Source organism: Salvelinus fontinalis, chromosome 5 (genome assembly GCF_029448725.1).
Source record: "Salvelinus fontinalis isolate EN_2023a chromosome 5, ASM2944872v1, whole genome shotgun sequence".
Lineage (NCBI taxonomy): Eukaryota > Metazoa > Chordata > Actinopteri > Salmoniformes > Salmonidae > Salvelinus > Salvelinus fontinalis.
This window is the reverse complement of record NC_074669.1, coordinates 11,683,145-11,738,450: the sequence shown is the minus strand read 5'-3', so window position 1 is coordinate 11,738,450 and position 55,306 is coordinate 11,683,145. Positions and strand designations below refer to the sequence as shown.

The window sequence follows — 55,306 nt, the reverse complement described above, 5'->3', positions numbered from 1 at the left end:
GTTATTACCAGACAACTGAAGGACAGGTTATTTAAGGTTATTACCAGACTATGGTAATACTGCTCTGAATATCAACAAAAAGAGAGTGGACTGTATGGTTCCACTAATGTCCAGCCATGTAGCTTAATAGTCTAAAGCCAAGAGAAACCTCTAGTCTAATAATCTTAACGCCTATAAAACAAACACATTATGTTTTTGAGACAGATGACAACACACTTTTCAATTTCCTTATCAATTTAATTAAAGTTCATTATGTTGTTGGCTTTTTTGTTTCCTTGGTCTTCCAGTATGTCATCAAGTTCCAGTCAGACCAGTAAGAGGTCTCAAACAAGGATCCCCTCTGCTGGCCAGCTGGTGGTACTGTCTTCCCTCTTGGGTAGCCAGTACCCGGCATCTCTCATACCGACCAGAACCTGAGCAAAGCAGCACTGTATTTCAAACCAACGAAATAACTGACAAATACATATTTACAGTCACATATAACTTTGTCTCTTCCTGGAGAGTGCCAGTGCTAAGTGATTCTCAGCACCAGCTTTTTATAGACTCCTTGCCACTGCAGTCCCACAGTCAGGTAGCTTAATATTGACCCCACAAATTAGGCCCACAAAATAAAATAGTAAATGTTCCAACAACGTATCAATTAATCATTACAGTTAAATAAACCAATCAACCAGTGGATTATAATTCAACCAGCATTTGGAATCTGCTCCCACATGTCAGTGACCTAGAAAAGCATTTGGAGGAAGACAATGTGTGAAAATAAGTTAAGACCAGAAAATAGTGAGAGTTAATCAGGGGTTCATACTGCCAGACAGTAGATATCTGGGCTATAGAAGTCACTGTATTCCACCCTGGTAACCGTTCCTTATCAAAACATATCCCCATTAAAACCTTATCCTTTATGAGGCGCAGTCCACTGACCCCAGGCCTGTACGGTGGCTGGGACAGACCGGAGGAGGGGGAACTGTGGAAGTTGTCAAAGCTCATCCTCCATCTGCTGAAACGCTTCTAAGTCCTCTCGCCAATCAGCCATCATGGCTTCCACTGATTTTCTGCTAGAGTCCTTGTCAACCTCAGGCTCCTCCTCTGGCTCAGGGTTCCTCTTAATGGCAGGTCCCACATCTTCCTCAGGAGTCACTTCCTCATTGTGGGGAGCTAATTCATCCTGCTCCATAGTCCTCACGTGTGACTGGTCGAGAGTTGCAGCAGGGACAGGTGAAGTTTGGTCTGTTGAACAATCTTCCTTCTCCTCCTGAACATCCATCCCTGAGGAAGGACAGAGGAGTGAGCTCAGTCCATTTTCAAACCACTTTCCACCACAATATATGAGCAGTGTCCTGCACAGTCATCCATATAGTTCCCTAGTATCCTACAATACATACACAGCCATACACCGTTTCCTACTCACTATGTATGTACATCTTACACAAGCACCTATCAGTCATTCCCAGACAGAAACAGGGCAGTGTTGCGGTTTACAAGAGGCAGCGAACAATAAACAGAATGGTACTGACGAGTCATGTGCAGAACAGACCAACAGTAATATTCTTCTGAGGGGTTCTGACATGGCCAGCTATATACACACACACAAGACTAACCTGCACTGAGCTGCTCTACCACACACAGAATAATGGAGGAGAGGAAAGAGATGAGGGCGATACTTACTGCTTTCCAGCAGGAGGCCAGGGAGAGGTTTACCTTTGAATATAGAGGCTGCTAAACCAAAGGGTGAAGGGAAAAGAAAGAGAAGAGAAGAGGAAAGTTACACTGTTACAGTCCACCACAGGGAAGGAGAGGAAGGAAAATGGAAAGAAGGGAGCCGTTTCCTGTATCACACATCAAACTGGGTGCTTACCATCCCCTACCTCCACTAAGGCTAGTACTGTAAAGTGGCCACAGGCCCACTATTTTGGTTCACCACTAAATCCTGAAATACTGGCCATTTTGAGATCTTTACAGAATCAAATATAGTCCCTAAAATCGTCTGAAATCCCACAAAACTATCCATATGCTGGAAAGACACTGTCCTGTCTTTGTTTAGTCACTAATGTACAACTGCCCTCTCCAGTGGATCTAACCTCTGTCTCTGGCCTTGTCGCTCAGCAGCACCTCCACCTCCCTGTACTCCTTGAGAGCCTCCAACAGGATGTTGCCTTCCTTGTAGAAGAGGAAGAGGAGGGGCAAAGTGACGTCGTCTGTGTTGCGGCCGTCGCCGGCCATCTGGAAGAGGGGAGCAGTGTCACTGCTGCTACCCTCGTTGTCGTCTGTGGAGGAGGAGGGTAATTAGCCAAGTTGAACAGGATACTATAATTAAGCAATGAGGCACAAGGATGTGTGATATATGGCCAATATACCACGGCTAAGGGCTGTTCTTAGGCACACCCCTAGACATGGTATATTGGCCATATACCACAAACCTCCAAGGTGCCTTATTGCTATTATAAACTGGTTACCAAGGTAATTAGAGCTGTAAAAATAAATGTTTTGTCATTCCCGTGGTATACGGTCTGATATACCACGGCTGTCAGTCAATCAGCATTCAGGGCTCGAACCACACAGTTTATAAATAGTAATGCATCAGTTTATTAAAGGTTATATAAAACATTCTGAAGGTGCTATGAACATTTATAAAGGTTAGAAGTATGATTATAGTTAGTGCAGCATTCTTGAAAGTAGATTCATTCAAATTGAGATCTTGTGTCAGTTGGTCCTCCTCACCGATGACGATGCCTCCGATGGCCCCAGCCTTCATGATGTGTCTGGCCTTCTCAGCAAACATACATTGGCCCCGCTGCAGCAGAGCAATGCGGCCCTGTACAAAGGCAGCGTTGCTCAGTTCCGCACAGCCACTGTAGGGTTCAGCCACTGTCACAAACCCACGAACCTACAGACAGACGGAGAGAAAGGGGGGGGGGGGGGCGGACTTGTTCAAACATCACTCAGAATGCCGAAAATAGAGAACATCTGGCACCTAGGGACAAGACAGGAAAAACCAACAAGCAAAGGTGTCCATCCATTAGAAATTGGCACACTGAAGAAACACTCACCCCTGTGATGCTCTTGGAAAGGTCTGTGCCAAACTGCGCTGGGCCAGAAGTCAGCACCACTCTGCCGAAGAAGGGGTGGGAGACTATCTGCACAGCGCGCGGAGGGAGCTGCTCCTTCTGCTGCTGGCTGGACAGCTCCATCATCTCCTGCATGAAGCGCATGCCGTCCTCTGCTGCCACAGCACTGACCGCCTAGAGAGAGACCGAGGGAAGGGGAGAGTGAGGAAAGGAGAGGGTAGTAGATAGAGTAGGGGAAGAGACTCAGTAACTCATATGGGGGTTGGCAGTGGTCTTATGATATCATTCAAACTCTCCCGGCTTGTCCTGTAAATTAATAATTTACCTGTGTAGCGTGTTGGACCAGCTGCACTCTGCCGTCTTTAAGGTGTATAAGGCTGACTCCCATCCTCCTCAGCAGCTCCAGGTGATCAGGGTTGTTGGCCATGAAGTCCTGAGCCCTCAGAGGTGGGCGACCCATCCCCGGCTCACTGGATGAGAGGGTGGAAGGCATCAAAGTTCACATTCAGTATGGTTGTGACAGGAACAATATTCTGTTTAACATGATTCCTCACATTAGACATATACTCCCCTATGTATATATTTGGACAGTGAAGCTAAAACGTAATTTGGCTCTATACTCCAGCATTTATTCTAAGAATATAATATGTTTCTGAACACTTCTACATTCATGCGGGTATAGTTAATCGTGAATAATGATGAGTGGGAAAGTTAGGCATAAATATCATATCCCCTCAAAATGCTAGTGACTCCAAAATGACAACACATTATTTACCATTAATTTCTATTGGGCACAAAATAGCCTGAAACACAACCAAAACAAAGTTTGTAGAGTCACACGCTTGATATAGTCACTGCATGCTAAAAATATGGGACCAAATACTAAATTATTTACTAAATGTAATACACTATGAGTGAATTTGTTCAAATTCTTATGACACCTTCAAAATGGGGAGACTAAACACACTACATGACCGAAGGTATTTGGACACCTGCTCGTCAAACATCTCATTCCAAAATCATGTGCATTAATATGGAGTTGGTCCCCCCTTTGCTGCTATAACAGCCTCCACTCTTCTGGGAAGGCTTTCCACTGGATGTTGGAACATTGCTGCAGGGACTTGCTTTCATTCAGCCACAAGAGCAATAGTGAGGTTGGGCACTGATGTTGGGCGATTAGGCCTGGCTTGCATTCAGTGTTCCAATTAATCCCAAAGGTGTTCGATGGGGTTGAGGTCAGGGCTCTGTGCAACCAGTCAAGTTCTTCCACACCGATTTCTGTATGGACCTTGCTTTGTGTGCAAGGGCATTGTCATGCTGAAACAGGAAAGGGCCTTCCCCAAACTGTTGCCACAAAGTTGGAAGCACAGAATTGTCTAGAATGTCATTGTATGCTATAGCGTTAAGATTTCCCTTCACTGGAACTAAGGGGCCAAGCCCAAAGAGAACATGTTTCCACTGGTCCAGAGTCCAATGACGGCAAGATTCACACCACTCCAGCTTGGCATTGTGCATGGTGATTTTATGCTTGTGTGCGGCTGCTCGGCCATGGAATCCAACTTCATGAAGCTCCCGATGAACCGTTCTTGTGCTGACATTGCTTCCAGAAGCTACGCACTTCAGCACTCGGTGCTCCCCATTCAAAGAGCTTGTGTGGCCTAGCACTTCGCTGCTGAGCCGTTGTTGCTCCGAGAAGTTTCCACTTCACAATAACAGCACTTACAGTTGACCAGGGCAGCTCTAGCAGGGCAGAAATTTGATGAACTGACTTGTTGGAAAGGTGGCATCCTATGATGGTTGAAAGTCACTGAGCTCTTCAGTAAGGTCATTCTACTGCCAATGTTTGTCTATGGAGATTGCATGGCTAAGTGATCAATTTTATACACGTCAACAACGGGTGTGGCTGAAATTTTAGCCAAATCCACTAATTTGAAAGAGGTTTCTACATACTTTTGTATATATAGTGTACATAAAGTGCATTCATTAATAAATGGTAAAACAGATATGTAAGAAGAAAAAAATCGAATAAAACATTACATTCGGTACTGTCGTCTCATAAAACATTTGATCTCAAATACAAAATGCTGGAGTATAGAGCTAAATTGTAGTTTTAGCTTCACTGTCCAAATAAATACATAGGGGGGGTGTATGTATAAATGTCCCTTACCGGTGAATGGCAGGACGGGGACAACTCTTGTCCACAGCACTCCTGATTGGATCTCGGAGGTTCCGTGGAAAGGCGGGGTCGGGGAAAAGGAGGCGTGTGTTGGGGCAGGTCCAATCAAAGTTAGAGTCATCCAACTCCTCCTCTGACTAAGACAAGAGGGGGAGAGAACAAACATGACTAACTGTATCATGTGAATATTTTTAGATGTACTATCATTAGAATTCTAGCTGATCACAGCAGGTGATCTTACTACACCCACCCAAAGAGATTTGACATAGGCGGAGAGATGAGGCAGAGATGGAGCCTGTACCGTGGTGTTGGCGGGAGGAGAGGGGGCGTGAGGAACAGTGGACAGGGACAGGGGCAGAAGGTGTGCCTCGGTGGTGAAGATATAATCCTCAACATTAAACGTCAGATCTTCCTCTTCCGCAAACAGAAGGAACAGGTACTTGAACATCTCTGCCAAGAAGAAAGAGTCCATTCTGAGAGGGGAGGAGTTAGGAAGAGAGAGGATTAATGATATTTGGGGCAGCAGGCCAACAGAGCAGACACCACAAACTATTTTGATTGAACTGGCACACTGTTGCTCAGCCACTAAAACCATCCACCTCTTAACCGCCCATCATTAAATTCCACTTAGTCATTAAATCCCTCCCTGTCCTCGGGGTATTCCCCTGGGTCTGGGCTCTCACCGGTCCTCGTGGCTCCCGGTGCGAACGTCCTTCATGGCAGCAAAGCCACAGGGGACCCGGGCAAATCGGTTCAGGTTGTCCAGCACCGTGCGGCCTACCTCCAGGTAGTAGGGGTCTTTGGTAGCCTAGAGGGGGTTCAGTGGGACCAGGGTTAGACACTGTACTACTGAATTAGGCAATAAGGAAGGCCACTAAGATCAAATGTACAGTGCATTCGGGAAGTATTCAGACCCCTCGACTTTTTACACATTTTGTTACGTTACAGCCTTATTCTAAAATGGATTCAATTGTCCCCCCCCCCCCCCCTCATTAGTCTACACACAATACCCTGTTGACAAAGTTTTAAAAAAAAGTTTCTAAAAACTGGAAATACCACATTTACATAAGTATTCTGCCCCTTTACTCAGTAGTTTGTTGAAGCACCTTTGGCAGCGATTATAACCTCGAGTCTTCTTGGGTATTTTAAAAAACTTTTTATTTATTTAACTAGGCAAGTCAGTCAAGAACAAACTCTTATTTACAATGACGGCCTACGGCTGGGCCAATTGTGCGCCTCCCTATGGGACTCGGCCAGTTGTGATACAGCCTGGATTCAAACCAGGGTGTCTGTAGTGACACCTCAAGCACTGAGATGCAGAGCCTTAGACCACTGCGCCACTCGGGAGCCCCGGGTAAGAAACTATTCTTCTCTGCAGATTCTCTCAATCTCTGTCAATTCGGATGGGGAGCGTCACTACACAGCTATTTTCAGGTCTCTACAGAGATGCTCGATCGGGTTCAAGTCCGGGCTCTGGCTGGGCCACTCAAGGATATTCAGAGACTTGTCCTGAAGCCACTCCTGCGTTGTCTTGGCTGTGTGCTTAGGGTCGTTGTCCTGTTGGAAGGTGAACCTTCACCCCAGTCTGAGGTCCTGAGCGCTCTGGAGCAGATTTTCATCAAGGACCTCTGTACTTTGATCCGTTCATCTTTCCCTCGATCCTGACTAGTCTCCCAGTCCCTGAAAAACATCCCCACAGCATGATACGGCTACCATGCTTCACCGTAGGGATGGTGCCAGGTTTCCTCCAGATGTGACACTTGGCATTCAGGCCAATGATTTCAAGCTTGGTTTCATCAGACCAGAGAATCTTGTTTCTCATGGTCTGAGAGTCTTTAGGTGCCTTTTGGCAAACTCCAAGCAGGCGGTCATGTGCCTTTTACTGAGGAGTGGCTTCCATCTGGCCACTCTACCATAAAGGCCTGATTGGTGGAGTGATGCTGAGATGGTTGTCCTTCTGCAAGGTTCCATCTCCACAGAGGAACTCTGGAGCTCTTTCAGAGTGACCATCGGGTTCTTTGTGACCTCCCTGACCAAGAACTTTCTCCCCCAACTGGTCAGTTTGGCCAGATGGCCAGCTCTAGGAAGAGTCTTGGTGGTTCCAAAACTTCTTCCATTTAAGAATGGTGGAGGCCACTGTGTTCTTGGGAACCTTCAATGCTGTAGACATTTTTGGTACCCTTCCCCAGATCTGCCTCAACACAATCCTGTCTCAGAGCTCTACGGACAATTCCTTTGACTTCATGGCTTGGTTTTTGATCTGAAATGTACTGCCAACTGTGAGACCTTATATAGACAGGTGTGTGCCTTTCCAAATCACGCCCAATCAATTGAATTTATCACAGGTGGACTCCAATCAAGTTGTAGAAACATCAAGGATGATCAATGGAAACAGGACAATTTCAAGTCTCATAGCAAAGGGTCTGTATAGATGTAAATAAGGTATTTGTTTTTTTTTGTTTTTTTTATAAATGATCAACAATTTCAAACAACCAGTTTTCGCATTGTCATTATGGGGTATTGTGTGTAAATTGATGAGGAAAACATTTCATTTAATCCATTTTTAAAAAAGGTTGTAACGTACCAAAATGTGGAAAAAGTGAAGTATGTATCGTTATGTCAACTTCTAGACTGCATGTCTCCACAGTCCTTACCTTGTATAGGAAATAGGTGCTCTCTGCAAACTCAGGTCTTAGTGGATGCTGAGCCCAATGTACCCTGAAATCAGTGGTGAATGCCTGGGGAAGACATAGAGAGGGGTGTTAAAGGTTACAGCCTGAGTGAGAACAAAGAAAGAGGTGGAGAGGGAGCATAAAAGAGAGCTTACCTCTGGGAGGAAGTTGTGTTTCTTGGTGACTTGATACAGCATCTCATGGGTCTCAATGGCCGGCCGGATATCTCCCTTCAACACCTGGGGGATTCATTAACAATGTTAGGAGAGTAAAAGTCTTAATTTGTCTCCCTAATCTCAGCACCAGGTCTATGTACTAAAACCCCTGCTTAGGCAGCTGGTCTGTTAGTGACGCCAGTCACCTGCAGCCCAGGGAAGAAGGCCAGGAGGGAGTCCATCCAGGTGCGAGCAGGCAGCAGAGGCTTGTGGATGTGAACGTCCAGCAGGAGAGGAGGCTGGCTGATGTACTTCATTATAGACGCATAGTGCTGGAAACACAAATAATGAGAACATTTGAAAAGCTAAGGATGAGAATCTTTAACAGCATACTTTGTGTGGATTGAACAATAAGGGCATAAAAGCATTCCATTATCCAAGCCAGAGTAAGGTTACAGTGTGTGAGGTCACTCACAATGTTGAAGCGCTGCAGAAACAGGTCATCTCCCAGGAGAATATAGGCCTTCAGCAGGTACTCATAATACGAGTCAATCCCTGCTCCCACTCCGCTGTCTGGAACAATACAACACAACAGTGTACCGTTTCATACTGCAGAAACACACTCATGTCTTTTTTCTACAAGTACAGAACATCAGCTCCTACCGCCTTGCCATTTCACTTCTATCACACCTAATACATTGTCCGTCTCTGGATAAATCAAAGGAAATCCTCCTTTATAATACAGTAGATACCAGTTATGGCCCGGGACTGGTTCCCTCTCTCACCCCTGCGGACCCACTCTCCTGAGTGGATGTTGATGGTTGTTCCTACCAGGTTGCTATTCCTCTGCCTCTTCTCCCACAGGAAGTCGAGGGCTCTCCGTGCATGGACCTGTGTAGAATACAATGAATCAATATCATTCAGACACACTGGCATCTATGATAATCAACAATGAAGGTCTAGTAGTGCTGTCTACTAGTATTAGTCCTGATCTGAACAAGGTTTAAAGTAAGAGAGATCATTGTCTATTTTTACCTCAAACACAGGGTCCCCAGTGAAGCGACTCAAGGCAGCGAACTCCAGGATAATTGTGCCAGCACAAGCTGTACAGGTGTCCGTCTCTGTGCCCGTCCGACTCTCAGGACCCCTGATGCCATGCTTCAAGTTTACCTGTTGAGTGGAATAAAAAGGCTCAATATATTGGTCATAGACTCAAATCCACAGCTGTGTCCAAAGACATTGTTCAGGTGAACTATACAGCCATAGAAAACCTGGCTGCAGAAAACTGTAGCAGCTGTATGCAGAGCACTGAAGCAGATAATACAATTATGCAGTCATAATCGGAGAGGGCTGCGTGTGTGTACAAATGCGTGTGTATGGTCAGGACATATCCCAACAGCCGTGGCCTTATGTATAGTCTGAGGGCTCACCCTGGGGTAAGGCAGGCCACTGCTGGTGTTGAAGGCAGGCAGGAGTCTGAGACCCAAGTCTTTGGCCATGTGGAGCAGCTCATCCTGGTACCACTGCATGTGATACCCTGTATCCTTCAGCATCACCGCCATGGAGTGGCCCCCTAGCAGCCCTCTGGAAACATGAGGAAAGTCACAAAGGTCACACAATAGTATGAGGACAACCCTTCAAATTAGTGGATTCGGCTATTTCAACCACACCCATTGCTGACAAGTGTATAAAAGAGCACACAGCCATGTAATCTCCATTGACAAACATTGGCAGTAGAATGTTCTTACTGAAGAGCTCACTGACTTTCAATGTGGCACTGTCATAGGATGTCACCTTTCCAAAAAAATTCTGCCCTGTTAGAGCTGCCCTGGTCAACTGTAAGTGCTGTTATTCTGAAGTGGAAATGTCTAGGAGCAACAACGGCTCAGCCGCGAAATCGCCTGTCCTCGGTTGCAAAACTCACTACCGAGTTCCAAATTGCCTCTGGAAGCAACGTCAGCACAAAAACTGTTCATCAGGAGCTTCATGAAATGGGCAACCATGGCTGAGCAGCCTCACTCAGTGCTAATGTCACCATGTGCAATGCCAAGCGTCGGCTGGAGTGGTGTAAAGCTTGCAGTCATTGGACTCTGGAGCGGTGGAAACGCATTCCCTGGAGTGATGAATCACCCTTTACCATCTGGCAGTCTGATGGACGAATCTGGTTTTGGCGGATGCCAGGAGAACGCTACCTGCCCAATTGCATAGTGCCAACTGTAAAGTTTGGTGGAGGAGGAATAATGGTCTGGGGCTGTTTTTCATGGTTCGGTCTAGGCCCCTTAGGTCCAGTGAAGTTAAATCTTAACACTACAGCACACAATTACATTGTAGATGATTCTGTGCTTCCACCTTAAGTGGCAACAGTTTGGGGAAGGCCCTTTCCTGTTTCAGCATGACATTACACCTGTGCACAAAGCGAGGTCCATACAGAAATGGTTTGTTGAGATCGGTGTGGAAGAACTTGAATGGCCTGCACAGCGCCCTGACCGCAACCCCATTGAACACCTCTGGGGTGAATTGGAACGCCGACTGCACGCCAGGCCTAATCGCCCAACATCAGTGCCCGTCCTCACGAATGCTTGTGGCTGAATGAAAGCAAGTCCCTGCAGCAATGTTCCAGCACACATACACAGTTCGTTTGCTGTTGTATTTGTGCTGTTGCCAGTGTCTGTCTGTGTCGTCTGTTTTGTCTTACATCGTTTTATTTTTTATCCCAGCCCCCCCACAGGAAGCTTCTTGCCAGGCTATTGTAAATAAGATTGTTCTTCATTTACTTGCCTGGGTAAAAAAAAGAACATTTCCATCCCCTCATTAACTGGCTTCAAGTTTTTTTTCTTACCCCAGCACACGGATGTTGGTCTCAAAGACAGACACCACGATGTCATTGTCCAGTCGCACATCTGTCAACACTCTCCGCACTGCTTCTTCAAACTCTGTCGTCTTGTTTAAGAGCTGGAAGTAAATACAGAATTAAATATATGAAAATCATTGTCTACCCAGAGGTTCAACAAATCAAAATAAGGAGGTTGGTAAAACAAACTAAAGATGAAACCTACCACTAGAGTGTCCAAGGTATCGATGAGGGTGAGAGAGAACCTTAAAACACACAAAGACAAATCAATCAGCATCAATTATAGTCCCTTATGGCTAGAAGATATCAACAGAGAGTTAGAGTATTCCAATGCAGGCAGGACTGTGTCTCCAGGCACTCACTTCCCCAGTGCGTCGTCCACGTCTCCCCGACTGGGCTCCAGCCCACGCACCCTCCCCCGACACGTCAGAGGCATCAGCTCATCTGCTGGGTACGCATGGTCCTGGAGAACACAACCAATAATATATATTTTATCAAATTTAACCTTTATTTAACTAGGCAAGTCAGTTAAGAACAATTTCTTATTTTACTGCCTACCCCGGCCAAACCTGGACGTCTCCCAATCACAGCCGGATGTGATGCAGCCTGGATTCGAACCAGGTACTGCAGTGCACTGAGATGCAGTGTTTTAGACCCCTGCGCCACTCGGGAGCCCAATAAAGATCAATGGTAGTGTGTAGAAGTCGACTGATTATGATTTTTCACCACCGATACCGATTATTGGAGGGCCGATACCGATTAATCAGACGATATACACTGCTCAAAAAAATGAAGGGAACACTTAAACAACACAATGTAACTCCAAGTCAATCACACTTCTGTGAAATCAAACTGTCCACTTAGGAAGCAACACTGATTGACAATAAATTTCACATGCTGTTGTGCAAATGGAATAGACAAAAGGTGGAAATTATAGGCAATTAGCAAGACACCCCCCAAAACAGGAGTGATTCTGCAGGTGGTGACCACAGACCACTTCTCAGTTCCTATGCTTCCTGGCTGATGTTTTGGTCACTTTTGAATGCTGGCGGTGCTCTCACTCTAGTGGTAGCATGAGACGGAGTCTACAACCCACACAAGTGGCTCAGGTAGTGCAGTTCATCCAGGATGACACATCAATGCGAGCTGTGGCAAAAGGTTTGCTGTGTCTGTCAGCGTAGTGTCCAGAGCATGGAGGCGCTACCAGGAGACAGGCCAGTACATCAGGAGACGTGGAGGAGGCCGTAGGAGGGCAACAACCCAGCAGCAGGACCGCTACCTCCGCCTTTGTGCAAGGAGGTGCACTGCCAGCGCCCTGCAAAATGACCTCCAGCATGCCACAAATGTGCATGTGTCTGCTCAAACGGTCAGAAACAGACTCCATGAGGGTGGTATGAGGGCCCGACGTCCACAGGTGGGGGTTGTGCTTACAGCCCAACACCGTGCAGGACGTTTGGCATTTGCCAGAGAACACCAAGATTGGCAAATTTGCCACTGGTGCCCTGTGCTCTTCACAGATGAAAGCAGGTTCACATTGAGCACATGAGCACATGTGACAGACGTGACAGAGTCTGGAGACGCCGTGGAGAACGTTCTGCTGCCTGCAACATCCTCCAGCATGACCGGTTTGGCGATGGGTCAGTCATGGTGTGGGGTGGCATTTCTTTTCTTTTTTCATTTCTCTGGCGAGCACAGCCCTCCATGTGCTCCATAGCTTGACTGCCAATAGGTACCGAGATGAGATCCTCAGACCCCTTGTGAGACCATATGCTGATACAAGCACATTTGTGGCCTGCTGGAGGTCATTTTGCAGGGCTCTGGCAGTGCACCTCCTTGCACAAAGGCGGAGGTAGCGGTCCTGCTGCTGGGTTGTTGCCCTCTTACGGCTTCCTCCACGTCTCCTGATGTACTGGCCTGTCTCCTGGTAGCGCCTCCATGCTCTGGACACTACGCTGACAGACACAGCAAACCTTTTGCCACAGCTCGCATTGATGTGCCATCCTGGATGAACTGCACTACCTGAGCCACTTGTGTGGGTTGTAGACTCCGTCTCATGCTACCACTAGAGTGAGAGCACCGCCAGCATTCAAAAGTGACCAAAACATCAGCCAGGAAGCATAGGAACTGAGAAGTGCTCTGTGGTCACCACCTGCAGAATCACTCCTTTTTTGGGGGTGTCTTGCTAATTGCCTATAATTTCCACCTTTTGTCTATTCCATTTGCACAACAGCATGTGAAATGTATTGTCAATCAGTGTTGCTTCCTAAGTGGACAGTTTGATTTCACAGAAGTGTGATTGACTTGGAGTTACATTGTGTTGTTTAAGTGTTCCCTTTATTTTTTTGAGCAGTGTATATATATATATATATATATTTGTAATAATGACAATTACAACAATACTGAATGAACACTTATTTTAACTTAATATAATACAGCAATAAAATCAATTTAATCTCAAATAAATAACGAAACATGTTCAATTTGGTTTAAATAATGCAACAACAAAGTGTTGGAGAAGAAAGTAAAAGTGCAATATGTGCTATGTAAGAAAGCTAACGTTTCAGTTCCTTGCTCAGAACATGAAAACATATGAAAGCTGGTGGTTCCTTTTAACATGAGTCTTCAATATTCCCAGGTAAGAAGTTTTAGGTTTTAGTTACTATAGGACTATTTCTCTCTATACCATTTGTATTTCATATACCTTTGACTATTGGATGTTCTTATAGGCACTATAGTATTGCCAGCCTAATCTCAGGAGTTGATAGGCTTGAAGTCAAACAGTGCTGTGCTTTAAAAATTGCGAAAAGCTGCTGGCAAACAGAGGAAAGTGCAGTTTGAATGAATGCTTACGAGCATGCTGCTGCCTACCACCGCTCAGTCAGACTGCTCTGTCAAATTATAGACTTAATTATAATATAATAACACAGAAATACGAGCCTTAGATCATTAATATGGTCAAATCCGGAAACTATCATTTCGAAAGCAAAACGTTTATTCTTTCAGTGAAATATGGAATCGTTCCGTATTTTATTGAACGGGTAGCAACCCTAAGTCTAATTATTGCTGTTACATTGCACAACCTTCAATGTTATGTCATAATTACGTAAATATCTGGCAAATTAATTACGGTCTTTGTTAGGAAGAAATGGTCTTCACACAGTTCGCAACGAGCCAGGCGGCTCAAACTGCTGCATATACCCTGACTGCTTGCACGGAACGCAAGAGAAGTGACACAATTTCCCTAGTTAAAAGAAATTCATGTTAACCTTTCTGAACCACCCATCCCGGATCCGGGATAATTGTCATCAGAAACGCTGACTAGCGCCACAGGTATATAATATAATATAATTTCATGAAATCACAAGTGCAATATTGCAAAACACAGCTTAGCCTTTTGTTAATCCATCTGTCTCAGATTTTGAAATTATGCTTTACAGCGAAAGCAATACAAGCGTTTGTGTAAGTTTATCGATCTCGACAAAACAATAAGTACACCTAGCATCAGGTAACTTGGTCACGAAAATCAGAAAAGCAATCAAATTAATCGTTTACCTTTGATGATCTTCGGATGTTTTCACTCACGAGACTCCCAGTTAGACAACAAATGTTCCTTTTGTTCCATAAATATATTTTTTATATCCAAATACCTCCGTTAGTTTGATGCGTTATGCCCAGGAATCCACCGGAAAGAGCACTCGCGACAAAGCCGAAAAAAATCCCAAATTATATCCATAATGTCCACAGAAACATGTCAAACGTTTTTTATAATCCATCTTCAGGGTGTTTTTCAAATATCTATTCGATAATATATCAACCGGGACAGTTGGCTTTTCACCAGGACAGGGAGGAACAATGGCCGCCACTCTGAGAGCCCCCACCTATCCACTTACGCAATGTGCCCTTTCACGCTCATTCTTCAAAATAAAAGCCTGAAACTATGTCTAAAGGCTGTTGACACCTCAGGGAAGCCATAGAAAAAGAAGTCTGGTTGATATCCCTTTCAAATGGGCAATAGGAATGCTTAGGAACAGAGAGGTTTCAAAAACAGGGTCACTTCCTGATTGGATTTTCCCCAGGTTTTAGCCTGCAATATCAGTTCTGTTTAACTCACAATTTTTTTTAACAGTTTTGGAAACTTCAGTGTTTTCTATCCTAATCTGACACTTATATGCATAATCTAGTTTCGGGGGCTGAGAAATAGGCAGTTTCAAATGGGTACGATTTTTAGACAAAAACGAAAATGTCGCCCCCTAGTGTTACGTTTTTTACATGCAAAATTAACTAAATATGCAGGTTTAAAAATATATACTTGTGTATTGATTTTAAAGAAAGGCATTGAGGCATTGATGTTATGGTTAGGTACACATTGGTGCAACGACAGTGCTTTTTTCACGAAATGCGCTAGTTAAATCATCACCCGTTTGGCGAAGTAGGCTGTGATTCGATGAGAAAATAACAGGCACCGCATCAATTATATGCAACGCAGGACAAGCTAGATAAACTAGTAATATCATCAGACCATGTGTAGTTAACTAGTGATTATGTTAAGATTGATTGTTTTTATAAGATAAGTTTAATGCTAGCTAGCAACTTACCTTGGCTTCTTGCTGCCCACGCGTAACAGGTAGTCAGCCTGCCACGCAGGCTCCTTGTGGAGTGCAATGTAAGGCAGGTGGCTAGAGCGTTGGACTAGTAACCGGAATGATGCAAAAACGAATCCCCGAGCTGACAAGGTAAAAATCTGTCGTTCTGCCCCTGAACAAGGCAGTTAACCCACCGTTCCTAGGCCGTCACTGAAAATAAGAATGTGTTCTTAACTGACTTGCCTAGTTAAATAAAGGTGTATATAAAAAAATAAAAATAAACGGCCACAATCAGTGTCCAAAAATACCGATTACCGATTGTTATGAAAACTTGAAATTGGTCCCTAATTAATCGACCATTCCGATTAATCGGCCGACCTCTAGTCCGGACCTCTGGCAGTCTCTGGGGGTGCCACAGGGTTCAATTCTCAGGCAGACTCTCTTCTCTGTATACATCAATGATGTCGCTCTTGCTGCTGGTGATTCTCTGATCCACCTCTACGTAGACGACACCATTCTGTATACTTCTGGCCCTTCGTTGGACACTGTGTTAACTAACCTCCAGACGAGCTTCAATGCCATACAATTTTCCTTCCGTGGCCTCCAACTGCTCTTAAATGCAAGTAAAACTAAATGCATGCTCTTCAACCGATCACTGCCCGCCCGTCCAGCATCACTACTCTGGACGGTTCTGACTTAGAATATGTGGACAACTACAAATACCTAGGTGTCTGGTTAGACTGTAAACTCTCCTTCCAGACTCACAATAAGCATCTCCAATTCAAAATTAAATCTAGAAATCGGCTTCCTATTTCGCAACAAAGCATCTTTCACTCATGCTGCCAAACATACCCTCGTAAAACTGACCATCCTACCGATCCTCGACTTCGGCGATGTCATTTACAAAATAGCCTCCAACATTCTACTCAACAAATTGGATGCAGTCTATCACAGTGCCATCTGTTTTGTCACCAAAGCCCCATATACTACCCACCACTGTGACCTGTACGCTCTCGTTGGCTGGCCCTCGCTTCATACTCGTCGCCAAACCCACTGGTTCCAGGTCATCTACAAGTCTCTGCTAGGTAAAGCCCCGCCTTATCTCAGCTCACTGGTCACCATAGCAGCACCCACTCGTAGCACGCTCTCCAGCAGGTATATCTCACTGGTCACCCCCAAAGCCAATTCTTCCTTTGGCCGCCTTTCCTTCCAGTTCTCTGCTGGCAATGACTGGAACGAACTGCAAAAATCACTGAACCTGGAGACTCATGTCTCCCTCACTAGCTTTAAGCACCAGCTGTCAGAGCAGCTCACAGATCACTGCACCTGTAAGTAGCCCGTCTGTAAATAGCCCATCCAACTACCTCATCCCCATACTGTATTTATTTATCTATCTTGCTCCTTTGCACCCCAGTATCTCTACTTGCACATTCATCTTCTGCACATCTACCATTCCAGTGTTTAATTGCTATATTGCAATTACTTCGCCACCATGGCCTATTTATTTCCTTAACTCCCTTATCTTACCTCATTTGCACTCACTGTGTATAGACTTTTTTCCCCCTTTTTTTTCTACTGTATTATTGACCGTATGTTTGTTTATTCCATGTGTAACTCTGTGTTGTTGTATATGTCAAACTGCTATGCTCTATCTTGGCCAGGTCGCAGTTGCAAATGAGAACTTGTTCTCAACTAACCTACCTGGTTAAATAAAGGTGAAATAAAAAAATTAAAAAAAATGAGTACCAGTACATCTCAACAGAACATCTAAAATGTTTTGCATTATTAGATTGTTGCTAAACCACTCTCCCAGTTATGTGAAGGGGGCAGGTGGTGACGAGACTTACCATATAATTGGAATAAGCATGGTCAAACATCTCAACCACTTGGTTCCTTGATGAGAAACAAAGAAAGAACAAGTCAGTTTAGCTCAAACTATTTTAGTCTGAACTTGCCACACATCTAGCCCAGGACCAGGCATCTTTCTTACTCACCTCAGCTTGAGCTTCTCCTCTCGTGACATAGACTGTCCCAGCCTGCATAAGTTGCTCAGCAATAGCAGCAACAATAGGGTCGACATTGTTGCAGGGTGAAACCACAACACCGTCCACATACCTACAACCTAGCTCTCTCAGTCAAGTACAACTATAACCTATCATCACATTAATATAGGCCTAGACACCAAAAGTCTCTGATAAACACAAACACACTCAGATCTCATGTGCACATATTCAGAACCAGGGGATACTTCAGGCCCAGTTACTGTCTGGTCCAATGGCTAATGAATGCATCCCAATACCACATTGAGGCAGTGCTGTTTATTAGGCCCACAATACTGTTACTAATCAGCTTGTTGATGCCAATTTAGACACCATCTATGACTCACTTGTCCTCTCCAATGTCATACAGTACAAATCCAAGTAATGGTTGAGGTGTGACAAGGGGTTGGACAAACAACGGTATCTAAAATCCAAAGTCAGGCTAACATAACAAGCAATCTATATATTTGACCATTTGCAGGAATGCTGTAGCTATTATGTAAACTGATAGTGATCTGTCATAGGATGCGTCTCATAATCGAAGACCAAGCTCCAGTAGTGTAAAGTACTTAACTCGTTTTGGGAGGTATCTGTACTTTACTATTAATACTTTTTACTTCACTACATTCCTAAAGACAATAATGTACTTTTTACTCCATAGATTTTCACTGACACCCAAAAGGACAGGAAAAGTGTCCAATTCACACACTTATCAAGAGAACATCCCTGGCCATCCCTACTGCCTCTGATCTGGCAGACTCACTAAACACAAAGTTTGTAAATTATGTCAGAGTGTTTTAGTATGCCCCTGGTTTGCTTATTATAAGGAACGTGAAATTATTTATATTTTAACTTTTGATTCTTAAGTATATTTAAAACCAACTATTTAGACTTTTACTCAAGTATTATTTTGCTGGGTGACCAACTTTTACTCTGTCATTTTCTATGAAGGTATCCTTACTTTACTCAAGTATGACTTTTTCCACGACAGCAAAGTTCTATCAAGCCGTTAACACATGCTCCTTCCTTGACTGAGAGTCCAGTTCCTTAGAACCATGTTCACCTGCTGGTCACACACGACACCGGGACCTACAGCAGCGTGTAACACGTTGGCAAAGCTTCAGTCAACACAAAACATGATTCACATACTGCTAATCCCCGCTGTCTAACGTTTCCTAACGAACCGGCAATCACATTACTAAATACTGACAGAATAACGTTATTCCTCAAGCCAATCAAAACAAACTGTCGTTCCTTATTAACGTTTCTTGACACCCGTGACTTTTTGAGTTAGCAGACACTATAAAAGCCTACTGCCAGGAATACTGGCAAGCTGAATAGGTAAATTATCTCGCTTTCTGCTTAGACTAACAAATAATCTAATCATTATATATATATATATATATATATATATATATATTTAGTTAATTTCTATATATTATCACAACAGTAACGTTAACTGGCTATAACCTTTAACGTTACCGTCGCTATCGACAAACAATAGCCCCACAGAGAAGCGCCAGCTAGCTAATGCCGCTAGCTATCGGTCTTTTCCTGGAACAATTCGGATTATATCCATGAAACAAGATAGACTGTTGTTATATCCTCCTCATTAGACAGCTCTCTTCTTTCGTTAGCCAGTTTTTGATGCGCATAGCCAGCTACAGTAGCTAGCTACCCAGCTTGGCCGGTAAACGACAGTCCGATAACAAGCGAAGTAGGAAAGACGTCGGGTCACTTTCGGCCGTTGAGTTGGTGTATTTTTTCTTCTTGTTATACAGGAAAATATTTGGTAGTTTTATGTTGCTTTAATGATGGACCTTTAGCCGCCAGCTGGCCGTCAAAGAAAAGCGAGTAGTGCTGTTTAGAAGATAAATGTCAACATCCGCATCCGGTTAGGTTTTGTATCCACCCCTCTGCCCCGCCCGACACCTAAATGTAGTTTTGTTATGCAGTATTATCATATCTACACTACTTCAGTCGTTATACATTTGGGGAGAATATGCTTTATAAAATTAGATGGCAACATACATAACGGTTGACATTTGTTAGTTCCTTGAATATTTGGCAGACATCCGAGTGAATCTTCCACATTTTTGATATTCACTAAATTTCCCATCTAGCCTAGCGAACCAGACTGGTCTCATAGACTAGACGTAACATAGTAAACCTGTGTCCGAGAAATACAATTCGTATAATATGTTACGTTTGTTATAGAAGAACAAATTCTTATTTACAATTACAGCCTACACCAGCCAAACCCAGACGATGCTGCCGCCCTATCAGACTCCCAATCACGGCCAGTTGTGATACAGGCTGGATTCGAACCAGGGTGTCTGTAGTGACGCCACAAGCACTGAGATCAAGACCGCTGCGCCACTTGGGAGCAACTTAATGCCTCAATCACACTGACAGCAACATGGCGCAAAATGGTATGCAGCATCATCTGGATATGAGTGCAACAAAAGTTCAACATTCACCTACTGCTACCATTTCTGTCAAGCTCTCTACTCATACAGTTTGATGCATAAATTAGAAAAATCCAACATATGCACCATACAGACGACACTGCAACGCAAGGCAAACCCAGCGTTCCATTGGAAATGAAGGTACTTTGGACAGTGGCGATTTTAGCATGTAAATCTTGGTGGGGCAAACAAAACAAAAAAGGTGGTATGCATGCCAGCAAAGCCACTACACATAAAAACATAGCTGATATGGCAGACTTGCTTAAACAAATGTGGTTTCTACTGACAATTGAGATGTACAAACTATGGCACAAGGGGACGACAAGCGGAAAGAGGCAATCCGTAATTTCGATGAAGACATTAATGGGCAAGCGACGACGGACGTAGTGAATATAATTATTTGTTCAGCACGTTGAATGCCATTTGGGTCTTTGCATGTCAAAAAAGATACACATCATATAACACTATTTGACGCGTTAAATGAGCTTTTAATTTGACACGTCAAATAACACAATTATATTACAGAATGTTGTGTGTGCTGAATTTGCATGTGCAAGCCAAGCACCACAACTACTATCAGTAGTTACCTACTATGTGTCGTTACCTACCCTTACCACCTGGGGGCAGCCCGTCAGGAAGTCCAGGATCCAGTTGCAGAGGGAAATATTTAGTCCCATGGTCCTTAGCTTAGTGATGAGCTATGAGGGCACTATGGTGTTGAATGCTGAGCTGTAGTGTCAATGAATAGCATTCTCACATAGGTGTTCCTTTTGTCCAAATGGGAAAGAGTAGTGTGGAATGCAATAGAGATTGCATCATCTGTGGATCTGTTGGGGCTGTATGCAAATTAGAGTGGGTCAAGAGTTTCTGGGATAATGGTGTTAATATGAGCCATGACCAGCCTTACAAAGCACTTCATGGCTACAGACGTGAGTGCTACAGGTCGGTAGTCATTTAGGCAGGTTACCTTAGTGTTCTTGGGCACAGGGACTATGGTGGTCTGCTTGAAACATGTTAAGATCAGACTCAGACAAGGAGAGGTTGAAAATGTCAGTGAAGATACTTGCCAGTTGGTCAGCACATGCTCTAAGTACACGTCCTGGTAATCGGTCTGGCCCTGCGGCCTTGTGAATGTTCACCTGTTTAAAGGCCTTACTAACATTGGCTATGGAGAGCGTGATCACACAGTCATCCGGAACAGCTGATTCTCTCATGCATTTTTCAGTGTTGTCATAAGGTGAATGCACCAATTTGTAAGTCGCTCTGGATAAGAGCGTCTGCTAAATGACTTAGATGTAGATGTACTTGCCTCGAAGCGAGCATATAAGTAATTTAGCTCGTCTGGTAGGCTTGTGTCCCTGGGCAGCTTGCAGCTGTGCTTCCATTTGTAGTCTGTAGTTTGCAACCCCTGCCACATCCCACAAGCATCGGAGCAGGTGTAGTATGATTCGATCTTAGCCCTGTATTGATGCTTTGCCTGTTTGATGGTTCGTCGGAGGGCATAGCGGGATTTCTTATAAGCTTCCGGTTTAGAGTCCCGCTCCTTGAAAGCAGCAGCTCTACCCTTTAGCTCAGTGCGGATGTTGCCTGTAATCCATGGCTTCTGGTTGGGGTATGTACGTACAGTCACTGTGGGAACGACGTCATCGATGTACTTATTGATGAAGCCAGTGACTGATGTGGTGTACTCCTCAATGCCAACTCTTGATTTCACATGTGGAAAAAGTGTTTTTGGAACACTTCATATGTGATCATATGTTGCTTTACATGTTGTCACATTATCACATTAACTTCACATAAGATCACGATTATGTAATCACATGAAAACATGTGTTTTGGGAACATTTCATGTAGTTTTTCCATAAGGGTAAAGTTTAATTTAACTGACTATCACCTGCACACGTATTCAAATGAAAATAAACATTCTATTGCCAGCAGCCCAAAAGACCACATTACTCATGCCAGAGGTGCATCACGTAAGCCATTAATGAGCAGAGACTTGGTTATACAGATTGGCTAGACGAGTTACAAAGGGACTTTTAGCACATTATATCTTAAAAATGGGTTCTGGTATTTAATATATATGTTTATTTTTACTTTATTTGTTGTTCACCAGAACAAATATGAATTTTATGTGACTGATACTTCCTATAAGTACTGTATTAAACTTAACCCTGAGTAAATCAGTATATCAGTGAACTTCACTCTTTCCAGCATTGTGGCCTTGATATTATTTTTCAAATGGACAATTATTTAAAATGTTTTACTGAACTTGTATGGGAGTGAAAGGGAAATAAATACATGAAACTTGAATAATTTTTGTAAACACTCTTAAAGACATTGCAAATGTTTATAAATAAAAATATATATTACTTGTTATATAATTTTATCCAATTAAGATGTTCTCCAGTTATTATCCCAAGTTTTAAATGTATCTTTCTCTGTTATGACTCGGGGCTCTGCAGGGTATGACTTCAGTTTCAGAACTCACATATTGTCACGACTTCCACCGATCGACGTCACCGGCTTTCTAGCCATCGCCGCTCCATTTCTCATATATCCATTTGTTTTGTCTTTGTTCCATTACACGCCTGGTTTTCATTCCAATATTACTGCATGTATTTAGTCCTCTGTTCCCCACCATGTCTTTGTGTAATTGTTTATTGTTATGTGGATTTTGTCAGGCGCTATACTTTTGCTATGTTCCGTGTTTTTGGCACGTTATTGTTCTTATGTGCTGTCATTTTTGGAACGGAATTAAAGTGCGCCTATTTATTACACTCTGCTCTCCTGCACCTGACTTCGCCTCCCGTACACACCCCTGACACGTATTTGTATATCAAATGGCAGAATGATCTCATCAGAGGTTTGGTCCTTTTGACTGTGTGTGTGCACACGCACCTCTCAGTCAGACGGAGAAGTGCTTTCTCCCTGTCAGTTCCTCTTGGCTGTGGTGTCTGTGACCTCTGTGTTCTTATCTGCTCCATCCCTCACTACTCGCCTGCCCCCACCCATATCCTCTATTGACTATACTACACATTCCACTGGGAGAAAGGTTACTGTGACAGAGACCTCCCTGTTTACCGGACACAGCCATCGTGCCCCTGGTTGTGGGGTTGCAACTTCAGGGCTGGGGCCTGTGACTGCATCTCCCTACAGACTTGCCACACTGCCTTTTCTTACCAGTCTGGACCAATGTCTCAAAACAATGAGTTGGATCGACCTAGGCACACATGTATTCGGCGCACCCACATACACACACGCATGATGCATGCACACACAGAAACACACTGATATGGTTGGGAAGTACTGTAGCTTTTAATGCTTGTAGAATAAGCACCAGCTAGGTGTATGCACCTTTGGGGTTTTAGGCATGTGATTGAAACTTGGCTGTCTTTTTTCCCAGGGATGAGCTCTGGAGTGAGATGAAGGGGAGCAGACGTGTGTAATGGGGCTGTGAGCTGCAGGGAAGCAAGTGTGTGTGTACGGAGAGGAGCTGCTACTCACCCATACCATTACTCTCTGAAGACACCTGTGGAAATTTTTAATGTGAGTTTCACCACAAAAGATCATAACCAACTGTTGAAACACAGTAGAGTAGAACTACATTTTACAAAGGTAGTCGAAAACTCAACCTGAATGTCTGTACATTAATCTCTTTTCTCTCCACGTGTCTGTCTGAGAGAGCACGTTGCAGCAGTGTGAACTGTCCTGAGGTCCCAGTTCCTTGTGTCCTGCTTATTTCTTCCCGACTGAGCCCTACATTCCTCTTGGCCAATGCTGCTCTCTGGTGCCAGCTATCTGCACATGTAACTTTGAGAAACGCCCCCTTGGCACCCAGACGTGTTCTCCTGGCCAGCAAGTCCATGATGTGGAGAGCAGGGATGGTAGTCCAGGGGGTTGTTGCCACCGGTACCAGTGTGTGCAGGGTTAGGCACTGCTTAGGCAGCAAAGGGAGAGAAAGAAAAGAGAAGGGGTGGACAGAGAAAAGGAAAGTGCCAGGACCTGACACAAAGCTGGACTCCACTGGTTAATAGCAGCTGGACTCCATGGGCAATTGTATATGCATTATAACTCACACAAAGACTAGTTTTTATTTCTGTAACCATGTCAGCAATTGCTGTTTTTGAGCAACGTAGCCTAAATGTATCTAAAACAATTGAACCAAATTCCAATACATAGTTGATAATGGTTTGGGAGGACTACTATGCCGGCCAGTAGTAGATAACTTGATATCCTGTATTTCAACTGACCCCAGTTCATCGTTTCTGTTTAATTTCTTAGATATGAATCGTGACTTATATTTTACTAGAAGCTATTATCCAGAGTGTCTTACAGTGGTGAGATAATAAATGTTCATGCTTTTTTTGTACTCCCCATGGGAATGAAACTCACAACCGTGGCATTGCAAATGCCATGCTTAACAAACTGAGCTATACAGGACTATTGTGTATTGGTACATTTATTTCATCCCAGTTACAGTGGGGAGAACAAGTATTTGATACACTGCCGATTTTGCAGGTTTTCCTACTTACAAAGCATGTAGAGGTCTGTCATTTTTTTATCATAGGTACACTTCAACTGTGAGAGACGGAATCTAAAACAAAAATCCAGAAAATCACATTGTATGACTTTTAAGTAATTAATTTGCATTTTATTGCATGACATAAGTATTTGATCACCTACCAACCAGTAAGAATTACGGCTCTCACAGACCTGTTAGTTTTTCTTTAAGAAGCCCTCCTGTTCTCCACTCATTACCTGTATTAACTGCACCTGTTTGAACTCGTTACCTGTATAAAAGACACCTGTCCACACACTCAATCAAACAGACTTCAACCTCTCCACAATGGCCAAGAACAGAGAGCTGTGTAAGGACATCAGGATAAAATTGTAGACCTGCACAAGGCTGGAATGGGCTACAGGACAATAGGCAAGCAGCTTGGTGAGAAGGCAACAACTGTTGGGGCAATTATTAGAAAATGGAAGAAGTTCAAGTTGACGGTCAATCACCCTCGGTCTGGGGCTCCATGCAAGATCTCACCTCGTGGGGCATCAATGATCATGAGGAAGGTGAGGGATCAGCCCAGAACTACACGGCAGGACCTGGTCAATGACCTGAAGAGAGCTGGGACCACAGTCTCAAAGAAAACCATTAGTAACACACTACGCCGTCATGGATTAAAATCCTGCAGCGCACGCAAGGTCCCCCTGCTCAAGCCAGCGCATGTCCAGGCCCGTCTGAAGTTTGCCAATGACCATCTGGATGATCCAGAGGAGGAATGGGAGAAGGTCATGTGGTCTGATGAGACAAAAATAGAGCTTTTTGGTCTAAACTCCACTCGCCGTGTTTGGAGGAAGAAGAAGGATGAGTACAACCCCAAGAACACCATCCCAACCGTGAAGCATGGAGGTGGAAACATCATTCTTTGGGGATGCTTTTCTGCAAAGGGGACAGGGCGACTGCACCGTATTGAGGGGAGGATGGATGGGGCCATGTTTCGCGAGATCTTGGCCAACAACCTCCTTCCCTCAGTAAGAGCATTGAAGATGGGTCGTCGCTGGGTCTTCCAGCATGACAACGACCCGAAACACACAGCCAGGGCAACTAAGGAGTGGCTCCGTAAGAAGCATCTCAAGGTCCTGGAGTGGCCTAGCCAGTCTCCAGACCTGAACCCAATAGAAAATCTTTGGAGGGAGCTGAAAGTCCGTATTGCCCAGCGACATCCCCAAAACCTGAAGGATCTGGAGAAGGTCTGTATAGAAGAGTGGGCCAAAATCCCTGCTGCAGTGTGTGCAAACCTGGTCAAGAACTACAGGAAACATACGATCTCTGTAATTGCAAACAAAGGTTTCTTTACCAAATATTAAGTTCTGCTTTTCTGATGTATCAAATACTTATGTCATGCAATAAAATGCAAATTCATTACTTAAAAATCATACAATGTGATTTTCTGGATTGTTGTTTTAGATTCCGTCTCTCACAGTTGAAGTATACCTATGATAAAAATTACAGACCTCTATATGCTTTGTAAGTAGGAAAACCTGCAAAATCGGCAGTGTATCAAATACTTGTTCTCCCCACTGTACGTTATTCGATTATAACAGAGATTTGGATATAACAGAGTTTTGGAGAAATTAGTGTCTAGTTACAATACCTGATTAGTTACAATACAATTGGAAATTAATGTGGAAAGTTACATTTATATTCCTAAAACTGATGCTGTTGCTGCTTCCTGTTGACAAGACATTTTGATAAATAACCCAATGTCTCAAAACAGTTTTAAAGTGTCCAAATCAATAACCAATATGCAGACACTGGTCGTGATATATTGAAAACAACATATAATGTACTATACACATAAATGTGCAATATTAATTATATTACTTGTATTTTTTTAAACAAGCACTTTATAAACTGCACACCCACCAAAGAAACATTTTGTATGGATTAGGGGGGATATGCACTGGTTAGAACAGGGTTTCCCACACTCGGTCCTGCACGTTTAGGTTTTTGCCCTAGCACTACACAGCTGATTCAGATAATCCAAGTTTGATGATGAGTTCGTTATTTGAATCAGCTGTGAAGTTCTAGGGCAAAAAAACAAAACATGCACCCATGGGGGGGCTCCAGGACCGAGTTTGGGAAACCCTGGGTTAGAGGAAAACCTGCAGAACACAGACACATTTTGTAATGTTGCATTTTGATATGGGGGTCACCAAAACAGAAAGAGGAATGCAACACTGTTTTGTTAATCACTCATTTCGATTATCAAATTGAAATCAATTGCGTTGAAATATCGGGGACACCAGGCCTGGTTTTCATAGCTGATTTTGAAAAGGCTTTTGATAAAGTACGACTGGAGTTTATATATAAATGCCTAGAATATTTCAATTTTGGGGAATCTCTTATAAAATGGGTTAAAGTTATGTATAGTAACCCTAGGTGTAAAATAGTAAATAATGGCTACATCTCAGAAAGTTTTAAACTATCTAGAGGAGTAAAACAAGGTTGTCCACTATCGGCATATCTATTTATTATTGCCATCGAAATGTTAGCTGTTAAGATTAGATCAAACAATAATATTAAGGGATTAGAAATCCGTGGCTTAAAAACTAAGGTGTCACTGTAAGCTGATGATTCATGTTTTCTTTTAAAACCACAATTAGAGTCTCATAGAGGATCGAGATACTTTGGCTAACTTCTCTGGATTAAAACCAAATTATGATATTACGTATTGAGTCACTAAAAAATGCTAATTTTACATTACCATGTAGTTTACCAATTAAATGGTCTGACGGAGATGTGGACATACTCGGTATACAAATCCCAAAAGAAAGAAATTATCTCACTCCAATAAATTTTTATAGAAAGTTAGCAAAAATAGATAAGATCTTGCTACCATGGAAAGGAAAATAGCTGTCTATTTGTGGAAGAATCACCCCGATTAACTCTTTAGTCATATCACAGTTTACCCATTTGCTTATGGTTTTGCCTACACCTAGTGACCTGCTTTTTAAATTATATGAACAAAAAATATTCAATTGTATTTGGAACAGCAAGCCAGATAAAATTAAAAGGGCCTATTTATATAACGAATATGAATTTGGAGGGCAGACATTATTAAATATTAAAGCATTAGACCTCTCACTAAAGGCATCAGTCATACAAAAGATATACATAAATCCAAACTGGTTCTCTAGTAAATTGGTACGAATGTCTCATCCTATGTTCAAGAAGGGACTTTTCCCTTTATTCAAATTACACCTTTCGGTTGTTTGAAAAGGAAATAAATCTCCAAAATATCTTTATTTTTTAAACAAGCCTTAGAAAGTTGGTTGCAATTTCAGGTTAATCCACCTGAAAAGACAGAACAAATAATACAACAAATATTGTGGTTAAATTCAAATATACTAATTGATTAAAAAAAAATCAACCTGCTCCTTTTACTCTGTTCCGAACACACTAGGCGACCGGTTCTGATAGCCTTTAGCCGTACCCTTATCCTACTCCTCCTCTGATCCTCTGGTGATGTAGAGGCTAATCCAGGCCCTGCAGTGCCTAGCTCCACTTCTCTTCCCCAGGTGCTCTCATTTGTTGACTTCATTAAATGTAAAAGCCTTGGTTTCATGCATGTTAACATTAGAAGCATCCTCTCTAAGTTTGTTCTATTCACTGCTCTCGCACACTCTGCCAATCGGATGTCCTAGTCGTGTCCGAATCCTGGCTTAGGAAGATCTCCAAAAACCCTGAAATTTCCATCCGTAAATATAACATTTTCATACAAGATAACTACCAAAGGGGGCGGTGTTGCAATCTACTACAGAGATAGCATGCAGAGTTCTGTCTTACTATCCAGGTCTGTACCCAAACAATTCGAGCTTCTACTTTTAAAAATCCACCTTTCCAGAAACAAATCTCTCACCGTTGCCGCTTGCTATAGACCACCCTATGTCCCCAGCTGTGCCCTGGACACCATATGTGAATTGATTGCCCCCCATCTATCGTCAGAGCTCGTGCTGCTAGGTGACCTAAACCGGGACATGCTTAACACCCCGGCCATCTTACAATCTAAGCTTGGTGCCATCAATCTCACACAAATTATCAATGAACCCACCAGGTACCTTCCCAAATCTGTAAACACGGGCACCCTCATAGATATCATCCTAACCAACTTGCCCTCCAAACACACCTCTGCTGTTTTCAACAAAGATCTCAGCAATCACTGCCTCATTGCCTGCATCCGTAAGGGGTCTGCGGTCAAACGACCACCCCTCATCACTGTCAAACGCTCCCTAAAACACTTCAGCGAGTAGGCCTTTCTAATCGACCTGGCCCGGGTATCCTGGAAGGATATTGACCTCATCCCGTCAGTAGAGGGTGCCTGGTTAGTCTTTAAAAGTGCCTTCCTCACCATCTTAAATAAGCATGCCCCATTCATAGAATGTAGAACCAGGAACAGATATAGCCCTTGGTTCTCCCCAGACCTGACTGCCCTTGACCAGCACAAAAACATCCTGTGGCGTTCTGCATTAGCATTGAATAGCCCCCGTGATATGCAACTTTTCAGGGAAGTTAGGAACAAATATACACAGGCAGTAAAGAAAGCTAAGGCTAGCTTTTTCAAGCAGAAATTTGCATCCTGTAGCACAATCGCAAAAAGTTCTGGGACACTATTAAGTCCATGGAGGATAAGAGCATCTCCTCCCAGCTGCCCACTGCACTGAGGCTAGGAAACACTGTCACCACCGATAAATCCACTATAATTGAGAATTTCTATAAGTATTTTTCTACGGCTGGCCATGCTTTCCACCTGGCCACCCCTACCCTGGTCAACACCCCTGCACCCCCCACAGCAACATGCCCAAGCCTCCCCCATTTCTCCTTCACCCAAATCCAGATAGCTGATGTTCTGAAAGAGCTGCAAAATCTGGACCCCTACAAATCAGCTGGGCTAGACAATCTGGACCCTCTCTTTCTAAAATTATCTGCCGAAATTGTTGCAACCCCATTACTAGCCTGTTCAACCTCTCTTTTGTAGCGTCTGAGATTCCCATAGATTGGAAAGCTGCCGCGGTCATCCCCCTCTTCAAAGGGGGAGACACTCTAGACCCAAACTGCTATATCTATCTATATCTATCCTATATCTATCCTACCCTGCCTTTCTAAGGTCTTCGAAAGCCAAGTTAACAAACAGATTACCGACCATTTCGAATCCCACCGTACCTTCTCCGCCATGCAATCTGGTTTCAGAGCTGGTCATGGGTGCACCTGTGCCACGCTCAAGGTCCTAAACGACATCATAACCGCCATCGATAAGAGACATTACTGTGCAGCCGCATTCATAGACCTGGCCAAGGCTTTTGACTCTGTCAATCACCGCATTCTTATCGGCCAACTCAGCAGCCTTGGTTTCTCAAATGATTGCCTCGCCTGGTTCACCAACTACTTCTCTGATAGAGTTCAGTGTGTCCAATCGGAGGGCCTGTTGTCCGGACCTCTGGCAGTCTCTATGGGGGTGCCACAGGGTTCAATTCTCGGGCCAACTCTTTTCTCTGTATACATCAATGATGTCGCTCTTGCTGCTGGTGATTCCCTGATCCACCTCTACGCAGACGGCACCATTCTGTATACCTCTGGCCCTTCGTTGGACACTGTGTTAATTTACCTCCAGACGAGCATCAATGCCATCCAACTCTCCTTCCTTGGCCTCCAACTGCTCTTAAATGCAAGTAAAACTAAATGCATGCTCTTCAACCGATCGCTGCCCGCACCTGCCCGCCCGTCCAGCATCACTACTCTGGACGGTTCTGACTTAGAATATGTGGACAACTACAAATACCTAGGTGTCTGGTTAGACTGTAAACTCTCCTTCCGGACTCACATTAAGCATCTCCAATTCAAAATTAAATCTAGAAATCGGCTTCCTATTTCGCAACAAAGCATCTTTCACTCATGCTGCCAAACATACCCTCGTAAAACTGACCATCCTACCGATCCTCGACTTCGGCGATGTCATTTACAAAATAGCCTCCAACATTCTACTCAACAAATTGGATGCAGTCTATCACAGTGCCATCTGTTTTGTCACCAAAGCCCCATATACTACCCACCACTGTGACCTGTACGCTCTCGTTGGCTGGCCCTCGCTTCATACTCGTCGCCAAACCCACTGGTTCCAGGTCATCTACAAGTCTCTGCTAGGTAAAGCCCCGCCTTATCTCAGCTCACTGGTCACCATAGCAGCACCCACTCGTAGCACGCTCTCCAGCAGGTATATCTCACTGGTCACCCCCAAAGCCAATTCTTCCTTTGGCCGCCTTTCCTTCCAGTTCTCTGCTGGCAATGACTGGAACGAACTGCAAAAATCACTGAACCTGGAGACTCATGTCTCCCTCACTAGCTTTAAGCACCAGCTGTCAGAGCAGCTCACAGATCACTGCACCTGTAAGTAGCCCGTCTGTAAATAGCCCATCCAACTACCTCATCCCCATACTGTATTTATTTATCTATCTTGCTCCTTTGCACCCCAGTATCTCTACTTGCACATTCATCTTCTGCACATCTACCATTCCAGTGTTTAATTGCTATATTGTAATTACTTCGCCACCATGGCCTATTTATTGCCTTAACTCCCTTATCCTACCTCATTTGCACATGCTGTATGTAGACTTTTTCTACTATATTATTGACTGTATGTTTGTTTAATCCATGTGCAACTCTGTGTTGTTGTATGTGTCGAACTGCTTTGCTTTATCTTGGCCAGGTCACAGTTGCAAATGAGAACTTGTTCTCAACTAGCCTACCTTGTTAAATAAAGGTGAAATAAATAAAAAAAATATATAAAAAAATACTGTACGTTTGTAATATTGATGGGCACATCACATTTACATTTACTTTTTTGTAAATAAACTATGCAATTCATGTAACACACTTGCTATCTTATATCCTTGTTGCTTGAGATGTATTTACTGAAAATATTTTGGATGTTCAACACATAGACCCAGATTATATATTCATGGAAACAGAGTGACCCAAGTCTCTCCAGTATGTGAGTAGAGTACAGTACAGTGTGTGAGTGAGTGAGTGAGTGAGTGAGTGAGTGAGTGAGTGAGTGAGTGAGTGAGTGAGTGAGTGAGTGAGTGAGTGAGTGAGTGAGTGAGAGAGAGAGAGAGAGAAAGAAATTGAGCTGCAGTTCCGAGGTATTCATAGTATGACTATTCATAGTATGTTAAAGAATTCTAGTGAAGTAACCCTTTTGGACCACACTATCTGCCACATTAAAGAACTCCGGGTTAAGTGAATTATCACTTCTACCTCTAATCAGCAATCATAGGATTCATTCATGCTCCTTAGATGCCAGGTTAGGGTTACACACACATTTTCTGTCATGGTCTATGGACCCCCTGAAGTAGCCTTGGCCACCTCATGTATAAAACTCTAATTCCACCACTGATAATGAGTGGTACTTTTGATTATCTCTTCATCTCGACAAAACAACTTCTGTGATGTTGTGATCACGAGACAATTATCTCATGATCTTGACAAAAAAAATGTTGTTATGTGGTGATCATGACATAACGAGGTAATATTTGTTTTATTCATATGTCCTCTCTGGACTTCCATACAATTTGTAGAACACAGCTAGCTACATTTTGAAGTTTTGCATTTTGATTCAGGTGGGTCGCAAACGCGGTAATGCAACACCTTATTGGTTAAAAAAAATCCAGCAATATCACACCGAAATCAATAGAAGGGGGCAAATGTTTGGGGTGAAGCGGTGTTTAAACTATCACTATTCAAAGACCACATGGGAACTTGGAATATGGTTAAATGAGAACTTGTAGAAGGCTTGTATCTATATTTTGTAATGCCGGATGTTGATTTCGGGAGGCTGCCATAAAGGAAAAGGGTGCAAACCACACTTTTTATGTTAGTAAACTTTAACTAATCACGACGCGACAAAGGATGTAAACAGTGACAACGGTTGACTGCTATTTAATTTGATAGTTTGACTGTCAAATTGGTGTGTGGCCAGTGACTTTTAAATAGAGACCGCCCTGAGTTTTCCGTGCCATTTGAAAGATCGAAAATTAATTCGGCATTTCTAGTGAAAATTAACTCGGCGTTCCTGCACAACCACAGCGCGTGACAAAATCAACGGTACAAAACCAAAGATATTGATCTGTTTTAAGCAATTGATCTTGTCATCGTGTTGACTAAACTTTTGTACTAACATAACCAATTTGGGGTAAAAAGGATGTGTAATTCCACTCAATTTTATGGGGTGAAAATGCAAGCTTGTGTAAGGCAGTGGTAACAAACTGGGAAATTAGTGCAATATAAAATAATGAATATGTCAAAATAATTTAACATGATAGTTTGTTGCCCACTAAAAAAACGATTACAACAATGACATATTTCTCACTAATTGAACCATTTCGACAGTTTAAAAAGGCTGAGTACTAGAGCCTCCATACTCTTTGGATTGGTGTATACATCTCGTTATTTTAAAATAGTTTTGAATATTCGATGAGGGGTGTTGACATCATCCGCCTGTATTCAATGAAGAGAGATGCTACGCTGCTCTGAAAGACGCTAACCAAATTCCAATATCGATCAATGTGATACAATCCTTTTCCAAAGCGTCTGGTCTATTTCTTAACATTAATAAATGTGAACTCATGCCTGTCAAAGATTATGTGACACCTTCATATTATGGTATTCCAGTAAAAGAAGACCTTACATATTTAGGCATAACCATTACAAAGGATCAGAAGTCTAGAGGCTTACACAATTTTAACCCTCTTATTAAAAAACCCCAGAAGAAGCTAAATCAATGGCTACAGAGGGACTTATCTTTAAAAGGTAGAGTCCTAATAACCAAGGCGGAAGGTATCTCTAGACTAACATATGGTGCTCTATCTTTATATCTTGACAGTAAAATAAGAAAGGAGATAGACCAGATGCTTTTCAACTTTCTGTGGAGAAACCGTACCCATTACATTAGGAAAACTGTTGTAATGAACACTTATGAGAATGGTGGGCTGAATTGTCTGGACTTACTACCTTAAATAATACTGTTAAGATCAATTTAAAAATCTGCTATCCGAGCAGCTAACCGATCGCTGCAGCTGTACATAGTCCATCTGTAAACTACCCACCCAATTTACCTTCCTCACCCCCATACTGCTTTTATTTATTTACTTTTCTGCTCTTTTGCACACCAGTATCTCTTCTTGCACATGATCATCTGATGATTTATCACTCCAGTGTTAATCTGCTAAATTGTAATTATTCGATTTATTGCCTACCTCATGCCTTTTGCACACATTGTATATAGATTCTCTTTTTTCTACCATGTTATTGACTTGTTTATTGTTTACTCCATGTGTAACTCTGTGTTGTTGTCTGTTCACACTGCTATGCTTTATCTTGGCCAGGTCGCAGTTGCAAATGAGAACTTGTTCTCAACTAGCCTACCTGGTTAAATAAAGGTGAAATAAAAAAATAAAAATAAAACAATTGGATAAAACAATTCCTAAGACGACCCACTTCTATCTGGAATTTTATTCCTCATCACGTCTTCTCTACTTTTGGTGGCCTTAACTTTATGTTGTTTTGCAATATGTGTGTTTCCACACACATACCTACTTGTTAACAAAATTAAGGAAGTTTCCTTTAAAATTATTCATAAATATTATCCTGCCAATGTAACAGTATAACTTTAAACCGTCCCCTCGCCCCGACAAGGGCGCTAACCAGGGACCCTCTGCACACATCAACAACAGTCACCCACGAAGCGTCGTTACCCATCGCTCCACAAAAGCCGCGGCCCTTGCAGAGCAAGGTGCAACCCTACTTGTAGGTTTCAGAGCAAGTGACGTAACTGATTGAAATGCTACTAGCGCGTACCCGCTAACTAGCTAGCCATTTCACATCCGTTACACTCACCCCCCTTTCAACCTCCTCCTTTTCCGCAGCAACCAGTGATCCGGGTCACGGCACCAATGTAACAGTATAACTTTAAACCGTCCCCTCGACACGGGCACGAACCAGGGACCCTCTGCACACATCAACAACAGTCACCCACGAAGTGTCGTTACCCATCGCTCCACAAAAGCTGCGGCCCTTGCAGAGCAAGGTGCAACCCTACTTGTAGGTTTCAGAGCAAGTGACGTAACTGATTGAAATGCTACTAGCGCGTACCCGCTAACTAGCTAGCCATTTCACATCCATTACACTCACCCCCCTTTCAACCTCCTCCTTTTCCGCAGCAACCAGTGATCCGGGTCAACAGCATCAATGTAACAGTATAACTTTAAACCGTCCCCTCGCCCCGACACGGGCGCGAACCAGGGACCCTCTGCACACATCAACAACAGTCACCCACGAAGCAGCGTTACCCATCGCTCCACAAAAGCCGCGGCCCTTGCAGAGCAAGGGGCAACACTACATCTAGGTGTCTGAGCAAGTGACTTAACTGATTGAAACGCTACTAGCGCGTACCCGCTAACTAGCTAGCCATTTCACATCCGTTACACCAACCACTATATGAAGAAGTTTAAGGAAAACATCAACTCAAATTGCTCCTTTTGTAATGACCACCCAGAAACAGTGTTGCATATTTTTTGGCATTGTATTCATGTAAGAAAACTGTGGCAAGACATCAGTAGATTTATAATTGAACACTTTTATGAAGGTCTTACACTATTGTGGAGAGATGTACTGCTTGGATTCTTTACCTACGATAGGAATAAGCTGAAACATTTTTATGTAATTCATTTCATTATTCTTTTGGCCAAATTTCATATTCACAAATGTAAATTTACAACAAAAAAAAAAAAAAAATTCTTACCCTACAAAAAAGAATTTTACTGTATTTTAAGACAATTAAATACTCTAACAAAAAAGCTGTTAGAATTATAAGTGTATGTATGTCGCTTAAGGTCCTTGTGTAATGTGATATTGTACCCCCTAGCTCAATTGTCCATTGTATAAAATCTATATATACTTGTGTTTCCTCATGTATTTGTTGTTAATAAAAAATAAAAAAAATAAAAAGATGCTACGCTGCTAGCCTTATGTCGTGAATATGCGTAGCCATCTCGAGACAACTCCGATAGAAAGTATTTTTTCTCAAAGTTACCGGGATGTCACGTGTCCTTTTATCACAGTAAACGCATAACAATCTAAGCACTACGAAAATGTTATTCAATCAAATAAACGTTACGTAGGAAAAAATCTATTACATTTTTGTTGACCAAATTCGACATTCATTAACCGCCTTACAAAAACTCCTCGCTTGGTGAGCGAAAGAAATGAAACAACGCCACCTGGTGGAGAAGACAGATTTTTGGCCCCATTATCCCTCTCGCTTCGAGTAACGCGGAACCTTTGAGACACTGCTGTCTGGGATGGACGGTCAGAGATTTGAGTGACATACCCAACCAACATTTCCGGCCAGTTTAACGCGTTCGGAGGATTGTCACTAGTTACCACAGCCAATTGACAATTGATCTTCTTCTTAAAATCTGATTTTAACCATAACCACACTGCTAACCTTATGCCTAACCCTTAATTTTAATTAAGACCAAAAAGCTCATTTTTGTTTTCATGTGGTAACTAGTGACAACCCATCCGTAATGTTGGGTTGTCAATCAGTTAGTGCAATAAGGAACCCTTGGGACGTCCATACCCTAAACCTAATCTCAAACCCTACCTAACCATAACCATTTTAAACGTAATCTTCATTGTAGGGACGTCCTAAATATCCCGGAAAACAGACCTTTGTCAATCTAGGGTGCCTTCGTAAACTCTACTCCGATTTCAGAGCGCTCTCGTTTCAGCATGCCAGAGCGCAGAATAATTTACGAACGTTCAACACGCGTTGAATATGGCCGGTGTCAGTACACGTTGGCAAAAAAGTGTAATTAAATTGTTGCCAGCAGCACAGTCACCAACGCTCTAGATAACACGAAAACAGTCTAACCAGTTCTGCTAGGGTGAGTAATATGGTTAGAGTGAAGTGTTTTATCATTTTTGTCCGGAAGTGGCTGGCAAGCTAGCTAACTTTAGTTAGTTTGTTTGCCGGTTGTGAGATCAGAACGCTCGGATTAACCCTACCCCTCGTCCAGTTTGCGGTCAGAGCGCCCCGAGAGCGAAACACTGAATTTACGAACGGACAATCTGACAACGCTCTGAATTTACTAACGCCAAGAGCGCACTCTGGATCTCCAGATTGAATTTACGAACACACCCCTAGCTGCTGTCTGTCATTATAATAGCTTTCACACTGTGGCTAACAACACTGGTTGAGAATAAGACATTTCAATCCCAAAATGGTGCTGCTGACAATGATCGCTCGGTTGGCGGATGGACTGCCGCTGGCCGCATCAATGCAAGAGGACGAACAGGTTAATATTGATGGTTTTCCCTGTCAATGTCAGATAACATTAGCTATTTTAGCTAGTTAGCTAACACTAGCGATTCAATGTAACGTTAGCTATCGAACTATTGGAAAATAGCTTGTCAGATAGCTTGCTAGCTAGCTACGTGTGCAATATGTATTCTATAATCTATTCGGTGTATATCTATGCAGGCCTACTTCATAATAAAACCATATTATTAGCTAGTTGTTTGATTGTGTCTATCATTGAAATCCAGATGGATTTATTCCAGCTGTCAGAGTAACAGGCAGCTAGCTAATCATAATGGACAGTTTGTCAGTTTATGTGATGTAACTAGAGGAAGAGATACACTATCTGGGCTTCCGCAAGGCGCAGTGGTCTAAGGCACTGCACAGTGGTCTAAGGCAGTGCTTGAGGCGTCACTACAGACACTCTGGTTCGAATCTAGCCTGTATCACAACCGGCCGTGATTGGGAGTCCCATAGGGCGGCGCACAATTGGCCCGGTGTAGGCCGTCATTGTAAATAAGAATTTGTTCTTAACTGACTTGCCTAGTTAAAAAAAGATTACACAGTTGAAGTCGGACGTTTACATACACTTATGTTGGAGTCATTAAAACTCATTTTTTAACCACTCCACAAATTTCTTGTTAACAAACTATAGTTTTGGCAAGTTGGTTAGGACATCTACATAGTGCATGACACAAGTAATTTTTACAACAATTGTTTACAGACAGATTATTTCACTTATAATTCACTGTATCCCAATTCCAGTGGGTCAGAAGTTTACATGCACTAAGTTGACTGTGCCTTTAAACAGCTTGGAAAATTCCCCAAAATGATGTCATCGCTTTCTTTAGAAGCTTCTGATAGGCTAATTGACATAATTTGAGTCAATTGGAGGTGTACCTGTGGATGTTTTTCAAGGCCTACTGTCAAACTCAGTGCCTCTTTGCTTGACATGATCAGAAAATCAAAAAAAATCAGCCAAGACCTCAGAAAAAATTGTAGACCTCCACAAATCTGGTTCATCCTTGGGAGCAATTTCCAAAGCCTGAAGATACCACGTTCATCTGTACAAACAATAGTATGCAAGTATAAACACTATGGAACCACAGAGCCGTCATACCGCTCAGGAAGGAGACGCGTTCTGTCTCCTAGAGATGAACGTACTTTGGTGCGAAAAGTGCAAATCAATCGCAGAACAACAGCAAAGGACCTTGGTGAAGATGCTGGAGGAAACGGCTACAAAAGTATCTATATCCACAGTAAAATGAGTCCTATATCGACATAACCTGAAAGGCCGCTCAGCAAGGAAGAAGCCACTGCTCCAAAACTTCCATTAAAAATGACAGACTATGGTTTGCAACTGCACATGAGGACAAAGATTTTACTTTTTGGAGAAATGTCCTCTAGTCTGATGAAACAGAAATATAACTGTTTAGCCATAATGACCATTGTTATGTTTGGAGGAAAACGGGTGATGCTTGCAAGCCGAAGAACACCATCCCAACCATGAAGCACGGGGCTGGCAGCATCATGTTGTGGGGATGCTTTGCTGCAGGATGGACTGGTGCACTTCACAAAATAGATGGCATCATGAGGAAAGAAAAGTATGTGGATATATTGAAGCAACATCTCAAGACATCAGTCAGGAAGTTAAAGCTTGGTCGCAAATGGGTCTTGCAAATGGACAATGACCCCAAGCATACTTCCAAATTTGTGGCAAAATGGCTGAAGGACAACAAAGTCAAGCTATTGAAGTGGCCATCACAAAGCCCTGACCTCAATCCTACAGAAAATGTGTGGGCAGAACTGAAAAAGCGTGTGCAAGCAAGGAGGCCTATAAAACCCGACTCAGTCACACCAGCCCTGTCAGGAGGAATCGGCCAAAATTCACCCAACTTATTATGGGAAGCTTGTGGAAGGCTACCTGAAATGTTTGATCGAAGTTAAACAATTTAAAGGCAAAGCTACCAAAAACGAATTGTGTGTATGGAAACTTCTGACCAACTGGGAATGTGATGAAAAAAAATAAAAGCTGAAATAAATCACTCTCTCTACCATTCTGACATTTCACATTCTTAAAATAAAGTGGTGATCCTAACTGATCTAAGACAGGGAATTTTTACAAGGATTAAATGTCAGGAATTGTGAAACTGAATTTAAATGTATTTGGCAAAGGTGTATGTAAACTTCTGACTTCAACTATATATACACTGCTCAAAAAAATAAAGGGAACACTTAAACAACACAATGTAACTCCAAGTCAATCACACTTCTGTGAAATCAAACTGTCCACTTAGGAAGCAACACTGATTGACAATAAATTTCACATGCTGTTGTGCAAATGGAATAGACAAAAGGTGGAAATTATAGGCAATTAGCAAGACACCCCCAAAAAAGGAGTGATTCTGCAGGTGGTGACCACAGACCATTTCTCAGTTCCTATGCTTCCTGGCTGATGTTTTGGTCACTTTTGAATGCTGGCGGTGCTCTCACTCTAGCGGTAGCATGAGACGGAGTCTACAACCCACACAAGTGGTTCAGGTAGTGCAGTTCATCCAGGATGGCACATCAATGCGAGCTGTGGCAAAAAGGTTTGCTGTGTCTGTCAGCGTAGTGTCCAGAGCATGGAGGCGCTACCAGGAGACAGGCCAGTACATCAGGAGACGTGGAGGAGGCCGTAGGAGGGCAACAACCCAGCAGCAGGACCGCTACCTCCGCCTTTGTGCAAGGAGGTGCACTGCCAGCGCCCTGCAAAATTACCTCCAGCAGGCCACAAATGTGCATGTGTCTGCTTCTTTGTCGATAACATTTATATTGATCCCAATCATTGGTTCAGTGTCCTCTTAAATATGCTTGGTTGCATAATCTTGCTCTGTCCTCCGTGTTTAGTTGGGTCGGGACCTGCAACAGTACCAGAGCCAGGCTAAACAGCTGTTTAGGAAACTCAACGACCAGAGTCCCACACGTTGCACATTAGAGGCTGGCTCCATGTCCTTCCAGTGAGTTCAAACCAGTTAGAGGAAAGACGCCACACACACAGACACTCGCGCACTCTCTCTTGGCAAAACACTCATCACAATTAAAATACCATTAACATACTTATACCATGCACTAATAAGCAGGTATCCACTGACCTTTATACTTCTCAGACACTCCACTCTCGTGTTTCCCTCATGGTTCTCCCAACAGCTACGTCATAGAAAAAGGAGTAGTCTACCTAGTGCTTTCTGAAGCAAGCTTTCACAAAAAACTTGCCTTTGCTTACCTGGAAGACCTGCAGGCAGAGTTCCATGAACAGCACGGGAAGAAAGTCTCCACTGTGTCCCGACCGTACTCCTTCATTGAGTTTGGTGAGATTCAATTAAATATCATCATAAGAATCCATTAGAATCCCTACTAACAACCCAACGTTGATTAAAGGTCCAATGCAGCCATTCTTATCTCAATATTAAATTATTTCTGGGTAACAATTAACGACCTTAATATTGTCAAAAATAGCTTCTTAGCAAAGACCAATTTCCCAAGCACGAATTTTGCTACCACTGTCTGGAGGTGGTCTGAGTGGGGAGGGGAAAAATCTAAACTAGCTGTTATTGGCAGACAGGTTTGGAACTCTCTTTCTTATTGGTCTATTAACTAATTTACCACCTGGTGATGTCACCAGGCAGTCCAAAACTCCATCCCACCACAACAGGCTAACATTAAACACAGTCTTTTCAAACAGCTCTTACACTAAAATGGCATTATCATAATTTTCTGAATTGTACAGTAGTATTCCAACCTCGTAGTGTGGAGATATATAAAACATAGGAAAATCATATTTTTGACTGCGATGAACCTTTAAAGGATACCCTAGCATGAATTATGAAAAAATATGCCATAAATTCCTGCAACGTTTTCCTCTCTGTCGACAGACACCTACATTCAGAAGACCAAGAAGTCGTACATAGACAGCCGAGCCCGCAGGAACCTGGGCAGCATCAACACAGAGCTGCAGGATGTCCAGAGGATCATGGTGGCCAACATTGAGGAAGTGTTGCAACGAGGGGAGGCCTTGTCTGGTAATGTCTGTTTACTTGTCCTTCTTATAGATTTACAGCAATAATGTAGGTCAGGGGTACTGAACTACTATTTGAGAAGGTCTGGTCACACAAATGTCCTCAGTGGCAAAGGTCCGGATGGATATTGTCATCTATCAGCATAGTAACAATCCCCACCGCGCAACCCATGCGACTCAAAACTGTTCAAAATGTTCACACCCTTCTTGTTGGCGAAGACAACCGAAGTTTGCTAACTTCCAAGATCAAGCTTCTTGGTTACAGCAGAGACAATCAATCCACTCCTGGATCAAGTTCACTGTTGCCTAAATGTGTTTTGTTTGTCAATTATTATTATTACGTTACATTTTTTTGTGGAAAGAAATAGCACCCCTTGTGTGCACTGCTGGTAAAACCATATACCGCAGTATGGTATGGTAAGGTATGAACATCTGGATACTGCCCAACCCTACTATCTAAGGTCTTTCAGTGAATGACATAACAAGAGGAAAACTGCCCATACACTACCAAATTTCAAATTGCACCTTGGGGGAGGGGCCCAAGGTCTGTTTTGACCCCGTTCAACCCCGGATCCAGACCACGGTCCGCCAGTTGAGCATGGCTGATGTAGGTCCTCGATGTATAACTGAAACACCTCTATTACACAAACCTTTATCTATGATTCTCTGATGTCTAACTTGGACAGGGCTTATTGCATTATCATGAATGCACATCATTGCAGCAAAACACATTGTTAAAATGTAAATGATGTTGGGTAGAATTCACTAGATTAACTAATAAAAGGGAGTGCCACTTCTCAGCTACATACTGTTTGTCAAGTTGTGACAAAGACTAGTGTTTAAGTCACAAGAGGAAGCAGATGCCATTCTCACTTGTGTTAAATGAGGATTTGTTCTGGTTTCTGTTCCCTCTCTTTGCTCACCTGGATCCACTTGTATCACATCCAGCTCTGGACTCCAAGGCCAGTAATCTGTCCAGCCTGTCGAAGAAGTACAGAAGTGACGCCAAGTACCTGAACACTCGCTCCACCTATGCTAAGCTGGCTGCCGGAGGGGTCTTCTTCATCATGCTCATCGTCTACGTCCGCTTCTGGTGGCTCTGAGAAGGGAGAGGAGACAGGAGGGGTTGGAGAAGAAGAGCTGATAGGAGTTTAGCTGTGGTCTTACATTCCATCCAATATGGGATCCCTCCTTTTAACACAAGACTGTTGAAGTAGACAGACACTGCATGTTATTTTTCCAACTGTCTGTCCATAGATCTATCATGTAATTAGAAATGTTATGTTTTATTAACAATTACACAGTCATCCTGTAGTGGGAATGCCTTGGAGTTGAGTGCTTGTATTGCGCTTGAGTGTGTGACAGAGGACATTTTATTTTCCTGGGAGTGTGTTACCAAAACCTGTATGATAACAATTCTTCTCTTATCGATTTAATTGTGTATACTGTGTAGCAGTACAGAAAAAAATCGACATAATTCTATTTACCCAGAGGACATCATAAGGGCTTTGGCATTAATAACACTACTATTATGTTGGTTTGGTAGAGATTTCTTAAATGTTAACCTGCTTTACTGGGGTGATCAATCACATTACCTGTGGTATTGGCTGCAGAAATAATATTTCTCATTCACCTTCATCTCCACACTGAGTGGACCAGTTTAACACCAGACATATTCATCGGTTGATGTCTTAAGGGTTAATTTATTTTATTTTGGAAAAAGTTTACACAAGTTGAAGGCTCCATGTAAAAACATGTTTTATCTAGATGAGAACGATAGCTAGCTTATGCTATGTAGCTGGCTTATGCTAATTGTGGCAGGGTTAATGGATTTCAACTTAACTGTTTCATTTGCTATGAATAAAGTGATTTGCACAAAGGTATTTGATTTCTACTAGAAAATACAAAGTTGCTCACAAATCAGGATCAATATAGATCAGTGGAGGCTGCTGAGGGGAGGATGGCTCATAATAATGGCTAGAATGGAGTCAATTTGTTCTTAAATGACTTGCCTAGTTAAATAAATAGAAATGCACATACACATCAAAGATGTGGCTTCCATGTGGTTGATTTGACTCCATTCCAGACATTATATTGCTGTCCTCCCCTCAGCAGCCTTCACTGATGTACATATTATACAGTACTAATAGAAACGGTTGTATTCCTGCCCGGTGTTGTGCTTGTTCATGAACTTTGGACACTTAGCCAGTAGTGGTCCTTATGTACCACCAGGTCAAACTCAGACCTCTAAATACATAAGAGGAAGATGTGTCAACAGCTCAGTTTTCTAAATAAGGGACCTATAGTTAGGTGATGCATTCAAATCGTTATGTTTGTTTAAAAGGACCAACTACTGGTAGGCCTCCTGGTTCATACATCAGCTCTTCAAGCTATGCCTATCCCAGCCAGCAGCTGGTGTCCTTTGCTTATGATAATCTTGCAACTGAAAATGGCATACTCTTGCAGCTTGAAACACTGTTGCGGCAAAGACGTTTGCTGCACAAAATCAAAGGGTAATAATGGCTGGAAAATATATACTGCTGCTTCTAGGGTAGAAAAAAACCCACAAAATGCATTACATACATTTAGAAAGTACTGCAGCCTGTTTCTGCTGACATAGTTTGAACAGGAAGTGGGCATAGCAGAAATGAGAAGCAGCAGAGTAGCGTCAGCTAAGATGGTTTTGGATAAATTAAGATGTCCCACTCAAGCCGTTTACCACTGAAGAAAATGCTCACAGTTCCGGTCTGCTTAAAGGGTGGCTCTCCCATAGGCACCAATGCATTAGCAGCTGGGTCTGGTCTGCTTAGTTCATTGACTGTATATGAACCAGAATAAAGGAGTGAGTGTGATGCCTCGCTTTCTTCTCCGTCTCTGGCATCAATAGCGTGCAGAGCTAACCACAGGGCACAGCCTGACTTTTTCACCTCTCATCTTCAAGGGATATACATCTTCAAGGGAAGTGTGTGTTACTAATCTTGTAGTGACAAAGTAGATCTTATCATATCCAAGAGTCTTCACAGGAAGGACATGTCAGATATTTTTATTTATTTAACTAGGCGAGTGAGTTAAGAATAAATTCTTATTTACAATGACGGCCTACCCCAGCCAAACCCTAACCCGGTCGATGCTGGGCCAATTGTGCACCGCTCTATGAGACTCCCAATCACGGCCAGTTGTGATACAGCCTGGAATCGAACCAGGGTCTGTAGTGACGCCTCTAGCACTGAGATGCAGCACTGCACCACTCGGGAGCTAAATGATAATGTTACTTAATGGACTCAAACTGATAACACACAGCCTGCAGTCATCACTATAGTAATCATTATTCTAGTCTGTGTTACATTGCTGGAATCAGCCCATATGCTTCATATGAGCACTTAAGAGAGTAAATGAATGCATTGTTTGGTTTTCGCCAGGCATAATGGGTCCCATGTCATCCAAAAAAAAGTCCACTTTCACAGTAAGAATCTCATACCATCGGTCAAGCATGGTGGGGGTAGTGTGATGGTTTGGGGATGCTTTGCTGCCTCAAGACCTGGACGACTTGCCTTAATAGAAGGAACCCTGAATTCTACTCTATCAGAGAATTTTACAAGAGAATGTCAGGCCATCTGTCTGAGCTGAAGCTGAAGTGCAGCTGGGTCATGCAGTAAGACAATGATCCAAAACACACAATCAAGTCTACATGAAAATGGCTAAAAAGCAACACATTTTAAGTTTTGGAATGGCCTAGTCAAAGTCCAGACCTATTCCCTATTGAGATGTTGTGGCAGGACTTGATACGAGCACTTCATGCTTGAAAACCCACAAATGTCACTGAGTTAAAGCAGTTCTGCATGCAAGACTGAGTCAAGATTCCTCCACAGCGATGTGAGAGTCGGACCAACAACTACAGCAAGCATTTGGCTGCAGTCATTGCAACTTAAAGTGGCACAGTTATTGAGTGCAAGGGGGCAATACTTTTTCACACGGAATTGGGTGTTGCATGACTTTGTTCATTAAGTAAATAAAATAAGTATACATTTTGTTTGTTATTTGTAAACACAGGTTCCCTTTATCTAATATTAGGTTTTGGTTGAAGATCTGATAACATTCACTATCAAAAATATGCAAAAATAGAGAAAATCAGAAAGGTGGCAAATACTTTTTCATGGTACTGTATGTCACTTACTAACAGTCACTCAATTAGCCCATGTCAGTAAAATAAAATGTAGATTGGTAAATTATTCTAGTTAGTCTAGCCAGCTATCTAAACTTGTAGTAATCATGGCTGAATTACCGACAGTGCACGGAGGGCATGTGCTCAAATTCAGGAAATAAACTTAAATAACAATTCAAAATTTGTGAAAACTGCTTTTATTTTCAATGGCTTTTCAATAAACTGAGGAGTAGAAGCTATTTATTTTAAAAGTTTTTCCATTTTTTAATTTTTTAATTAGAATCACTTCCTGATTGACTGCCTTCAATTCTAATTGGCCCCAGCCCTGGTGCCCAGGGGCCCTGCGCTCACTCTTACTCAGATATCATATTAACATGGCATGAGTCATGGCAAAATGTGAAGGGTAATTAGCTTGAAAACGGACCTTTTGTTAATAAAATACTTATTCTGCTAACAGATCCCTATGTATGTTTTAAATTATAGTTTTTAATCCCGGAGGTGAGTTAATGTGTAGCAGCTAATCGTATAGCTAATAGGCTATGTGTTTGTAGATTGCCGAATGAAGCTGTGACATTTCGAGTAAAACAAATCTAATTGTGATGTTGTATGAACATCAAACTCAGCCCCAAAACCATGTTATTTGGTTTAGGGATTCTAGAAGAAGAATAGTGCCCACGTATGTAGTGGAGGTCGTTTGGTGAACTACACTGACATAAGTAAACCATCAGTGTGCTAATTTTGGTCTCCAATCTCAAATATGTGCAGTTATTGTATGTTCAAGGTCCCAGATCCAGAAGGATCTCTTTGGTATAACGGAGGTGAGATTCCTACTGTTCCTAGGTGAGGCTCACTTAAACCCTGCCTACACCAACTCATTCCAGCTCACCTGTGCTATGGTGGGGAGGTTGTCAACCAGCTCAATGCTGGCCTCTCAGTGGCAATGCAGGCCAGCTCGGGTAGATTCTCCCCCATAATGTTAGATGGTTATGATGCTGGTGGATTACCAGCAGGCAGGGAGATGGTGCATGTGGTCTCGGTCCAACGGTACCAGGCGGCAGGCAGGCTCAGGGTCAGGGTAAGGCAGAGGTCGGATAAAGTAGGATCTGAGACAAAACGCTAGTTGACTTGAACAAACAAGACAAACTGGCAACAGACAAACAGAGAACACAGGTAAAAATACACAGGGGATAATGGGGAAGATTGGCGACACTTCGAGGGGGCTGGAGACAATCACAAGGACAGGTGAAACACATCAGGGTGTGACAACTAGTCTAAAGAAGGACAGTTTTATTGCTTCTTTAATAAGCCCAACAGTTTTCAGCTGTGCTAACATAAGTGCAAAAGGGTTTTCTAATGATCAATTAGCCTATTAAAATGATAAACTTGGATTAGCTAACACAACGTGCCTTTGGAACACAGGAGTGATGGTTGCTGATAATGGGCCTCTGTATGCCTATGTAGATATTCCATTAAAAATCAGCCGTTTCCAGCTACAATAGTCATTTACAACATTAACAATGTCTACACTGTATTTCTGATGTGATGTGTTATGTTATTTTAATGGACAAAAAAATTGCTTTTCTTTCAAAAACAGGGACATTTCTAAGTGAACGGTAGTGTATATGTTTTCTATGTTTGTGGATTACCCAGTTAAAGATTTCACCAAGACCCACAACCTCAGGGGCAGCATTTGTAACCAGAAAATGAAATTACAGAGTGCATTGGATTGATGAAGTAGGTCTATGGGTAATGGATGCTCGGCTCGTAAAATAAGGTGATTTGATGTATAAACATTACTGTGAACATACCTATTAGGTGAGTAACATGGTGATGTTCCTCCTCATCAGCTTGGACCAGTATTTCATCTCACGAGCGAGCAGCCTTCTGTCCTCCGGGCTCACTGAAGAGGTGTCAAACCCTGCCAGAGAGCACTGGGACTCTGGGGAGGTCGACCCACTCCTCAGGTTCAGCCCAAGGATACAAGCCAGCGCTGGCAGCAGAATCTTGAGGACCGTCTGAGTCACAATCTTAATTATCTTCAGGCACATTGTGGAGAGCTGCTCGAATGTCAGCTGTAGCCAACAAACATTGTAGTGTTTTGTCAATAGCTAAAATAAGTATAGCCTCTCTGATTAAACCCTATTCCCAAATATAATGCACTACTTTTGACCAGAACCCTAAATGAAGAGACATGTTATTATTCATGACATGCTGGGTCACTCGCCATTGGCTGGATAAGAAAATAAACATATTTTAGTTTGTGTTCACTGGTGTTAAAGAAGTTACGGCGTCACCAGATAGCCATTAGGTAGAACAAAGGTGTCTACTCCATTAATGTGATTACCAAGTATATTTGTATTTGTATTTATTATTTATCCCCATTAGCTGCTGCCAAAGCAGCAGCTACTCTTCCTGGGGTCCAGCAAAATTAAGGCAGTTTATACAATTTTAAAACATTACAATACATTCACAGATTTCACAACAGACTGTGTGTCCTCAGGCCCCTAGTCCACCACTACCACATATCTACATTACTAAATTCATGTGTATGTATAGTGCGTATGTTATCGTGTGTGTGTGTGTGTGTGTGTGTGTGTGTGTGTGTGTGTGTGTGTGTGTGTGTGTGTGTGTGTGTGTGTGTGTGTGTGTGTGTGTGTGTGTGTGCCAATGTTGGCCTCACAGTCCTCGCTGTTCCATAAGGTGTTTTTTTAATCATTTTTTTAAGTCTCATTTTACTGCTTGCGTCAGTCACACACGATAACATAGAGCTCCATGTAGTCATGGCTCTATGTAGTACTTTGTGCCTCCCATAGTCTGCTCTGGACTTGGGGACTGTGAAGAGACCTCTTGTGGCATATCTTGTGGGGGTATGCATGGGTGTCCGAGCTGTGTGCCAGTAGTTTAGACAGACAGCTCGGTGCATTTAACATGTCAATGCCTCTCATAAATAAAAGTAGTGATGAAGTCAATCTCTCCTCCACTTTCAGCCAGGAGAGATTGACATGCATATTATTAATATTAGCTTTCGGTGTACATCCAAGAGCCAGCCGTGCTGCCCTGTTCTGAGCCAATTGCAATTTTCCTAAGCCCTTTTTTGTGGCACATGATGCATTTGTTGTTGGCTTATGGTTAGAGTTAGGGGTACAGTTAAAGTGAGGGTTAAGGTTGTGTGTAGTGTTTGTTGTTGTTTTATGTGAGTTTTTTTATATACAGTATGTTTTTTTTATTTCACCTTTATTTCACCAGGTAGGCCTGTTGAGAACAAGTTCTCATTTACAACTGTGACCTGGCCAAGATAAAGCAAAGCAGTGCGACACAAACAACATCACAGAGTTACACATGGAATAAACAAACATACAGTCAATAACACAATAGAAAAGTATGTATACATTGTGTGCAAATGAGGTAATAAATAGGCCGTAGTGGCGAAATAATTACAATTTAGCAAATAAACACTGGCGTGATAGATGTGCAGAAGATGAATGTGCAAGTAGAGTGAAAGACAGGGGACGTACTCATCAGTTAGACTCAGGAAGTTGAGGAGGACTGGAGCACAGCCTTTCTCTATATTAAGAGAAGGCATTATAGTCCTCTGAGCCTCCTTCTCCAGCTGCTCAATGACAGACCTCCGGTCCTCGAAGCCACACCAGTGTTGAAATCTTAACTTTCTCTCTTCGTCTTATTTCCTTCACCTGCACTGACTTGATAGCACTGGACAGCATAAGGCTATTTACCCACCTGTTAATTGTGGTAGTACTAATAGCTCTGTTAAAAACACGTCCGTGAACTGTCCCCAGACTCAATCGACTGAGCTGTCATTTTCCTTGACATAACAACTACACACGACGTCACAATTAAAATATGTCTAGACACATTGTCAATGTCATCAGAAACACAAGTCTTTGATTTTGAGAGCCTGATCCTACTAAATTTGAATGTCCAGTTTTGTGCTTGTTAATATCAGGCACTCTCCTCCTGCTCTTATGCATCAACCTCATTCTCGTCATCTCCACGTGCAAAAGGTGACACGCACAACACTGCATGGCTCCCATCAAATAGCCAATCCACTCTATGTAAGGCTTACCTAGTTGATCACATTTTATAGGTCAACTCTTGAATTAAAAATACATTTAAACAGCAGCCCCGCCACTTGGTTAACTATAGGCTTAAAGCTGAGGGGTGTGCCTGGAGAAGTGTAGCATAACAACTCTCAAATGGTGGAGCCATTTGACCACCATTTAAACATGTTGTTTAAGATGGGATTTAAATGATAAACATCTGTAAATATCGTAGCAATTAAGATCAGCCAAGCAGTGCCTTTTTACGTTCAGTAGGCCTAGGTCTACCTGTTTGCGGCGTGGTTCCACATTCCCTTTGATTAGGCCAGTGAAACCCAGCTCGGGCGTGGTCCACTTGCTCCATTGTAGACCCTGTTATTCTTGGATTTTTTAAAAACCTTGACATGGTCAAATAACTCAAGCATAGATTGGTCACTTTTTTTCTAATTTGGCACACAGAAACTAGAGGCCTTGATTAACTTGGTCAAAAATAACTACATGGATTGGCCTATACGTCGCGCTGTTATAAGCAGTCTCACTTAAACCCTCATATTATCCCGAAGAACACAGTGGCCTCCATCATTCTTTAATGGAAGAATTTTGGAACCACCAAGACTTCCTAGAGTTAGCCATCTGGCCAAGCTGAGCAATTGGGGGAGAATGGTGGTCCCTCTGACAGAGCTCCAGAGTTCCTCTGTGGAGATGGGAGAATCTTACAGAAGGACAACCATCTCTGCAGCACTCCACCAATCAGGCTTTTATGGTAGAGTGGCCAGACAGAAGCCACTCCTCGGTAAAAGGCACATGATAGCCCGCTTGGAGTTTGCCAAAAGGCATCTAAAGGACTCTCAGACCATGAGAAGCAAGATTTAACTCTTTGGCCTGAACGCCAAGTGTCACATCTGGATGAAACCAGGCACGATCCCTAGGGTGAAGCATAGTGGTGGCAGCATCATGCTGTGGAGATGTTTTTCAGCGGCAGGGACTGGGAGACTAGTCAAGATCAAGGGAAAGATGAACGGAACAAAGTACAGAGAGATCCTTGATGAAAATCTGCTCCAGAGCGCTCAGGACCTCAGACTGGGGCGAAGGTTCACCTTCCAACAGGACAACGACCCTAAGCACACAGCCAAGACAACGCAGGAGTGGCTTTGGGACAAGTCTCTGAATGTCCTTGAGTGGCCCAGCCAGAGCCCGGACTTGAACCCAATCGAACATTTCTGGAGAGACCTGAAAATAGCTGTGCAGCAACGCTCCCCATCCAACCTGACATAGCTTGAGAGGATCTGCAAGGAACAATGGGAGACTCCCCAAATACAGGTGTGCCAAGCTTGTAGGGTCATACCCAAGAAGACTTGAGGCTGTAATCGCTGCCAAAGGTGCTTCAACAATGTACTGAGTAAAGGGTCTGAATACTTATGTACATTTGATATTTCCTTTTAGATTTTTTATAAATTTGCTAAAATTTCTAAAAACCTGTTTTTGCTTTGTCATTATGTAGTTTTGTGTTTAGATTGATAAGTTAATAAAAAAACGATTGAATCAATTTTACAATAAGGCTGTAATGTAACTAAATGTAGAAAAAGGCAAGGGGTTTTAATACTTTCCGAATGCACTGTAATGAGTTTAAGAATGACTACCTGCTGCATTCAAATATAACCAACCTACAGCACTAGACTAAACTTCACCTGCGTCATCCTTGTGGTATTGAAAGATCAAAATATAATTTCTTTATCACATGCTTCGTAAACAACAGGTGTAGACCAACAGTGAAATGCTTACTCACGGGCCCTTCCCAACATTGCAGAGAAAAAACAATATAAAATAATATAAAAATATGAAAAATAATAACACGAGAAATAAATACACAGTCAGTATCGATAACTTGGATACTGGGTAAGTACCGAGTCAATATGCAGGGGTACAAAGTAATTGAGGTAGATACTGCATGTATATATACTGTAGGTAGGGATAAAGTGACTAAGGCGACAGGCTAGATAATAAAACGTAACAGCAGCATATGTGACAAGAGTTAGTTCAGGGTAGTCCGGGTAGCTATTGATTAACTATTTATCTAGCTATTTAGCAGTCTTATGGCTTGTTCAGGTTCCTGTTGGTTCCAGACTTGGTGCATCTGTACCGCTTGCCATGCGGTAGCAGAGAGAACAGTCTGTAACTTGAGTGGCTGGAGTCCATTTTTAGGCCTTTCTCTGCCTGGTTTAGAGGTCCAGGATGGCAAGGAGCTCGGTCCCAGTGATGTACTGGGCTGTACACACTACCATCTGTAGCGCCTTGCGGTCGGATGAGAAGCAGTTGCCATACTACCAGGATACCCGGGCCAGGTCGATGAAGTGTTTTAGGGAGCGTTTGACAGTGATGAGGGGTGGCGCTTGACTGCAGACCCATTACGGATACAGGCAATGAGGCAGTGATCGCTGAGATCCTGGTTGAAGACAGCAGAGGTGTATTTGGAGGGCAGGTTGGTTAGGATGATATCTATGAGTGTGCACGTGTTTACGGATTTGGGGTTGTACCTGGTTCATTGATAATTTGTGTGAGATTGAGAGCATCAAGCTTAGATGCTAAGCATGTCCCAGTTTAGGTCACCTAGCAGCACGAGCTCTGAAGATAGATGGGTGGCAATCAATTCGCATATGGTGTCCAGGGCACAGCTGGGGGCAGAAGGTGGTCTATAGCAAGCGGCACCAGTAAGAGACTTGTTTCTGGAGAGGTGGATTTTTAAAAGTAGAACCTCAAATTGTTTGGGCACAGACCTGGATAGTAAGACAGAACGCTGCAGGCTATCCCTGCAGTAGATTGCAACTCCGCCGCCTTTGGCAGTTCTATCTTGTCGGAAAACGTTATAGTTAGGGATGGAAATTTCAGGGTTTTTGGTGGTCTTCCTAAGCCAGGATTCGGACACGGCTAGGACATCCGGGTTGGCAGAGTGTGCTAGGGCAGTGAATAGAACAAACTTAGGGAGGAGGCTTCTAATGTTAACATGCATGAAACCAAGGCTTTTACGGTTACAGAAGTCAACGAATGAGAGAGCTTATGGAATGGGAGTGGAGCTAGGCACTGCAGGGCCTGGATTAACCTCCACATCACCAGAGGAACAGAGAAGGAGTAGGATAAGGGTATGGCTAAAGGCTAAAATAACTGTCCGTCTAGTACGTTCAGAACAGAGAGTAAAAGGAGCAGATTTCTGGGTACGGTAGAATAGATTTAAGGCATAATGAACAGACACAGGTATGGTAGGATGAGAATACAGTGGGGGTAAACCTGTGCATAGAGTGACGATGAAAGAGATATTGTCTCTAGAAATATCATTCAAACCAGGTGATGTCACCGCATGTGTGGGACATGGAACTTAAGTGTTAACTAAGGCGTATTGAGCAGGGCTAGAGGCTCTACAGTGAAGTAAGGCAATAATTACTAACCAAACAGCAATGGACAAGGCATATTGACGTTAGGGAGAGGCATGCGTAGCCAAGTGATCATAGGAGTCCAGTGAGTGGCTTCAGGCAGCTAGCAAGCTAGCAGAAGGGCCTTCGAGGGACGTCGCGACGGAAGAAAGTCTGTTGTGGCCCCCTCGTGCTGTGACGCCGGGAAACGGATCAGTAGGTCTCCGTGTTGTAAATCAGGCCAATTGGCAAAATAGGTATAGTGGCCAAAGAATTTGTCCGATGAGCCTCTTCAAACCTCTCTAGGGTACGTGAGATGTTAACGTCCCACCTCTTCAATAGCCAGTGAAAGTGCAGGCCGCCAAATTCAAAACAACATAAATCCCATAATTAAAATTCCTCAAACATACATGTATTTTACACAATTTTAAAGATACACTTGTTGTAAATCCAGCCACAGTGGCCGATTTCAAAAAAGCTTTGAGACGAAAGCAAACCAAACGATTATGTTAGGTGAGTGCCTATTCACAAAATAACATAGCCATTTTTCCAGCCAAAGAGAGGATTCACAAAGAGCAGAAATAGAGATAAAATGTATCACTAACCTTTGATGATCTTCATCAGATGACACTCATAGGACTTCATGTTACACAATACATGTATGTTTTGTTTGGTAAAGTTCATATTTATATCCAAAAATCTGAGTTTACATTGGCGCCTTACGTTCAGAAGTCACAAGACATCCTTTGATTTTGCAGAGAGCCACATCAATTTACAGGCATACTCATAATAAACATTGCTAAAAGATACAACAGTTATGCATGGAATTTTAGATGCACTTCTCCTTAATGCAACCGCTGTGTCAGATTTCAAAAAAGCTTTACGGAAAAAGCAAACCATGCAATAATCTCTGAGTAGGCTCTGAGTCGGCGCTCAGAGCCCAATCAAGACACAAATATAGCCGCCATATTATGCAGTCAACAGAAGTCCGAAGTAACAATATAAACATTCACTTACCTTTGATGATCTTCATCAGAATGCACTCACGGGAATCCCAGTTCCACAATAAATGTTCTTTTTGTTCGATAACGTCCATCATTTATGTCCAAATTCCTCCTTGTTGTTCTAGTGTTCAGTACACTTTCCAAACTCACGACGCGCGGGCAGGTCCAGCGGAAAGTACGGACGAAAAGTTAAAAAAGTTATATTACAGTCTGTAAAAACATGACAAACTAAGTATTGAATCAATCTTTAGGATGTTTTTAACATAATTCTTCAATAATGTTCCAACCGGAGTATTCCCGTGTCTTCAGAATTGCGATGGAACAGAGCTCGCTCTCACGTGAACGCGCATGGTCAGAGCATGTTCAGGTCATGGCAGACCTTACTCATTCCTCTCTCCTTCGGCACCACTAAACAGTAGAGGCATCAGACAAGGTCCTAACGACTGGTGACATCTAGTGGAAGCCTTAGGAAGTGCAACATTACCAATATCCCACTGTATCTTCAATAGGAGCTGAGTTGAAAATCGACCAACCTCAGATTTCCCACTTCCTGGTTGGATTTTTTCTCAGGTTTTTACCTGCCTGGTGAGTTCTGTTATACTCACAGACATCAGTCAAACAGTTTTAGAAACTTCGGAGTGTTTTCTATCCAAATCTACTAATAATATGCATATTCTAGCTTTTATGGCTTTGTAGCAGGCCGTTTCCTCTGGGAAAGCTTTTCATCCGGACATGAAAATACTGCCCCCTACCCCAAAGAAGTTTTAAGCTAACAGTCCGATGTGCTCTAGACAGCTAGCGGGCCGCGGCTAGCAGGCTAGCAGATGGGCCTGGCGAGGCTAGCTCTAGGCCAATTAGTTCTTGCTTCGGGACAGAGAAGTTAGCCAGGGGTGGCGATGATCCAGGTGAGGAAAATAAAAAAAGGTTCAGAGCTTGCGGTAGGAATCCGGAGATATGGGGAAAATAAGTCTGATTTGCTCTGGTTTGAGTCGCGCTGTGCAGACTGGCGAGAGTTGTCCAGGCTAAAGGTAGCTGATGACCTCTAGCAGTGGCTAGCTGCTAGAGGGTTCCGGTTCAGAGGATGGATCAGCAAGGCTCCGTGTGGTATACCAGGCCAATTGGCAAAATATGTATAGTGGCCAAAGAATTTGTCCGATGGGCCTCTTAAGCTAACAGTCCGATGTGCTCTAGACAGCTAGCGGGTGGACATTCAGGGGACGTCGCGATGGAGGAGTCAGTTGAAAAAAAACCTCGGGCGGAATTACGTCGGTAGTCCAGTCGTGATGGGTCGGCGGGGGTCCAGGTATTGTAGCCCAAGGAGTGGCTGATGGGTCTCTTCGGCTTGCCAGGAGATGGGCCTAGCAGATGGGCCTAGCAGATGGGCCTAGCAATGGCTAACTGACTACTAGCTAGCAGCCAGTTAGCTGGCTAGCTTTTGATGGGGGTTCCGGTTCTTAAGTATAAAAAATTGCAGATCCGTACCACATTGGGTGAGGCGGGTTGCAGGAGAGTATATTCAGTCCGTAGATGGAAAGTGATATTAAAGTATATATGAAATATATTCGAAAAAAAACAAGAAAAAACGATATTTACACGGGACAAGACAAAACACACGTCCGACTGCTACGCCATCTTGGTTCCATTCTCCAATTGATGTGGATGAGGGCATACTCGGCCCTCCGTTTCCTGTAGT

The 55,306-nt window shown here is 43.0% G+C and overlaps 2 protein-coding genes across 6 annotated transcripts; one reads left to right on the top strand and one right to left on the bottom strand.

Annotated features, from left to right (window-relative positions):
- Window positions 1-216: 216 nt before the first annotated feature.
- Window positions 217-19,439, bottom strand: LOC129855107 (ER degradation-enhancing alpha-mannosidase-like protein 3). Of its 5 annotated transcripts, none has more exons than XM_055922439.1 (21): window positions 17,497-19,439; window positions 17,350-17,395; window positions 11,282-11,382; window positions 11,125-11,164; window positions 10,908-11,020; window positions 9,499-9,652; window positions 9,104-9,238; window positions 8,854-8,959; window positions 8,544-8,641; window positions 8,275-8,400; window positions 8,069-8,152; window positions 7,896-7,979; window positions 5,925-6,049; window positions 5,492-5,714; window positions 5,233-5,378; window positions 3,391-3,535; window positions 3,048-3,239; window positions 2,719-2,884; window positions 2,079-2,264; window positions 1,666-1,716; window positions 217-1,266 (listed from the first exon to the last, which is right to left on the bottom strand). In XM_055922439.1, the coding sequence occupies exons 1-21, from the start codon at window positions 17,613-17,615 to the stop codon at window positions 977-979; spliced, it is 2,730 nt and encodes a 909-aa protein (XP_055778414.1). In that variant the 5' UTR covers window positions 17,616-19,439; the 3' UTR covers window positions 217-976. The 5 variants fall into 5 exon arrangements, with proteins under 5 accessions (XP_055778414.1, XP_055778415.1, XP_055778416.1 ...); XM_055922440.1 differs by having other exon boundaries at window positions 1,666-1,713; XM_055922441.1 differs by having other exon boundaries at window positions 5,543-5,714.
- Window positions 19,440-35,979: 16,540 nt separating this feature from the next.
- Window positions 35,980-42,868, top strand: LOC129855106 (vesicle-trafficking protein SEC22b-B-like). Its single transcript, XM_055922438.1, has 5 exons — window positions 35,980-36,926; window positions 39,818-39,927; window positions 40,118-40,278; window positions 40,843-40,989; window positions 41,934-42,868. The coding sequence occupies exons 1-5, from the start codon at window positions 36,852-36,854 to the stop codon at window positions 42,086-42,088; spliced, it is 648 nt and encodes a 215-aa protein (XP_055778413.1). The 5' UTR covers window positions 35,980-36,851; the 3' UTR covers window positions 42,089-42,868.
- The last annotated feature ends 12,438 nt before the right edge of the window (window positions 42,869-55,306 follow it).

Bases quoted from the DNA above. Each gene is read 5' to 3' on its own strand.
- LOC129855107 (XM_055922439.1), bottom strand. From the start codon at position 17,615: ATGTGGACGGTGTTGTGGTTTCACCCTGCAACAATGTCGACCCTATTG. The intron at 9,239-9,498 runs GTGAGCCCTCAG...TCCACTCAACAG, and splicing joins GTGGCCTGCCTTACCCCAGG to GTAAACTTGAAGCATGGCAT. The intron at 1,717-2,078 runs GTTAGATCCACT...CCTTTGGTTTAG, and splicing joins CGACAAGGCCAGAGACAGAG to CAGCCTCTATATTCAAAGGT.
- LOC129855106 (XM_055922438.1), top strand. From the start codon at position 36,852: ATGGTGCTGCTGACAATGATCGCTCGGTTGGCGGATGGACTGCCGCTG. The intron at 36,927-39,817 runs GTTAATATTGAT...CTCCGTGTTTAG, and splicing joins CAATGCAAGAGGACGAACAG to TTGGGTCGGGACCTGCAACA. The intron at 40,990-41,933 runs GTAATGTCTGTT...TATCACATCCAG, and splicing joins ACGAGGGGAGGCCTTGTCTG to CTCTGGACTCCAAGGCCAGT.